Source organism: Lycium barbarum, chromosome 9 (genome assembly GCF_019175385.1).
Source record: "Lycium barbarum isolate Lr01 chromosome 9, ASM1917538v2, whole genome shotgun sequence".
Lineage (NCBI taxonomy): Eukaryota > Viridiplantae > Streptophyta > Magnoliopsida > Solanales > Solanaceae > Lycium > Lycium barbarum.
The window spans coordinates 23290103-23362191 of record NC_083345.1 but is presented as its reverse complement, the minus strand read 5'-3'; the positions used below and the strand labels follow the sequence as shown (position 1 = coordinate 23362191).

At 34.0% G+C, this 72089-nt stretch overlaps 4 protein-coding genes across 7 annotated transcripts in view; all 4 read left to right on the top strand.

The window, feature by feature from the left end:
- Window positions 1-5397: 5397 nt before the first annotated feature.
- Window positions 5398-11614, top strand: LOC132609985 (GDSL esterase/lipase LTL1-like). Its single transcript, XM_060324217.1, has 5 exons — window positions 5398-5711; window positions 6331-6458; window positions 8778-9020; window positions 10438-10690; window positions 11234-11614. The coding sequence occupies exons 1-5, from the start codon at window positions 5471-5473 to the stop codon at window positions 11461-11463; spliced, it is 1095 nt and encodes a 364-aa protein (XP_060180200.1). The 5' UTR covers window positions 5398-5470; the 3' UTR covers window positions 11464-11614.
- A 12773-nt stretch (window positions 11615-24387) lies between these two features.
- Window positions 24388-38007, top strand: LOC132610233 (CLIP-associated protein-like). The gene is made up of 21 exons (XM_060324538.1): window positions 24388-24935; window positions 27369-27524; window positions 27633-27695; window positions 29880-29948; window positions 30111-30273; window positions 30651-30812; window positions 31048-31145; window positions 31819-31893; window positions 32012-32080; window positions 32162-32247; window positions 32330-32447; window positions 32634-32732; window positions 32832-33174; window positions 33958-35723; window positions 35889-35987; window positions 36220-36324; window positions 36452-36526; window positions 36603-36671; window positions 36781-36849; window positions 37028-37129; window positions 37586-38007. The coding sequence occupies exons 1-21, from the start codon at window positions 24603-24605 to the stop codon at window positions 37745-37747; spliced, it is 4281 nt and encodes a 1426-aa protein (XP_060180521.1). The 5' UTR covers window positions 24388-24602; the 3' UTR covers window positions 37748-38007.
- Window positions 38008-39716: 1709 nt separating this feature from the next.
- On the top strand, window positions 39717-51575 carry LOC132610232 (uncharacterized). Of its 3 annotated transcripts, none has more exons than XM_060324535.1 (6): window positions 39717-39873; window positions 41625-41721; window positions 43600-43772; window positions 49806-49904; window positions 49990-50141; window positions 50902-51575. In XM_060324535.1, exons 3-6 carry the CDS (start codon window positions 43602-43604, stop codon window positions 51287-51289), a joined length of 810 nt encoding a protein of 269 aa, XP_060180518.1. In that variant the 5' UTR covers window positions 39717-39873; window positions 41625-41721; window positions 43600-43601; the 3' UTR covers window positions 51290-51575. The 3 variants fall into 3 exon arrangements, with proteins under 3 accessions (XP_060180518.1, XP_060180519.1, XP_060180520.1); XM_060324537.1 differs by lacking the exons at window positions 39717-39873; window positions 41625-41721 and adding exons at window positions 44401-44570; window positions 44647-44737 and having other exon boundaries at window positions 43646-43772; XM_060324536.1 differs by lacking the exon at window positions 41625-41721.
- Window positions 51576-67957: 16382 nt separating this feature from the next.
- Window positions 67958-72089, top strand: part of LOC132610230 (transcription factor PIF1-like) — an 8622-nt gene continuing 4490 nt past the window's right edge. The window contains exons 1-2 of one of the 2 annotated variants that reach the window (XM_060324533.1): window positions 67958-68523; window positions 68652-69447. In XM_060324533.1, the coding sequence (XP_060180516.1) occupies window positions 68435-68523; window positions 68652-69447 (885 nt within the window). In that variant the 5' untranslated portion in view covers window positions 67958-68434. The remainder of the gene's footprint in view (window positions 68524-68651; window positions 69448-72089) is intronic. The other variant, XM_060324532.1, reaches the window with a different exon arrangement.

Sequence of the window (72089 nt, the reverse complement as noted above, 5' to 3'; positions counted from 1 at the left end):
GCGACAAATTCAAGGTGAGGTGCCATGGTGTATGTTATTTGCGGATGACATAGTCTTGATTGATGAGCTACGCAGTGGAGTGAACGCTAAGCTGGAGGTTTGGAGACAAACTCTGGAGTCTAAAGGGTTCAAGTTTGAGTAGGACCAAGACAGAGTACATGGAGTGCAAGTTCAGTGACGTGACACATGAGCCTGGCGTGGAATTGAGGCTTGGTACTCAGGCCATCCTAAAAAAAGGAAGTTTCAAATATCTTGAGTCTATTATATAAGAAAATGGGGATATTGACAATGATGTCTCACATCGTATTTGTGCAGGGTGGATGAAATGGAGGCTTGCTTCAGGAGTGCTGTGTGATAAGAAGGTGCCACCAAAACTTAAAGGCAGGTTCTACAAAGTGGTTGTGAGACCGACTTTGTTGTACGGGGCAGAATGCTGAGCAGTCAAGAGCTCTCACGTCCAAAAGATGAAAATTTCGAAAATGAGAATGTTGTGATGGATGTGTGGGCACACCAGGAGAGATAGGATTAGGAATGAAGATATCCGGGATAAGGTTAGAGTAGCATCAGTGGAGGACAAGATGAGGGAAGCGAGACTGAGATCGTTTGGGCATGTGAGTAGGAGAGGCACAGATGCCCCAATGTGGAGGTGGGAGAGGTTAGCTATGGATGGTTTCAGAAGAGGTAGGGGTAGGTCGAAAAAATATTGGGGAGAGGTGTTGAGACAGGACATGGCGCAGTTTCAGCTTACCGAGGACATGACCTTAGATAGAAGGTTATGGAGGACTCAGATTAGGGTAAAATGTTAGTAGGTAGTCGTTGTTTCGATCTATAATCTATTGTCCTTTGATTCTTGCTACTATATGTTGTTTCTTGTACTTCGATTATCTTATTTGTTTGTGGTAGCTACTGCTTCCTTTTTTCAGACTGCTCTATCTTGACTTATTCGCTTTCTTTAGTTTCATTTGCATTTTGCTTTGAACTGCTTATGCTTATCTAACCTTTCTCGTTGCGTTTTCTCTCGAGTCGAGGGTCTTTCGGAAATAGTCTTCCTATCTTCCGAGATAGGGGTAAGGTCTGCGTACACTTTACCCTCTTCAGACCCCACATTGTGGGATTTCACTGCGTATGTTGTTGTTGTTGTTGTTGTAGAATATAACCAAGACATAAATAAGGCAAAACAGTCAACTACCCCTCCTAATTAATATTTCTTAAGGGGCTTATAAAAAAAATCAACTTTTTGTAATTAGGAGATGCACATGTTCTATTTCGCCACAATGTTTAGTCAAATATGGCGAGTTCAATATCGATGACGGTGAGTCTTTGACTCATTTTCTAAGGGCGCCCAGAGATTTTAAAGACCAATCAACCTAAATGCTTGTCAACAAAATAGTTAGGATTCATCCTGAAGTAACACTTTATCAGGCAACTACTGAGTTATGGAGACATTCTTACGAGACAAATATCAATAGAAGCATTGAGGCCTGATTTGAACCAACTTACGAGGAAAGTTATGGTGCCGCTCCAGATCAACAAACATATTCGCTTAGGTATAAGGCCCCGTTTGGACATGGTTTGAAACCTGATTTCAAATCATGTTTGAACGTACAATTTGTATATTTTAAGTTGTATTTTTTTTTATAGACATAAAAACCTCACAAATTGTGAAAACTATCAAAACATTCTCAATTCTTATACAATCTTACCAAATGAGCAAATCATAGTTTATAACAAAATTAGTACACTACTAGAAGACTTTTCTAAAAAATGCAATATTAATTAATCAAATTTTACTTCAATAAAATCGAAAATTTAACATGAATAGTAATGTAACTACTATTTAATATAATCTTTCCACATAAATTAAAGGTTGGTAGACATAAATAAAGGTTGGTGGAAGTTAATGAGATTGGTAAATGATTGATGGGGGTAATTATTAAAAATATTTATCAACTTATGGGTCTTTTCTTACAAAATATTAACTTATGGGTTAAATTTTGTATTTAAAAAAGTTGAAACCATGGTTTCAAACCATGACTGAAAATTGATGACCAAACGCTGGTCTGAAACCGTGGTTTGAAAATTGATGGCCAAACGCCTACTAAATATCTATCATTGTTATGTGTAGTATCATATTTTTGTTATTCATATAATAACGTTCTTTGTACTTTTAGGGATTATCAATATGATTAGTGGCGAATTCAAAATTTACAGATTGTGGGTGCTTAAATAATTTGAGTATAAATATCACAGTTATAATGAGTGCTCATGGCCATTTTATATAGACCTTTTAAGTATTATCTAGGCATCTACATACTGAGTTGGCCAAAGTCAATGGGTACTGAAGCACCCATATCCCCAAACGTAGATCCGCCACTGATTTATATGATATAAATAATATCATAAGCTATCGACAAGAGCATAATGTCATGGGATCCTCTCAGTTTGAATATACGGATCATGTCGGAACATCCTCAACCGATCAAATGGAGTACAATGTTGCTCATTCCTTAAGTTTTGGTGCTGTTGATTTTCATCGGTTGGTCTATCATTTGGATGCTTAAAAAATGTATATCCTTAGCTCGTTTGAGATGTATTTTTGTTAGTCATTTTATGTTTGTTCAATATTTTTAACAAAGTATTTTTAAGTGTCGGATTATGGAAGAAAAGTCATGTCTAATTAATTTAGTAAAGTTGAATTTTTTTTAATGAATAATGTTGTCTTAAAAATCAAAATCACTTATTTTTTTAGAACAGTTACTCTTTCAGCTCCTGATTAACATCTAAAAAAATATTTTTGTTATTATTCAAAATATTTATTTCTATCCAATCAAAACCTTGGTCCAATACCTTTATTTTCTACAATAAGTACTCCTTCAGTTCAATTTGTTTGGCTGGTTTTGATTTGGGGGAAATTTTAAGAAAGTAAAAAAATAAATTAATCTTGTGATCTTAAACTAAATATATGTAAAATATATCAAAATGTTATTAATATTATAATCCTAAACATGTCAATTCATGTGAAAAGATAATATTAAAAAATTATCAAAAAGAAAAAGACATTCTTTTAAAACCATCTAAAAAGGAAAGTAAACAAGCAAATTAAAACGGAGGAAGTAGTATATTCGTAAAAATAAACAACTTTTGTCCTTTCAAAGCTGAGCCAAACAGACTATAAACCAATTAAATGACCGAAACGCAAAAGACCAATGAATTACAGTACTACTACAACGGTTGACTTTTTACTCTTCAGACATGCAATATCAACGCGTCATTCTCAAATCACCACTATCTTTAATTATTAGCTAGTCAAATCAATAAATATGGTCTGTTATCAAAGATTACCTACTAAAGTATGCTTATTAATGTAGTCATTTATGAAAAGTATGTTATTAATGTAGTCATTTATGAACCCTTGTAAAACATTTTATACTATCTTTTAGTAAGTAAATAAAATTATTCCAGGATTATAATCCTAAGTGTAATTTATTTCATCTCTTGAGACTAATTTATTCCATTTAGGAGATGAGATAAAATAATCTCAAGATTAATGGGATAAGATGAGATATCTCATCTTTAAGTTTGGATGCACTTTATACTTTGTTCGGTACAAGGTATAAATTCATCCCTGGATAAATTTATACCTTCTACCAAATATGGTACAAAATTAATCTCACGGTTAGTGTTAGATATCCCAACTAATATCGTGTACCAAACGACCCCGTAGTAATTTATTTATTTGGAAAGCCGAATAATCTCTAGTGCGAATTTATAAGAATAGCTTACCCGTACACGAAAAGCTCCTAAGCTAGATGAGTTTTTTTAACTGTTCTATAAAATATTTTAATTTTTTCGACAGATACCTCTAATTATTTGTCTCATATTTAGATTGAATTTCGAAAGTTAAGTATTTAATGTCCAAAGAATGAAAATTTAATTTGATTTTACTCTTGTGTACTCTAAATTGCTGTCATTTATTTTAAAAATAAGAAGTACTGGAGTAATTAATTACGCGACTGTGCCACCAAAGAACTATAAACGTAATTCAGTTAATGAATGGAAACGCTCCCCTGTTAATCTCAAATGTGTAGTGCAATGTGTAAACTGTATTCAAGAATTCAACTCCAGAACCTGATAAATCGTTTACAAGTGAGACATTACCACGCACCAAATAAATGCAGCCTCATGAGGCTTTTGCTAACTACTTATTTTGGCCTGGGTAAAGTACCGAATTCATATGGTAGTAAGGTAATTAATTATTAGCTCATGCATGAGTTCATTTATTATTCCTAAGACCCTAAACCAATATACTGGCAGTGTTTTCCTCATTAATGATTTTCCAAGAAGTTGAGTCATTTTGTAGCATCAATCAATCATACTTTCTCCGGATCAAAAAAAGTGTTCACTTAGCTTTTTTTTCTTGGGTAAAAAAGAGTGTTCACTTAGCAAATCAAGAAATAATTAACCTTATTTTTTCAAATTTACCCCTATTAAGTGTTATATGATTAAATCCAAATACCTATTTAATTAGAGGTAGCTTAAGGGGTGTGCAAATGGCTAAGTGGACATTTTTTTTAATCCGGAGGGAGTATCATTTAACGAAAGTCAAAGTCGAGCGAGCGACGCTAATGCTTCACATCTTCTCAACTCTTTAAGCTAAAGTAGAAGTGTTTTTCTATTTATATCCAACAAATTCCTTTCCTTCTTCCTATGTGGACAAAAATCTCTTTATTTCTCATTCCGAACCTAACCCAAAAGTCATGAGATCAAACCTCATTCACACCAAAATTCCAATCGTCATGGGAAAGTACGAAAACAGAGAACGACCCACTAAAAAAAAAAGTAAGAAGTGACGTGAAAGTTTTTGAAAGTAAATAAATGGAATATCTATTATCCTAATCATAATTAAGATCTTGCTTTACTTAGTTAAATCTCAACTATTAGTTTTAAACTATGATACATGTCTCACATGGATTCAAGTAAGAACTTAAAAAGATGGAAATATTGGAAAATTGAGAGGAGCCGGATTCATTTTTCACAACATTCGTGTATAAAACTTATACGCTTAGTTTTAGTTATGCACGAATGGCAAACAAAACCCAAAAAAAAAAAAAAAAAAAAAAATCAAGAGCCGATGGCGCTGCAGATAGACTTTAAATCCTTAAAGCTAGCTATTAAGTATAGTACTAGCTATATGTTCAAATATTGCATGGTAGAAAACATGAAATTACTCCAAATGTCGTAAAAGCAAATTTGTCAAAAGCCTGTTTTTAAATTTTTGCTCAGTTGGCCCCAGATTTTACTCACTCTCATGCTTTTTAAGCCCCCTATTTATTATGCTTCAACCAACAACGAAATCAAATACAATACTTCTCCTGTATAAATAAATGCCTGATTACTTCAGTCATTTGCACTAAACATCTCATAAACACACAACAAAGAGTTCCTCAATTAGTAGTTTAATTTTTTCTCAATGGCTAATCCAGGTTTTGCTACAACCTTGGCTATTTTTCTAACTTTTTTCACATTTGTAACTTACACTGAGGGTGCACCTCGTCCTTTTTTTGTGTTTGGAGACTCACTAGTTGACAATGGCAACAACAACTTCTTGGCAACTACTGCACGAGCTGATTCTCCACCTTATGGTGTTGATTATCCCACTCACCAACCTACTGGCCGTTTTTCTAATGGCTTTAACATTCCTGATCTTATAAGTGAGTGTCCTCAGAGTTTTTTTTTTTTTTTTTTTGATTGTCTTCCGTGTGACATTGTTGTTTTTAAAATCTATTCAGTCGCAAAACGTGAAGCATCGGAGGCGTTATTGAAAGTTTTTGAAGTTTGGTCATTTATGGTTTGGGTCTAAATCTACGTGGACTAATAAACTGATGCCACATATTTAATTAAACCATATTTAATTAAAGCTCTGAATGTTCCATCTCATAATTCCATTAAAAGAAGGGGCTTTTTTTTAGTCTGAAATTAAGACCGGGGCAAGTTAGGCTCAAAGTCCATTTAATCATGATATCAGAGTCCGGCACATGGTCGATGTGGGGTATTTCTCTTCATCAGAAACTAGCATCGCATTTACGGGTTAGGCAGAACCCAATAACTAATTTAGCGTAGACCCATTATTCACTTAATTAATATGTATCAATAATTTATTAGGAACACAGTAACTTTATATCTCAAAATTGTAGCTCCGCCTCTGATTAACGTTTAGGGCTATTGGGATCCAATATTTGGAATGATGACAAATTTAAGTTATTTTCAATACGTTAGAAGCATTTTTTTACTCTTTTTCGTTTATTTATTATGGAAATTGTGCATGAACAGGCCAACAGCTTGGTGCTGAGCCAACATTGCCGTATTTGGATCCTGCTCTTACAGGAAATAAGTTGCTGGTGGGAGCAAATTTTGCTTCTGCTGGAATTGGAATTCTTAACGATACTGGGATTCAATTTGTAAGTCTAAATATTCTGCATATTTTATTTTTCAAGTCTTTTTGTGTTATTTTTAGGGTAACTTCAATGGAAAGTAAAATTGATCCTCTATCATAAGTCAAGGAAAGCCCCTAGGAACAATAAATGGTGAATGTGCAGGGTTGTAAGTTAGCAACTTGTAAAAAAACTGATTTTTTTTTTAGCTTATATATGTGAACACACGAACAGTTCAACAAGTTTTTACCCTGTCAAAAATTTAACGTGTGACTACACGTTATCTGCTTCCATTAGGACTATAATTCAACGTGTTGTAATTTGTTATTTGCTTTAATTTCAAAGTTACTAATTCCACTTATGATGAGCAGTTATTTTTAGTTATCTTTCAATTACTAATACTTCCTACGTGTCATAATTGATCAAAGATGGCGGAGTGTTTACTAACCCGTAAGTCCGTAACTACTTTTAACTTTTGATGTTGAATAGGGCCATTAGCTCCTCACTTCCCCAAATTGTCAGCTTCCCCATTTTAAAGTCAGGGAGTGGTATGATTGGCACACTTTTTTATGAGGTTAATTAATCTTGCCAACCATTGAATTAACTACGAATTTTCAATAGACGTCTCATTCAAGTGACTTTTTTTCTTAGTGACAGCCGCGAGAAGTTTAATTTTCTCATGTTTATTTGGTTAAAAAAATTAAAAAAATAAGTTACTTAAAAATAAAAAAAATTACTTTCTTAATAAAAATAGAGAAAACAAGCCTACAAATGCATTCCATCAATCACCAAACTCCAACCACTTCCACCACCCCACCCCTGCCAACGCACCCCCCTCCTCCCCAAAAAAAAATTAACTTTGTTTTAAAAAAAAGTTTTGAATTTTTTTATTTTTTATTTTTTGCACCACCCATCCCCTACCTCACCTCCCCCCCTAATTTTTTGTCAAAAACTTTTTTTTAATTTTTCTTCCCCCCAACCCCTATTTTTTTTTTCTTTTTTCTTAAAAAAATTTTTAAAAGTTTCTTTTTTTATTTTTTTCACCCCACCCGCCCCCACGATCACTCCCCCTCCTGACATCCCACCACCCCCTCCAATTTTTTTTTTTTTTTAAGTTTTGAAAAGTTTTCTTTTTTTATTCTCTACACCCACCCCCGCACGCACCCCCTACCCCCTCCCGAATTTTCTACTTCCTATTTAATTTTACCTTTATTAAAAATTATAAAAATTAAAAGTTTGTGTGGTTATTGGAGGGGGTGGTGGGGTCATTGGGGTGGGTGGTGCAAAAATCCGAAAAAAGTAACTTTTAAAAAAAAATTAAGAATTTTTTTAAAAACTTGAAAATTTCGGGGTGAGGGGGAGGGATGTGGTTGTTTAGAAAATCCAGAAAAAAAAATTGGGTTAGGGAGTGTATGATTGGGGGGGTTGGTGTGGTATGGGTTTACACGGGGTGGGGGGATGTGGTGCTTTAGAAAATTCATAAAAAAAAATTGGGGGTGGGTGGGTTGGTTTGGTATGGGGTGAAGTTGTGGGGCTTGGGTGGGTATTTTCCTGAAAATGTTTTCTACCAACCAAACGAACATGAGAAAATAAGTAAGAAATTCAATTATTTTCCGCTACCCAAACGAACATGAGAAAGTAAGTAGAAATTCACTTATTTTTCAAAAATATATTTTTCAGGAAAACATTTTCCTCCGTACCGAACACACCCGAAGAAGAAAAAGATAACAACTTAAAGAGTGTATAAATATCTTGTACATGTGTCAGCATTCCTTCTTGTGTAGCTATAAGTGAAAAATAATGTTTACATCCGAGGTGTTTGGACTTCAAATTTGAAGTTAATTAAAATTTGTGTTTGTTTATTACATACTGGACAAACCTTCAACCTCAACTTGAAATTCAGATTTCAAATTCTAAATTCACCTAAAAGCTAGAATTTCAATGTTTTAAAATTTAAAATTTGACCTATAAATTTAAATTTTGCACAAAAAATCCATATTTACTGAGAAATGCATATTCAACGTCAAGAGATTGGAGAATCATAGTAACTCAGTTGGTTGCTACGTGAACTTTCACCTAGTTGGTGAGGGTTCGATTCCCCACCTTGTAGTTCCCTACTCCCAAATTTAAAATTTAAAAAAAAAAAAAAAAAAAAGCATCAAGAAATTGTCCATACCATGTGGAAAAGTTATATTAGAATAACTAATCACTATTATTCTTGATTTATTAGACCAATAGATCTGATGATGATGATGATGATGTGGGTTATATATATATATATGCTTTTTGGTCAAAGTGTCTCTAATTTGGTTTTGCTAAAACTTGTTTTTGGCGGGTTATGTATAGGTGAATATAATAAGAATGCCCAATCAACTTCAATACTTCCAACAATACCAAGATAGGGTGAGTGCACTTATAGGAGAAGAACAAACTCAGAGGCTAGTGAATGATGCACTTGTCCTCATTACACTTGGTGGCAATGACTATGTCAACAACTACTTCTTGACTTCATTTTCCGCCAGAAGTATTCAATACAACCTCGAGGATTACTCTCATTTCATTATTGCCGAGTACCGCAAGATTTTGAAGGTAATTTGATTTAATTAGTACTTTATGTTGAGTTTGAATTCTATGCACCGACGGTGTAAAAATAACTATATTTATACAATAATCAAGTATTTAAAATGGTAATGCAGATAGTATACACTTATCCTAATGGTGTAAATAATAATTGCACTGTCAACGTATCTAACTTTGACACATACCAATGAATTTTAACTTGTGATACATGTTAGTTATCATTTTTACTGGGTTATCAATTAAGTATTTTAATAGAAATTTATTTATAATTATTTTATAAATGACAGGATTATAACTTTTTTTTGGGTGGATTGCCCTTCAAAGGCGCTGGTCTTTAATTTTTGCCCCTCAAATTGCTGGTCTTTAATTTTTATCCTTCGCTTAAAAAAGTGGCCGAAAATACCCCGAGGTTTTGGGTTCGAACCCCCGCTCAGTAAAAAAAAAAAAGAATTTCGCAAGACAATGCTTTTGCAAAACCTCTGTCTTAAAGCATACATTTGCCCAAAATTAGGCCTATTCAGGCAAAAGTTAGGCCTTAAGACATAGGTTTGCCTTAAGGCCTAGTTTTGGGCAAAAGTTTGCCTTAAGGTCTAATTTTTGCTGGAATAGGCCTAATTTTGCTACGAAACTCTGCCTTGCGATTTTTTTTATTTTTTATTGTGCTAGAGTTCGAACCTAGAACATCGGGTAATTAAGCGAAGGGCAAAAATTAAATACCAGTAATTTGATGGATAAAAATTAAAGACCACTCCCGACTAAGGACAATCGTGCAAATTGCCCGGATTATAAAGATACTTTTTAGTGCATAAAACTTAGGCCCATTGTTAAGAAGAGTGAAAAAAAAGTAGCTAGTGCTAAATGCCAATTAATTAGTTGTGAAGAAAAGGGCATTTAATTGTTTTCCCCAAGTTCAAGTCAATCTTGGCCTTTTATTCTCAGCCTTTTACCGAGGATCTGTCTTTGACTCTTTGTAACGTAAAATACTGAGTAATGAACAAGAGTTCAATGCTCCTTTCTTACCTAAAAACTATCCACCATAAGATGCTAAGTGTATAAAAGCAATGTTAGTCATGAAAATTCACTTTGAACTCGCCCTATGAAAAACAAAAGTGGGAGTGGAATTTGAAGGGGATAATTACATTTTATACCGCTTGAAAAAACTATAATAGCCAGCAAATGTATAGATTTATGCTATATACATAAATATACCTAACATATACATAATCAATGTATATGTTGTGTATATTTTAGCTACCCCGTAATTAATTTCGGCAAACGGGCCAAAAAAAATTTGAAAAAAAAAAACATCTTAAAGCGGATCTTGAAAAGAAAAAAAAAAACTAGCTAGGAGTATCATTTTGTTTTCTTGATAATGAAGTAGAAATTAGTGAGTAACCAGAACTAATCAATATTGAGTAATGTACAGAGCCTACATGATCTAGGAGCTCGAAGAGTGCTAGTGACAGGAAGTGGATCACTGGGTTGTGTCCCAGCTGAGCTAGCCTTTAGGAGTTCAAATGGGGAATGCGCAAAGGGACCTCAACAAGCATCAGCAATTTACAATCCACTTCTTGTTGAAATGATTAAAAGTCTCAATCAAGAACTTGGCTCTGATATCTTTGTTGCTGTCAATGCCATGGAAATGCAGAATGACTTCATCACCAATCCCCAAGACTACGGTATGCTTTTGTTTTCTAAGTATTTACGCCCTCCAGTACTCCACAATAAGTGATTTTATAACCTTTCATATTTGATACAAAATGAATAATTTGGTCTCAGTTTATCCTTGTAATGATTTGAATATATTTCTAAAAAGTCTTATCATTACTTTTTAATTACTACTGAGTAGTTTAATCATATAACCGTCTTAATTCATGTCATTAAGTGATCTTTCTAATGGACGTGCCAAATCCTTAAAAGATCACGTATTGTGAATATCGGAGAGAATAACTTATATACGTATTCTAGATTGTTTTAACATGTAACATATCTTATTTTCTTAGTTATTAATTTATGAACGGTTACTACAGTTATTTTTAATTTCTAGGTGACCTGATAATGCAAAGCTTTTTTATACTGTCAATGTATATAAGTTAAGTTTATACTTTACTGTAATAATCAATCCTTCATTTGCAACCAAAACAAATGACGTACGTACGATAATCTTATAAGTAATTAAATTGACTAATCAACAAATTTTATATGGGCAAATTATTATACAGGGTTTGTTTCATCAAAGATAGCATGTTGTGGACAAGGACCTTACAACGGAATTGGATTATGCACAGCTGCATCAAATCTATGCCCTAACAGAGACGAATATGCATTTTGGGATAATTTCCATCCATCAGAAAAGGCAAACAAGATTATTGTTCAAACAATTTTTACTGGTTCTGATAAGTACATTACACCTATGAACTTAAGCACCATTATGACCATTGATTCTGTGTAGTGTGTAGTAGTACTACTTAAGAATTTGGTACCAATAAAACATGTATTATATGTGCAATGTTCTTCTAGGTTGTCGTGTTGTATCGTTCATCTGTTTATGTATCAGTGCTACTCTTATAGGCTCAAAACTTTTGTAATTTTGTTAAATAGTACCTCAGTTTTCTTTTACTGGTTTAATATCAACTTTTTGCACTCTCCTTAAAAAATTATTTATTAAATATTTATTTTACTAAGTTATTTAAATTAAATTATGCTTTGAAAATATTAAATTTGACTAGTAGTATTCCAATAAGTTTGAAAAGTGGTTGCCGAATGATCAGAATAAAATTGAGAAAATAAATAGATCTCTCTTGATTTGTTAAAATAGACAAGTAAAAATGAAATAAAAAATTAATATGTTGGATTAGTAAAAGGAAATCGAGGGGGGAGTAAATAACCTGAGTAGAGAAAAGGATGTAGTAGTAAGATATAGTATGTTGTAGCTTTAATTACTTGATTTTGTTCGAGACGTTTTTTGTTTCTTTAAATGCAAGTCTCTTACGATCTCCAATATCATGGTAGCTGTTGGTTTTTTCTTTGTAAAATCGACCTAGAGCCTGTTTGGATAGGCTTATGCCTATAAGCTGTTTGCAGCTTATAAGCTAAAAAAAATAAGTTGGGTAATCTAACTTTTTTTTTTTTGGCTTATAAGCTGCTTTAGATAAACTAAGTCAAATGGGCCCAATTATTTTTTTGAACTTATTTTAAGCACAAAATGACTTTAAGCTGGCCAGTCAAACACTCAAAAAAACTCAAAACAGCTTATAAGCAACATATAAGTCAATCCAAACGGGCTCCTACTCGATCCTACTATTTATTGTTTGGGAGTTAGGACCCGCTTTGTCACTATTTTTTCTACCCTTTAGAAGAGTGAGTTGAGCTCACTTTCGTCGTCCGTCCCAATTTAATAGAGCTCACTTTCATCGTCCGTCCCAATTTAATATTAAAAAAAAATTATGAGCCCCATATATTATATATATTAAACAATAACTAATATTAAAAAAATAGTGCAAATTAATAATGTCAAAAAAAAAGTGCCCCCATATTAAAAAATCAAACAATATTCATGTAATTTCCAAAGTATCTGATGGATTCATTGTCACGTGCGTATTCGTAGCAAATACTAATATAATAAAGTTTTAAATACGGAGCACAAACTACAATGTTATATTAATCGTGTTTTGGACATAGTATCTCATATTGACAAAATCAAGCAATATATATATATATATATAACAAAAAGTGAATCCCATATTAAAAAAACAAACAATGTCAAAAAAAAAAGTGCAAAAAAAAATTGTGGGCCCCATAATTCTAATATATATATTTTTAATATGGGGTGCACTTTTTTTTTTGGACATTATTAATTTGCACTATTTTTATGCATATATATATATATATATATGCATAAAAATAGTGCACCCCGTATTAAAAAATCAAATAATATTCATGTAATTTCCAGAGTATCTCATTAAGTCAATAATGATGGATTCATTGTCACGTGCGTATTCGTAACAAACACTAATATAATAAAGTTTTAAATATGGAGCACAAACTACAATATTATATTAATCGTGTTTTAAACATAGTATCCCATATTGACAAAATCAAGCAATATATATAAAAAAAAAGTGAATCTCATATTAAAAAAATAAACAATATCAAAAAAAAATACAGACTTTGTATTCGTAGCAAACACAAATATAATAAAGTTTTAGATACAGAGCACAAATTACAATGTTATATCAATCGTGTTTTGAACATAGTATGTGTATATATATATATATATATGCATAAAAATAGTGCAAACTAATAATGTCCAAAAGGGTGGGTTCCATACTAAACAACATCAAGCAATATAAAAAATATAAACAAAAAAAAAGAAGAAACTATATAAAGCATGGGTTTAGACCCATGTTTCGTTATCCGTTGTCCCTTAAAAAACAAAGGGTGGGCCCCATACTAAATAACACCGAGCAATAAAAAAAAGGAAGAAAAAAAGTGGAACTCATCATCTCCCAACTCATGGGAAAAAAAAAAAGTGGACCCTATATTATCAAAATCAAGCAATATAAAAAATTAAAAAAAAAAAAAAAAGTGAACCCCATATTAAAAAAAATATAATGTTAAAAAAAAGGGTGTTGGCTTTGTATTTGTAGCAAACACTAATATAATAAATTTTTAGATACGGAGCACAAACTACAATGTTATATTAATCGTGTTTTGAACAAAGTATATGTATATATATTATATGCATAAAAATAGTACAAACTAATAATGTCCAAAAAAAAAAAAAGTGCACCCATAAAGGGTGGACCTCATACTAAACAACATCAAGCAATATAAAAAAAAAGTGAAACCCACCATCTCCAAACTCACTGTAAAAAAAAAGTGGACCCCATATTAACAAAATCAAGCAATATCAAAAAAAAAAAGTGAACCTCATATTAAAAAAAATAATGACAAAAAAAAAAGTGCAGACTTTGTATTCGTAATAAACATTAATATACTAAACTTTTAGATACGGAGTACAAACTACAATGTTATATTAATCGTGTTTTGAACATAGTATATATATATATATATATATAGTACAAATTAATAATGTCAAAAAAAAAGTGCACTCCATATTAAAATATCAAACAATATTCATGTTATTTCTAAAGTATCTCATTGAGTCAATAATGATGCATTCATTGCCATGTGCGTATCAATCTATTAGTGGGAGCAAATGAAATTGCTTTTCTTCAAAAAGTTAAGTGGTCAAACCATACAGTTTTCTTTCTTTTTTTATATTAGCCTCAGATCTAATCTAGTTATTAAACTGTTGTATTTGCTATTCCGCCATATCATTTATTTGTTATGTTAATTACTTTTTTAGTTTTATTCTTACTCTAATAAATGTGAAAAGAGATTAATTTCGTAAAAAAAAATATATCAAATGGAGATCAAATAATGAATAAGGTAAATTAGTCAATTATAATTCTAATCGACGTTTTCTTAAAAAACCATGCAAAAGACAACATGACAAGTAAAATGATCTAAACCGAGAATATTTTCCAAAAATTAAAAAAATAGTATTTCTTCGTTTAAATAGAAAATCAATTTTTACTTTGTTTCGTTTTAAACATGTAAAATTAATTTAATAATTTGATTTAGAATTGTCCAAATCAAAATTTGATAAAAAACAATAAGTATTTTTACACCTTTAAATTAATCAAATTAAAATTAAAAGTATCAACTGATGCTTAAATATTGCTATTGTTTTATCTCAAAGAGAAGAAAATAATTTCCTTTTAAACAAGTCTTCTCTTTTAAAAAATATTAATAAATTTGTCGATTTTGTATTCGTAGCAAACATTAATATAATAAAATTTTAGATAAGAAGCACAAACTACATTGTTATATTAATCGTGTTTTAAACATAATATATATAATCACTATTCAAAGACAACTACATACACATAGATGCACTATAATCTAAAGTATTGGGCCCGTGCGCAGCACGGGCATAGGCCGTCTAGTTCCTATATAAGTTGAATGTGCCTTTAGAAGTCAAATTCCTGGTTGTTTGTGGGAGTTGGGACCTGTTGCTTCATCTTATTTTCTTACTAATTTCCTAATAGTATTCCATTGGAGTATTCGACACTGGACAGTGTGTGGATGAAGCCCTATAGAGTAGGGGGTGGGATGTTAAAGCGTAATAAGTATAATGTCAATCAGGATATTCAACCTTGAAAAAATCCAACTGAAATTTTAGTTGGTGATGCTATGGTCTGATCGACTTATGTTCCTCCTATTTGTTTTTCTTCGACCGACTTATAGTCTTTTAACCATTGTGGCAAAACCCAATTCATCAGTCGAGGAAATAGTTACAATTGATACGTAGTAGAAGAGTACGTCTATTTGTAGGGGTTTCAAATAGGCTAGTTGGGCTGAAATTGGATAAGTCAAAATGGGTTGAGCTAATTAATGGGTTGGGCTAAGTCAAGTTATGGGTATGGAGAAGAAGTTTTCCTTTTCTTTTCTTTTTTCCCCAATGTATATTATGTGTAAGTTAAGTTATATTTTGATATACACATGACATACAATGATATACGTTGACATATACGGGGCATGGATACAATACACAGTGATATACACTCTTGTCTATCATTGTATGTACTCGTATGTCATGTATATGTCACTGTATGTACTTTGATACATCGGATATACCATAATATACACCGGATGTACACTAGATATGCACTAGATATACATTCACTCCACCTTCAAACCATCACACAAGCCACCATAACCACCACCCTTCTACGATAACAATACAAAAACCACTTACATAAAAAGAAAAAAGGAAGAATAAGAGAGTTTCGTTCTAGAACTGGATAGATCGTTTCGCTGGTAGAGAAACTATTGTCGGTACGACCTGTGAGCAATATCATTGCCACCTTCCATTATCAAAGTCCTCAAACAGTGTTTACGCAATCGAATCATCCGGTGAGGTACTTTCAAATGCTTTAGATAGCGAAAAATTGGTGTGTTGGGATAAAAAGGAGGAGGGGGAGTTGGGGATGCGGATGGATCAACAAGTGGGATACAGAAACCAAAATATGAGTTTAAAATCAAGGGATACACCCTGTTTTTCTTAAGTTGCTATCACGACTATGTTGGGTAATTAATTGAAAATACCTACAAAAATAATACTTGGGGTCCTATTTCACCATATGGTGTAAAATTCTCTTTTCTAAAAGTACCATATAAGGCAAGATTAAATATAGTGTTCCTTTGGTTCATACTTCGGATGAATCTTTTTAGCAAAGCCCTTTTTTCCTGTCAAAGCACATTAACAAATCTTAACTTGGAAAAGCTACAGATTGGTATAGAATTCAAAGCATAGTGTTACAAATGCAGTATAGTATCCTAGAGCTTCCTCAAATTATCTACAGGATCATCCAAAACGTTATATTAATCACAGTGGTTCAACTTCCTTCTACAAGAGACTCTTGTTTGAAAAGAAATAATATTATGGACTAACTCCCTTCCCCCTTTTTTGGGTTTTTGGTGACTTTGGGTTGGTTCAGTAGATCATGGATCTCCTTCCTTACAAGTGGGGTAGGAGAAGAATTAGAAATATAAATGTTTACCCATGATTCTTTGTACTAGAATTTCATTTGATATATTTTGAAGTACACATATATCTCGATTATAAAGTACTATATCTACGTCTAATAATATATAATGTTCTAGCACATCCGAGACAATTTTGAGCAAATCCCACTGAATTAGATCTAAATCTACTAGTTGTTTAGTCGCATAGAGAGACTAATTAAAGGGTTATGGAGGCCTATTCTCACTTGGGATATAAGTTGGACAGTTTAAAAATAACAAGAATTAGACAGTTTAGAAATAACAAGAAATGCAAAAAGTTAGAACCTAAAATAAAATATATAGCATTAGCTCTGGTGTCACCATTTCTATTCTTTTTAAAAAATGCTGGCATAAAATGAAACTTTATTTTATGCCGGGAATGAACCTAGCTTGTGTGAATTGTCCTGCTCAATTAGATCAATCTTGATTCTTTCTTGTGACAAGGTTCTTGCTATTTTTTATTAGTTGTTGAAGTTGTTACTGGTTGAAAAAAACGGTAGTACTAAGCAAGATTTTAGATCTCACCCCTATAAAGGTCATTTTTAAGTTACTAAAAAATGCCCGAACACACCTTGCTAGGTGAAAAAGATGATTCCTTCTACTTTTTTGATTGGTTGGCCATGTAATGTTTTCATGAAGTAATTTACCATGATGGAGTAAATTAGAATCAATAAAGCTCTAACAAACAAAAGTTTCACACTATCACTTGGTTTATATACATTTGAGGGGTCATTTGGTTCGAACACTAAGTGTATCCCAAAATTATTATAATTCGGAGATTATAATTCTTGGATTAATTTATCTCACCTATGAGGTGGGATAAAATAACATTAAATTTGACGAAATAAGGTGAAATATCCGGGACTAAAATTTGAGATTGAGTTTATATTGTATTAATTGGTTGAAGCTATAAATTTATTTCCGGATAAATTTATATCTAGAATCAAACAAAGTGTAAATTTAATCTCAAACTTATTAATTCTGAGATATCCACCTTTTCCTATCAACCACACGACCGCTTAGAATTGTTATAGTACCATCTTCTAACTATTTGTCCGTCATGGAAGTAGTAATTTTAGTGAAAACTCGTATTGATTTTTATTTGATAAAATTTATCATTCTAATTCTACTCAATTTTAAGTTATAACTTGTGTTTGATATTTACCGAAAACATTATCCAGAACATTTTCTAAACAAAAGTTATTTTTTGGTGTTTAATTTGCAAAAATATTTTTCACCAAATGGGGAACGTGACTTTCCTCATTTTTCGGGCTGAGATTATTTTTAGCTTTGATTATTAGCCTGTTTGGCCAAGTTTATTTTTCCCCAAAAGTACTTATTTTTCTAATAAATGCTTATCTTAAAAAAAGTGAGGTGTTTGGCCTAGCTTTTGGGAGGAAATAAGTGCTTCTGGGGAGTAGCAAAAACAGTTTTTCAGAAGTTAAAAAAATAGTTTTTGCCCAAAAGCATTTTTTTGAAAAGTACTTTTGATAAAAATACACTTAGAAGCATTTTTTAAAAGTTTGGTCAAACACTAATTTTTGCTCAAGTGCTTTTTAAATTTATTGGCTAAACACAAACTACTTTTAGCCAAAATTACTTTTTTTTAAAAATACTTTTCAAAATAAGTTAATTTTATAAGTGTGGCCAAACATACTATATCTCCAACCGACATATAAACATTACTATTACTATCAATTTACAAATCTCAAAAAAATCATTAGAGCACTATAGGATTTGCTAGCACTCTTACTAATTTTTAATAAAATTTTCTGTAAGCACACCAATCAGGTACAATTTTTATTTTTATTTTATAATGACACCCTGTCATCCCGTGTTACGATCTGCTATTACTATCTTGCTCGTGATAAGAGAAGCTTGGAGAATTATATTGTCATTTGTGCTGATTGATGCTTAAGCCTAACTCAATTTGCCAACCTGTAAAGGTCAACCTCGTTAATTATGCAATTTATCAAAGCTTATTATTGGGAAGTGGGATAACCCTACATGATGATTTCAAAAGTGGACAACTTTATTGCTTTCTTTAATTAATTAACCCTCTCAAAAAGACAATTTAGAAAATAAAAGATCTTTAATTTTCTGTCTAGAAGAGGTTGTTGGTTAGGCTCTGTCAGGAAAGTGGGTCTGCCTTACATCTTTTTCCCATTTGCTTGTGATTGTACTAATACAACAGCACTTAATATGATGTATTCAGTGGCGGAATCAAGATTTTCATGAAGGGGTTTAAAATATAAAAGAAGCTAGAGGAGGTTCAACATCTACTCTATATATATAAAAATAATTTTAACTATGTATAAACAGTATTTTTTTTCACCGAAATGGGTTCGGATGAACCCCTCGGCCCTATATGGCTCCGCCCCAGGATACATTGAGATATTCATCATTTACTAATAGAAAATATTGTTAATTAGTTATTGGTAAAGCTACAAATCAATGTTGCTGTTAGACTGTTCGTGTCATATATTTGTGACGTCCATCTTATCCACACACAACTACTTGCTGAAGTATGTAACCTATGGCTATATATATGGATTTTAATATTACATATCAAATTCCTTACGGATCTTGATCTTTACTCCTATAATAATAAATAGTTTAGGAGAATACATAGTTTAGGAGAATACTATTAGGTATGCTAAGAAGATGAGCATGCATGAGAATAGGAATTAAATTAAGAGCCATAGTCGTTTTTGCTAATTCTAATTGTTCTCTAGCTGTGTCTCTAATGATCAGATTTGTAGTCTCCGTTAAAAACAGGAAAAAGAACATAGAGTAGAAGGCAAAGCCGTATTTTTTAGTGTTTTGCATGCTCTACTATAGCAGCATGCTTCGTAGTTAAAAGAAAGAAAGAACGAAGGAACACATATATGAGTGATAAAATTAGCCCATGAAAATATGATTTGTTCAATTCGTTTAAATTTGGCGGGTCAATGACGTTCGAAGTGCACAAATACCCGCTTTTAGGGTCGCCATTTAACGTTTACCCGAAGTTGAGCTTTCTTTACAAGTTTACCCACTTTAGGCACAACTTTAGACATTCGCGTCTGGAGTGTGGCCTGGTGAAGGCCAAACATCAAATGTTGAATTTTTAATGTATGATTGAACTTTAGTCATACATGAATGAAATAAATAAAAATTAGCTAAAATTTCAATCACATGTGTCTGATTTTTTTCGTCAAAAAAATAAGTTTGTTCTTCGAATTTCAATAATCTAAAACACAATTCAACACCCAAATAATTTTAATCTTCAAGCTTCAACAATCCACACTATTCAATACCAAAATCTACTTCAAATAAGTCAAATTTAAAAACATAAGTTCCATATATCGTAAAAAGAACAAACCTAATCATCAATTTGCAAAAAAAAAAATAACAAATCTTATAAACGCATTTTGGGATAATATTTTAACTAAGGCTTAATGCACATGCGGCCTCCTAAACTTGCACCTTTTTTCTATTTTGGCACCTCAACTTAGTGTTGTTCCTATTAAACTCCCGAACTCGTTCTTAAGTGCGTCTATCAACAACAACAACAACCCCAGTATAATCCCACCATGTGGGGTCTGGGGAGGGTAGAATGTACGCAGACTTAACCCCCGCCTTGAAAGGTAGGGCGGCTGTTTCCGAAAAACCCTCGGCTCTAAGTGTGTCTATCAAACCCCCTAATTTGATTTTTATTAGAAACAGAAATTAAATTGGGGAAATGGAGGTGAGTAATATTTTAGACATGTGGTAGGCTATTCTTTAGGTCGTGAATGCGTTAGTTTATGTTAGTTCTGCTCTTCCACTGCCTGCTTAATTAAGAACTCTCTTTTTCCCCTCTCTATTGCTGTTAATCTTAGCTAAAAGATGACATAATTAAATTGGTATATTTACTAGCACGTTGCTACATTGAAAATGACATACTATGTAAGTCGGATTGTGTTTGACAGATATACTATGTAAGTCCGATTATGTTTGACAGATATATTTGAGTACGAATTTAGAGGTTTAATAGGAACAAAATGAACTTATAAAAGGACAAATTTAGGGGGCACGCATGCATTAACCCTTTAACTAATCACTGTATCATTGGGCGTAAGAAGTTTTTATCAACTGTCTCAACCACACATATACTGCATCCTCTCTTTTCCGTCGATATAATATATATCCCCCTATTTTCATACATTTTCAAAAATCTCACACGGTTGCTAAATCCTCTCTTCCCTTAACTAGATGGCCTATGCCCGTGCTGCTCACGGGCCGAACACTTTGGATTATAATGTATCTATGCGTATGTAGTTGTGTTTGGATAGTGATAATATATATATATATATATATACACACACTATGTTCAAAACACGATTAATATAACATTGTAGTTTGTGGTCCGTATCTAAAACTTTACTATATTCGTGTTTGCTACGAATACAAAGTCGGCAAAAAATTTATTAATACTTTTTAAAAGAGAAGACTTGTTTAAAAGAAAACTATTTTCCTCTCATTGAGATAAAACAATAGCAATATTTAAGCATCAGTTGATACTTTCAATTTTAATTCGATTAATTTAAAGGTGTAAAATACTTATTATTTTTTTGTCAAATTTTGATTTGGATAATTCTAATTCAAATTATTAAATTAATTTTACATCTTTAAAATGAAACAAAGTAGAAATTGATTTTCTAGTTAAACGAAAAAAATACTATTTTTAATTTTTGGTAAATAATCTCGGTTTAGCTCATTTTACTTGTCATGTTGTTTTTTGCATGGTTTTTTAAGGAAACGTCAATTACAATTATAATTTGACTAATTTATCTTGTTTATTATTTGATCTTCATTTGATATTAATCTCTTTTCACATTTATTAGAGTAAGAATAAAGATGAAAAAATAATTAAATTCTAGCTTATTTTAAAATATAAATATTTTAAGTATATTTATTTTAGTAAACATAACAAATAAATGACATGGCGGAATAGCAAATACAACACTTAAATAACTAGATTAGATATCAGGCTAATATAAGAAAAGAAAGGAAATTGTATGTATTTGGCTACTTAACCTTTTGAAGAAAAACAATAATACGGGGTCCATGTTTTTTGCTGTGCAACAATTTCATTTGCTCCCACTAATAGGTTGATACGCATGTGGCAATGAATCCACTATTATTGACTTGATGGTAGGCCTGTGCACGAATCGGTTCGGTTTTGGCCATCATCGAGTTGAAATTTCGAATTTCGACTTTCTAAAATTCTCAACCAAACTCGATCCATTCTAGGTTCAATTTGATTCGTTTTTTATTGTTTTGGTTCGGTTACACAAATCGATTTGTTCGGTTTATTCGAAATTTAAACAAGCAACTATTTCATTTCAGTTTTAGAGTAAACATAACAAAAAATAATGAGATCCTAAACTTGCAACCTTATAACCAAGACATTAACCAAGAAAAAACCATAAACTTGCAAGCCTAATAGCATATAAATAGCAAAACAAGAGCTTGACAACTTGTGCAAGCATACAAATCCGCCAACACCACATTACATATACCAAATTAGTCATATTAGTCACTAGTGGCATATAAATTCGGTTTGTTCGGATCGGTTCGATTGATAATTGAAGCAAACCGTATCCGAACCGTTAAACCGTAATATTTTACAATTGCATTTGTAAATAGAAATCGAATTGTATTATCCAAATTAAATTATCCGAATTGTTTCGAATCGGTTTGGAAATTTGGATTGAACCGATTTGTGCACGGGCCTACTTGATGGGAATACTTTGGGAATAACATGAATATTGTTTGATTTTTTAATATAAGGGGTGCACGTTTTTTTTTTGACATTGTTTTTTTTTTTAATATGGGGTTTACTTTTCTTTTTTTCATGAGTTTGGAGAGGGTGGGGTCCACTTTTTTTCCTTTTTTTTTTAAATATTGCTTGATGTTTTTAGTATGAGGTCCACCTTATTTTTTTTTTAAGAGTGACTGACGACGAAGAATGAGTAAACCGATATTTTTATATAGTAGAAAAATAGAAATATAATAAAGTATTTCTATCTATTTTTTAGAAGAGTTGGTAATATAAAGTATAAAATGTCATCTTTTTGCCCTTAAATAAAAAGATGGGTGGGACCACAAAGGATTTTTTTGCCCTTAAATAAAAAAGTGGGACCAAAGGACGGACGATGATCTTGCTTATAAACCGGCTCTTCTATATAGTAGTAAAATATAAGTATTTTAAGTATAATTATTTCAATAAACATAACAAATAAATAACATGGTGGAATAGCAAATACAATAGTTCAATATCTAAATTACATCTCAGGCTAATATAAAAAGAGAAAGAAAATTGTATGGTTTGACTACTTAACCTTTTGAAGAAAAGCAATAATATGGGTCTATGTTTTTTGCTGTACAATAATTTCATTTACTCCCACTATTGGGTTAATACGCATGTGGCAATGAATCCATCATTATTGATTTAATGAGATACTTTAGAAATTACATGAATATTGTTTGATTTTTTAATATTGGATGCACTTTTTTTTACATTGTTTGTTTTTTTAATATGGGATTCACTTTTTTTTTTAAAATTACTTGATTTTGTTAATATGGGTTCATTGTTTTTTCCCGTGACTATGGAGACGATGGGTTTCATTTTTATTTTTTTTAGTATTGATTTGTATTTAATATGGGCCCACACTTTTGTTTTAATGGATTGACGACTGTTAAGTTAAATGGATTGACGACTGACGACGAAAAAGTAGCCAACCGCCTTTTCTATATAGTTATTAATTATTAAAATGGATTGACGACTGACGACGAAAAAGTAGCCAACCGCCTCTTCTATATAGTTATTAATTATTAAAATGGATTGACGACTGACGACTGACGACAAAAAAGTAGCCAACCGCCTCTTCTATATAGTTATTAATAATATTAATATAGCAAATGCCCCCAGTTTTCCTACATATTAAAAAAACTCACATAAATGCCAAGGGATTGTTTGATACGTGGGATCAGGTAAAATATTTCAAGATTAGATTTGGATCAAAATTTATATTATATTTAGATAGAGCATAAATTTACAGTCAACCAAACACAATATTAATTTATTCCTGAATATCTCATCTTATCCCTTTAAATTTAAAATTATTTTATCGCACCTCCCCATTAGGATAAATTAATCACTGGATTATAATTCCAGGGCTATGACCCATTTGGCCATGATACTTATTCACTTTTTTCTGAATCATTGTTTGTCCAATTAGGCATAATGTCTAATCCACGCTCCAAAAGCTAGCTTAAAATGAAAAGGATTATTCAAGCCTTATTAGAGTTTGCGTCCGTCACCAATGTGATATATTTTCTTCATGAATTATATTTGAAATTTAAGACCCTATTTTCACTTTCGGTATATTGAAACAACCAAACATTTTATGCAAAAAGTATAACCAAACTCCATCTTCAAAAATGCCTACGAGCCCGTTTGGATTGGCTTATAAGTTGGCTTATAAGCTGTTTTCAATTTTTTTGAGTGTTTGGCTGGCCAGCTTAAAGTCATTTTATGCTTAAAATAAGCTCAAAAAAATAATTGAACCCATTTGACTTAGTTTATCTAAAGCAGCTTATAAGCTGAAAACAGCTTATAAGCCAAAAAAAATAAGTTGGACTACCCCAACTTATTTTTTTCAGCTTATAAGCTGCAAACAGCTTTAAGCTGTAAGCCAATCCAAACGGGCTCTACCTAGTTTGCGAACGAAACGACCCCTAAATCATCTCTTCCGTTAATATAGCAAATAGCCCCCAATATTTCATGAGCCTGTCTTTCTCTTTCCTCTTTGTCCTCACACACTCACTCGTCTTTCACTTTTTTCCACCATTTCTCATTCCCATTTCACAGATCTGAGGCTCATCGCACCAGATCGGAGCCAAAGAAACTAATACAATCTCGTTGCAATGGAAGAAGCACTTGAATTGTCACGTGCGAAAGACACGAAGGAGAGAATGGCTGGTGTAGAGAGACTACATCAACTTCTAGAAGCTTCTAGAAAATCCCTCTCTTCATCTGAAGTTACTTCTTTAGTAGATGTTTGTTTAGATCTTTTGAAAGATAACAATTTTAGGGTTTGTCAAGGTGCGTTACAGTCACTTGATAGTGCTGCGGTGTTATCTGGTGAACATTTTAAGCTTCATTTCAATGCTCTTGTACCTGCTGTTGTTGAAAGATTAGGTGATGCCAAACAGCCCGTAAGGGATGCTTCTAGAAGATTGTTGCTTACTTTGATGCAGGTAAACGCTGTTGCTTTTCGTTTTTTTTTTACTGTTACTTTACCCTAATTGTGTTAAATTAGTTATTTTCCTAATGCTAATTTAGTTAAAAAGCTCAATTAGTTAGTAATTGTTCGTTTATTTAATTTAATTGTTAATGTGTTAGAGATGCTTCTAGAAGATTGTTGCTTAATTTGATGCAGGTAACTCATTGCATGAACGCGGTTAATCTTCGTTTTTACTGTAACTCTACTCTAATTGGATTAAGTTAATTATTTTCCTAATGCTAATTTAGTTAAAAAGCTCAATTAGTTAGCAATTGCTTGTTTATTAATTTAATTGTTAATGTGTTAGTATATAGCTATTTGTTAACTTTAAATTTAGCTAATTACTCCCTCCGTCCCAATTTATGCGGCACCCTTTCCTTTTTAGTCTGTACCAAAAAGAATGTTACATTTCTATACTAAGAATATAATTAGAAACAACTGAACTTTAAAATTCCGCTTTTACCTTTAATGAAATGATTTACAGCCACACAAACGGTGCCACATAAAAATTGGGACGGAGGGAGTATTATTTAATCCATTTTGCATATATTAATTGTTATAGTGACTGTTAATTAGTTAATCCTTATGTGTCTACTTCATGTGGACATAATTTTTTTTTTTTTTTGAATAAATTGGATTGGTTAAAGATTTCTGAAGAAAACTTATTTTTTGTTTTATGATGAAGCGGAATGAATATAGAGGATTCATATTGCCAACCTGGATTTTGGCATAGTTGTTGTATTGGTTCAAACGCCAAAAAATTGATTGAAGATTTCTTTCTTTTTTCTTTGTATTTTTTTTATTCTGTTCAGGGATAAGGGTGGTTGGAGGTGGTTGAACATTGGAGTCTTTGATCGGAACAGATGAAGATTAAAGAAACTATTTATATGACCCAATTGTTTGCTAGTGGCGAATAATATTTATAAAGTTCAGTCAATTTACCAATTTTCAAAAAAAAATAAAAATATTTATCAAGTTCAATTGATTAGGCATGTCTATAGTATTTTCAGATCGACTCCAAAAATATGCAAGATGCTTTTGTTGTGTGTGCCTTGCGCCTACAGTATGCACGTGCACATTAGGGGTGACTCAGTAAAATTTGTGTCATAAAGCTAAGTTTTAACAAGAGGCCTTAAACTTATTTAATAAATTTCATTTATACTTTTTGTTGAAGTTATGTTTTTAGTTTTTTGAGATATAAACTGATTAATTATTTGAATCAATTTATTTTAATATTTCTTTACAATTGACGACCTATCCAATCCATTTAATATATATTTGTTGAGAGATGATTGATATTACGTAACAATATTCAGCTTGAGAATTATTTAAATCAACATATGCTAAAAAACATTGAATTCAAATTGGAGAAAGCGCTATGGAGTTTCACTACTATATTACATCTCTTCTAATGCTTTAATTCTTGATATTAATAAAAATACAAGTATCTTGATTTAATCTTAAGGGACTTGCTCTTCAATTTATGAATCAATCAAACGTGACAAAAATAAATTGTTTTGATTAAGAAAATAGAGCTGAATTGTAAAGTGAACTTGTTGTAAACAGGAAAAATGATGGATTTATGTGGACAAGAAAAAATCAAAACCAAAAGGGAAGGTAAATGCACTAATTAATACTTAAAAGTTAAGAACTTATAGTAATTAGCTAAGTGGATGCTCCTTCATACAGAGCTCAAAGAGAATTACCCATCATAAGAAAGCTGCTCGCTCTTTTGAACTTCACTCATTTGGGGCCTTAAAAAATTTGAGGCCTAAAGCCTAGGAATTAGTGGCTTTACCATCTAGCCAGCCCTGGCACACTTTCAGGGATGAAAAATGATAACAGCGCAAGATTACAATTCACCATTCTGTTACCGAAAATTAATTATTTGGAATGCAGAACATTACTAATGATCAAGTTTTTTGACATGTTAATTTTGACCGAATATGTGACCATCTAAAACGAACAGTAATACAAAGCAATGAAGTCATCGTGTTTGTTGGCTATAATGTAAAACTAATTTAGCATGGTATTTAAGTGGAGAAGGGTAGAGGGGTGGACCCTTTCTGACCGTTTGCCACTGCCCCTTGAGGATTTCTCGGTTATAAAAAAAAGTGTAAAACTAATTTAGCGTGTTAAGATAATATAATTGGGATATTCTTGCTTTTTTCACAAGGCAGAACACATTATTTTTGACTGTCAAAAAGATGTAGATAAGACTCTTATCAAACTGAGTAGTTGTTTTTCAAGGGGAGTTTTTGAACATTAATTTTAATAACTTTCAGATGTGAATATTGTTGGTTAGCACAGTTACAACCAGCATGAGATAATTTCAACTTGTGTTCCAGGGGAAAAAACTAGAAACCTATTTGGCTGATTAATATATATATACATATATATTCTGCAGGTTTCTTCGCCAACTATCATTGTTGAGAGGGCAGGGTCTTGTGCTTGGATGCACAGAAGTTTCAGAGTTCGAGAAGAATTTGCTCGTACTGTTACATCAGCGATTAGTCTTTTTTCTTCAACAGAGCTGCCCCTTCAACGAGCTATTCTTCCTCCTGTATGTGATTCACCACGAATGGCGATGAAGCTCTTTTGTATGTTGTGATACTAAATACGTCACCTTTTGTTATCCAATTTTGTAAACATCCTTCTTCTTTGTTGCTAGATTCTGCAAATGTTGAGTGATCCTAACCCCGGTGTTAGAGATGCAGCCATATCATGTATTGAGGTTAGTGAAACTGTTTTCGTATCTCAATTTCATGTAGTTGTGGTACTGTCTAGAAGGGTTAGAGTTGTATTTAATTAGTGTCTAGTGTATTAGCAATTTGGCTGATCACTTGCTGCCTCAAATTCTGACAGGCTGTGTTAATTGTAGCTATATGTAAATTGGTAACATTCGAAAAAGACAAAAAAGCCATATTTATAAGGGCAATAGTAGCTCACTAATTTGGCCATTAAAAAATTTAGACATTTTACTGCGAAAGCGAGATAGGGAGAGAGAGAAAAAAGAACCAACAAACACAACAATTTTTTTTTTTTTTTTTGGGGGTGGGGGCTGAGGCTTTGAGAGATTTTAATCCATAAGAAACACCCTTAGTTGTTTATTAAGGTATAGAAGATTGGTGTTGTTCGTAGAAAATCATGTCTTTTTAAATGAGGTTTTCTACTTTTTGGTATATTATTTTATACGGGTATTTTTTGCTCATTGTTAATAAATTTTATTACTTGATAATTTTTTTTATATCAAGGCTTGATGTTTCTTACTTGGATATGCCTTGAATTGACATGTAAAAGAGGCCAATATACTTCATATAGTTTTATGATAGCTTGAATATAGAGATAAAAGAGCTTTTATGTTGGAGTTCGGATGGGAGCAAAATGCTAGTTTTCATTTTTTTTGATAACCGTGGTGTTCGTGCCAGCTTGCATGCACCTCACTAATTCCATAGGGTACCTGTTACCTCCCACCAGCGTAGGTACTGGTTAACCCTGTCTTCTAAGGCTTGGACAGATGGGAAGAAATCACCTAAGTGGATTTGAACCTGAGGCCTCATGGTTCTCAACCCATTTCATTGACCACTAGCCCACACTTATACATTTTTTTCTGAAAACCAAATATTAGTTTCAGTTTAAGAGTTACATAGTGAAGGATGCTTAGCTCTTTTTATGATGTAGAAATACAACTATTTGTAAAGTTTAGTAAAAAGGATAAATATTTTAAACAGTCTTGCATACAATTGTATATGGTTGACATTTAATTGAAGAGCTATGATAAAGCTTTTGGGGAAAGCTTCCGTACTTGTGAATAGAAATTCTTTGCGCCTTCTACTTCCTCCACCTGATGAGAGGATGGTTGCAAGATGGTCTAACATCAACATTCTGGGAAGTTTATACGTATAGATGCAACATGATGGAGGGACAACCTAGTGGTAAGGACCTTCCACCTCCAAATATAAGGATGGCGATTTGAGTCACCAAGGGAGCAAAGCGGGAAATGGCCACAAGTGGCCTCCTGGCTAGCAGAAGTTTGAGGGATGGGGGTTTTTAATATCCCTAAAGCAAAAGTAACGAAAGAACCCAAAAATAAACCTCTACTTTGCTCATAATCTTTACGGAGATTTCTATACTTTGCTCACTTATCAAAAGAGAAAAAGGGACGTCTAGACCTTGCTGGCTTGCTCCATCTATTTTACTGAGAGTTCTAGATATTCATTCCCTCTATTGATATAGCCTAGTCTTTAACCGTAGACTTTAAAATTTTTATATTTTCTGTTCAGCAATTAACTTCAGTTTGGAAAAGCGGCTGTGTTAGTTTTATTATCGAAGTCATAGCATGCTTCTGACTGTGAGGTTCAGTGTCTTTTCTTTTCTCTTACAATATAAAGATGCTCCAATCTCACTGTCTTTATTTTGATTCTTTTAGAAGCTCGCAGTCTTGGTTTTGGCTATTTATCAAGGAAGTCGCCTATGATTGATTAAATTAATTGATCAAACATATAAAAATTACCTTCGGGCTAGTGGTGTACTTCTTGTTCCAGCCAGTGCAGTTATCATGCTGGTAGTCAGAAGTGATTGTCACAAGTTATCTGTTAGCTTTTTCACTGTCTTTCATCAACTTGTTACAATTTTAAAGCCATTTTATGCTGCGTGGAAGTGATTAGTTGTTAGTAGTTGTTCTTTGTAATCATTTCTCTGTAGTTGGTTAAAGCTGCAGCAGGAGGGGCTGTTGATAAATGTTTGGAAATATCCAAATCGGTGCTTGCTAATATTTGTGTATCATTACTGAATTCTTGCTTTATATTATTCTTTTATGTATTGTTGGTTTACTGCCTTTCACTAACAAATAATCAGTTCCATGATTAAGTGTTATGCCTTTAACAGCCCCTCTGTCCATGTTTTATCTTCTTTGCAGGAGATGTATTCATCGGCTGGAGCTCAGTTCCGTGATGAGCTTCAGCGCCATCATCTTCCTACCATGATGGTATGTACATAACTTGAGACGTTTTCATTCTAGCAATAGTTATCCTATCATATGCAGTGACCTGAGTTTCCAGTTGTAGATTTTATTTCACTTGGTCACTAATGTGATAGGGAAAGCCTAATTTCTTCTAAATCTCTGTCTTGACTTGATAATTGGCTGCAGCTAAAAGATATTAATGCCCGACTAGAGAAGATTGAGCCCAAAAATCGCTCAGATGGAATTCCAAGAAGCTATTCAGCTGCTGAGGTTAGATCCACTGGTCTTAATCCCAAGAAAAGCAGCCCAAGGGCTAAAAGTTCAACAAGAGAGGCGTCTCTTTTTGGAGGTTAGTACATGCACCCAATATGCCTTGGAAACTTTTACATATATTAAGCTTTTGTTGGCATCCTTTTGTCATGTTACATACTGGGGATAAAAGTTTTCAAGGTTTTGTTGGTTAACCTTTCTAAATGATGAGGGGGAGCAGGAGAGGAGAGAAGCAGAATTGTGTAGTTGGTCTAAGAACATTGAGAAATCATTTGCCGGTGGTAATCAGGGTATTTTCCATGTAAAACAACTACTATGAGTCTATGAATAAAGGGTATTTTGACCCAAAAAAAAAAAGGGAACACAGAGAGAAGGAGGTTTTCAATAACATAATCACAAGAACAGTCTATGATTGTATACTTGATCGAATGTCATTTGCTCTCTACTCTTGTATAGGGGATGCTGATGCTACGGAGAAACCTGTCGAGCCAATTAAAGTGTACTCAGAAAAGGAGCTGGTGAGGGAGTTTGAGAAGATTGCCTCTACCCTTGTGCCAGAGAAGGATTGGTCTATCCGTATCTCTGCTATGCAGAGAATTGAGGCTCTTGTTATTGGAGGTGTGTTTTCTACTATGGCATTTGCTGTATAACTATGTCCCCTTCTCTTATTGAAGTGATATATACAGAGCTCAGTGCTTCCTCTGCCATTCCCCACTGAAAAGAAAGAAAAAGGAAAAGAGAAGAAAATTGTATGAAATAAGAGAAAATAGGATTATTTATGTTCAAATGATTTCTTTCCTATCATGTCTTGACCAGCTTATATTGCGCCTCATCTTCTATTTCCTCGTATCAGGTGCAACTGATTTTCCTTGTTTCCGTGGACTTCTAAAGCAGCTTGTTGTCCCTTTGAGCACACAGTTGTCTGATCGGAGATCCACCATTGTCAAACAGGTCTGTTGCCATAGTCTATAACATACCAACTCTGCTAGTGTGTCTTTTTGAAACTTATTTTTCCTCTAATTATTCGCTTCTGTCTCCTGCTTTGTTACCCGGGCTGTGTCAAATGGGTTATGAGTGCTAGTTATGGATCGGTCAATACAGAAAACCTACTAGAATTTGCATGTTTATGTCAAACGTTTGCATCCTAGTCCATCTGAAATAGCTTGCTATTGCTGTCTGCTCCACTCACTGTAGTTGCCGTCTTCATAGAGGCCTTTTAGTAGTCAGATAGACCTGTGGCCCTCTCTTTCTTACAATGCATTTATGCAATCTAGGACTGCATCTCGGTGTTCACACTTATTTCTCCATTTTTGAGGACATTTTTTGCACCTTTTCCTTATTAATTCTCAGGTTAAAGAGTATCACCCAATCTGAATGTATGCACATAGACTCTTGTTCTTTTGCCAGATTTTATCAGTTAAGATGTCTACTCGCGCCACAGGAACTGGAGTGTCTGAGTATATTTATTGGGCGGTTTATACTTCACCTGCCCATTTTTCCTTCTGAAATTGATGAGAAAAAGTTCATTAGTGTCTCTTATGCATGTACTCCATAAACATGGAGACATTTAAGTAGACTAAAGTGTTCCAATTTACGGTGTCTTCTCCTTGTCTTTTATTGGTAGGCTTGCCATTTGTTAAACCTCCTATCCAAAGAGCTTTTGGGAGATTTTGAGGCATGTGCTGAGATGTTCATTCCGGTGAGTAACTTTTTTAGCTACTGTCCGCAGATTTATGCTTCTCTCATCTCATTTAGAGAAAAGAATGATCTTACACCAAATGGCGTAGGTTGTTTCTGACTTCTGATTTGAATTTCAGGTTCTTTTCAAGCTTGTTGTGATAACTGTTCTTGTAATTGCAGAATCTGCTGATACCTGCATAAAGACGGTAACGCTTTATGTGCAGTTATAATCATCTCTCTTTCCTCCCTTTGTATATTGGTTAGTCATGTGCCACTATTATTTTCAGATGTTGCGCAACTGCAAGGTTGCTCGTGCACTTCCTCGAATAGCTGATTGTGCAAAGAATGATCGAAATGCAGTTCTTCGTGCAAGGTTTGATTCTTTGTGGTCAATTATCGTGTGTATTCTGCTTTAATTCTGGACAGTGCTGTTCCTCATTCACAACACTTAACAGATGCTGTGAGTATGCACTTCTAATCCTGGAACATTGGCCTGATGCATCTGAGATACACCGTTCAGCAGAACTCTATGAAGACCTTATAAAGTGTTGTGTAGCAGATGCGATGAGTGAGGTATGGATCTTGAATTCTACGTACAGATGTAAATTTGAATGTACACTATGCTGCTTGCATCATTCAATCTCCCCTCTTCTTCGCGCACCGAGAGAGACACTATGTTCCATTTTGTCCTCGTATTCAATATCTTTTTTTTTTCCATTTCTTTTTGCAATTTCATTACTCTCAGTTGAAACTTAACAGGTACGATCAACTGCTAGAACTTTGTACAGAATGTTTGCAAGAACTTGGCCAGAACGATCCAGGCGTTTGTTTATGTCCTTTGATCCTGTTATCCAAAGGGTACTCTGTTTTCTCTTAAAGTTGCTCCCAGCATCTTAACATTACTTTAAATTGCGTTTAGATTTGACATGACGGACTAAAGGGGAAAGACTTTTGCAGATCATAAATGAGGAAGATGGTGGAACTCATAGACGGCATGCTTCACCTTCTGTTCGAGAGAGGAGTTCACACTTCTCACTTGCTTCTCAAACATCTGCTTCTTCACAAATTTCTGGTTATGGAACTTCTGCAATAGTTGCTATGGATAGAAGTTCCAGTTTGCCTTCAGGCACATCCCTCTCCACTGGGCTACTCCTGTCACAAACAAAACCTGTGGGTACTGGCACAGAACGTAGCTTGGAAAGTGTACTTCATGCCAGCAAACAGAAAGTTTCTGCTATAGAAAGCCTGCTCAAAGGTCTGGATATGTCTGAGAAAAGTCGATCCTCTAGTTTGGATCTAGGTAATTGTTTCCTCTTCCATTATTCTTCCTCATCTCAAAATCTTGTGTGTGGTATTTTAGTGCCAAGGTGAAAGCCTTAGAGTTCATCCACATGCAGCAGCTTCTAAAACTTGGCAGAAAGGATGCTGGGAAAACTAAAAAGACTATGGGTGTGTTTGGTATTGATGGAAGATGTTTTCCAAGAAAATATTTTCTCAGATAGTGTTTTTTCCGACTCATTTTCTTGTGTTTGGTACGCAAGTTGGAAAATGTCATTTCAAGAGCATTTGGATATACTTAAAGCAAAACCACTATGAAGCTTTTGAATCCTGTGTGCGACTTTTGGTGGTGGGGAGCGGGGGGCTGGGTAGTGTAAGAAACCCAAAAAAAAAAACCTTTTAATTCTTTTCTTTTGGGGGGGGGGGGGTGGGGTTTGGTAGTTGGGGGTAAGAATTTTTTTCCATTTTTTATAGAAGTAAAACAAAATATATGAAACAGTAAATTCAGGGGGGTGGGTGCTGGAAGGTAGGAGTGGTGGGGATGGGGTGGAAAGTGGGTGAGTGGGGATGGGGCATACCGGGATGGATTGGGGAATGCGTTGGTGCGTTTTTATTAATCTGGAAAATGTTTTCCCTCAAATTTTTATGGAAAACATTTTCTCCTATTTTGAGGAAAACATTTTCCGTCGTACCAAACACACCCTATAGCTATAATATTCCTCTCTTAAAAGAAAAGAAGAAGACTAGCTATAATGTTTGAAGTTTTATGAAGACCTTAATTTTTCTTTTCCTGCCCCTAGTGCAGGAGTTGACCCGCCATCGTCCCGTGACCCACCATTTCCTCTTGCTGTTCCTGCATCGAATAGTCTTGTTAACGCTTTGGTAGATGCACCATCTGGTTTCTCTAGAGGGAAGAATCGCAATGGTGGATTGGGTTTGTCTGATATCATTACTCAGATCCAGGCCTCGAAGGATTCAACTAAATCATCCTATCGAAGTAGTGCGGTTCATGAATCCTTTTCAGCGCTTAATTCTTATTCGGCAAGAAGGGCTTCAGAAAAACTACCAGATAGAGGTTTTTCTGAAGATAATGCTGAAGTGAGGGAAGGTAGACGGTTAATGAACTCACACGTTCACAGACAATACATAGAGTCACCATACAGAGATGCTAACTTTAGGGATTCTCAGAATAATCACGTTCCAAATTTTCAACGTCCTCTATCAAGAAAGAACACAGCAGGAAGAATGTCTACTAGCAAGAGAAGGAGCTTTGATGACAGTCAGCTTCCGCTTGGAGACATGTCAAGTTATGTGGAGGGACCTGCCTCACTAAGTGATGCATTAAGTGAAGGTCTCAGTTCTAGTTCAGATTGGAATGCTAGGGTTGCTGCATTTAGCTATGTCAGGTCTTTGCTACAGCAGGGGCCTAGAGGTATTCCAGAAATCATTCAGAGCTTTGAGAAGGTTATGAAATTATTTTTCCAGCACCTTGATGATCCCCATCATAAAGTTGCACAGGCTGCTCTGTCAACCCTTGCAGATCTTATTCCAGCTTGCAGAAAACCTTTTGAAAGTTACATGGAGCGGATTTTGCCCCATGTTTTCTCACGGCTAATTGATCCCAAGGAATCGGTGAGACAGCCTTGCTCAACTACACTAGAAATTGTTAGTAAAACATACGGTGTCGACTCCCTTTTGCCAGCTTTGCTCCGTTCATTGGATGAACAGCGTTCGCCAAAGGCCAAACTTGCTGTAATTGAGTTTGCAATTGGCTCTTTTAACAAGCATCCTTCGAATTCCGAAGGTGCTGGAAATAGTGGCATCCTTAAGTTATGGCTCGCTAAGTTGACACCATTGGTCTATGATAAAAATACCAAACTGAAAGAAGCAGCTATTTCATGCATTATATCAGTGTACACACACTTTGATGCAACAGCGGTTTTGAATTTTATTCTTAGCTTATCAGTTGAAGAACAAAATTCGTTGAGACGAGCTCTTAAACAGTATACCCCTCGTATAGAAGTGGATTTGATGAATTTTCTGCAGAATAAGAAAGAAAGGCAGCGTTCCAAGTACGATCCATATGATGTGACTGGAACATCTTCTGAAGAGGGATATGTAGGAGCTTCAAAGAAAAGTCATCCATTTGGAAGGTATTCTGCTGGTTCAGTTGATAGTGATGGTGCCAGAAAGTGGAACTCTGTTCCGGACTCTACCTATATGCCTAGCTCTATAGGTCACTCATTGTCGGATGATACTCAAGACTTCTATCATGGTGTTGAAACTGGTTCCAACTCTGATCTTCCTGTTTCAAAAGCTTTGGCCCATGCCGCAAGTGAGAGTAATGGATTGTGGGCTAATCCGCAGGAAAGCAATGGAAACAGCTTAAACGTGGAGCACACTTCCACACCCCGTCTGGAGGTTAATGGGTTAGTTGACTCGGAGCATCTAGCTGCAGGTGTTGGAGCTGATAATGAATCTGATTTGGGACTTAATCACCTTAAACTTTCTGCTCTGAAGATAAACTCAACTCCAGCAACCGGACCAAGTATTCCTCAGATTCTTCATTCGGTGAGTTCTCTGTGGTCAATCTATGCCTGTGAACTTACACTTTATTGTCAAATTATCTGAGATTCTCCTCTTCCTTGGTTAAAGAATCTCTCAAGTCCTGTGTGCAAAAACTTAGGATGAAAACTATCACAATCTTTACCCTGCTTTCTCTCACACTTCTGCCAGATTTGTAATGGAAATGGTGAAAGTCCTGCTGCCAACAAGCATGGTTCACTCCAACAACTAGTTGACGCTGTTACCAAAGATCAATCCATATGGAGCAAGGTATATTAGTCACAGATTTATTTGCTTGGTTGTTACTATCCGTTTATATAGATTTTAAAGTCCTCATGCAACATTGTGAATGGCATTTAGTTTAGTTCCTTTTTAATATTCCAACTAGTTAGAGTTCATTTGTTGCTTTTTTATTTTAAAGATCTTATGCATATCAGGATTTAATTCTATTAATTTGAAAAGATGGTTTCTATTATGACGTGCCATCTTTTATTCACTGCAGTACTTCAATCAGATATTGACTGCTGTAATCGAGGTGCTTGATGATTCTGAGTCATCAATAAGAGAACTTGCCCTATCTCTGATAGTTGAAATGCTGAAGAATCAGGTCTTTTGTTGCTTCAAATCTATTTTTGTTCCATCCATTTAGCTATAGATAAGAAATGTTGTCTGCTTCCTTTTAACCCTATTTGTTTACTATGTCGTTTTACTTTATCCATCTTCTGTTGTTCCAGAGAGATGCTATGGAGGATTCAGTCGAGGTTGTAGTTGAGAAATTATTCAACGTAACCAAGGATGTTGCTCCAAAAGTAAACTCTCACTTAGATGAAGTTGTTATGCTGAAGATTTCCCTTCCCTCCTTTCTAATGTGTTATATTTTTCCAGGTTTCAAATGAAGCTGAGCATTGTTTAACTATAGTGTTGTCCCAGTATGACCCATTTAGATGCTTAAGTGTAAGTTTTGGTGTTCCGTTTGAATTTGCGTCGCAAGATATTTGGGTTTTTGTTTTCCTTTTCATGGCCTTTTCTCTGATATTCTTCTGATAACTTGCTGCTATCATAGGTTGTCGTTCCTTTGCTTGTCACCGAAGACGAGAAGACTCTTGTAACCTGTATTAACTGTTTGACAAAGGTAATTTGCTGATCGGATCTGAACCCTGAACTCGTTAGAGTCTCGTGTCTAGTTTTTTTTTGTTTTTTTGTTTTTTTTTGGGTGAGAAGTAGTCCTAATTGTTTCGCTACAGTATGTCAAACTTGGAAAAGCTATGGTGTGATTGGTTAGTGATTTGAACTTATGCTTCTTTCTTCAGCTTGTGGAGAGGTTTTCCCAGGAAGAATTGATGTCTCAGCTACCTTCGTTCTTACCTGCCCTGTTTGATGCTTTTGGAAACCAGAGTGCAGATGTTCGCAAGGTGCCAATTACTTTTGTTCTCTTTCTTCTCTTTTTAGAGCCCAAAAAAGCTTTTTAGAATTAAGGATGTAATCACTAAGTAAATTCGTAGCATAAAGCATGCAATATAATCATTCAGTATTAACAGGTGTTCCTTTGTCAGATGCTATTGAGCCCCAGCCCTCACTTCATTGTATTTTCCTGCCTGTTTTATGGACTGAAATATGGTCATTAGATAAACCTTATACCTATCCCCAAAGGAAATAGAAGAAGAAACAAAATCATGCAATAAACCTTAGTAATACAAACTTTGAGGCTGTGATATAACTAAATTGGATTGCCTATAATCAAATTAGCATTGTGCCTTGTACATTGTTGAAGAATGAATGAAGAGATAAATGCAGTTCACATTCTGTACTTATCTGTAGTTTTATCAATTAAGCTGTTTTCTGAATTGCATAATTTTCTTGGCTGGCAGACTGTTGTGTTCTGTTTAGTTGACATATACATCATGCTCGGCAAAGCATTTTTGCCATACTTGGAAGGATTGAACAGCACACAGTTGAGATTGGTGACTATTTATGCAAATCGAATATCACAGGCTAGAACAGGGACTCCCATAGATGCTAACCGCAGTTAAGCTGGTGCTAGCTTTGTTGGAATTTCCTTGTAGGTTTATGAGGAGTTTAATCTTGTCATTCAATCTATGATGTGTCCTGTATATCGTGTGAATGTCCATTTTGAAGGTGGGTAAAGTTTTATTCTTTTATTTAACTGTGTGTTCATATTTTTTCCTCCCACATGATTGGTTGGGAGTTGGAGAGTGCGTGTCGGGAACAAAGGTGAAGTTGTAAACAGTAAATGTTATGCTTATAATGAAATCTACAGTGTTTTTGAGTACTGCTTTAGAAGCTGAGATGATAGCTTTTTGGTCTTTGAATTTCTTACCTTCGGTGATCATTGGAGTCATTGATGCAGTAATGTTTTATATCGGACAGAAGCCTGATGGTCGTGGCGGTATGACTGTTGCGTTTTCTCCTATGTTGATTTAGAGACTGACGGCACAAGAGGGGTTGAATTGAGTTTTACGAATTTTAACATTTATGAAGAACTTGGTTTGGTGGTTGTTTATGCCAATTAACTGTAGCCTAACTTAGTAAGGAATTTTTATGTGGAAAACCGCTTTGGATTAAAGGTGTAAAAATCATGACTAACATTTCTGTGAGATTTCAACTACTATTCCAGTAAAACAATGAGTTACAAAGTAATGCTAAGAGCTTGAACTCTGTTGTTGTTAGATCCTTCAAGCTAACTTAAGCTCAAAGCAATGTTTACTTCAAATTGCAACCTCAAAGTGCTTCTCAGAGGCAGCTAAAAATTACAACTCAATAACCTAATAAAATCACTAGACTAGACTCGAAACTTATAGTTATCTCTATGAGGAAATACTCGTCATCTTGCTTTAGTGTATGTTCCTTTCTTCAGTTCTCTCACTGATTAAATGTTCAGCATTATTCTCTTTTGCTAAAACTTTTGAGTATCAGAGAGCCGCTTCTTATCTTCTACGCTTTTGCTACTAGAATTTGAATTGCAAATTTACTTTTAGTTAAAACTACCACAGTTCTAGTCCGGCATTTCGTTGGAGTTTAAATTGTATCAATATTTTTCACGAAAATCACAATATAGTTTGCTTTAATTACATGGTGGTCATTTCTATGCATGAAGTCACTGGACTAATTATCGAAAAGAGATTCATTCGCAGTGTAAACACTAGAAGAGAGACAACTAGCATCTCACGTCCATCAATTTAGATTTTGGGCTACAACTTATACTAGCTTTTTATCTGAATGTTGGACAAACAAAAACCAGTTGTCTATTGATAATCAATACTACATTAAGCTAGTTGGTTGACGCAATGTGATGATACAACAAAGTGGGCAACAACTACACACACATTTTACCACTTTCTAACCTCTCTGATTAATTTCTCCTCGCTTCTTTTTTAAAAAAGGTTGCGTTTTGCTAAGAGTAAATGACAAATTAGAAATAATCTCTTTTTAATATTCACATACATATTAATGCGCCACAAATACTACTTTGATATGAGGGTCCAACGTTGTATTCTAGAAATCAGAGAAAATAAGTTCGGCCGTTTATTATTTTTTCGATTTTTGGCGCAAAAAATGGAGCTCGGTTGGTGTTATTAGAAAAAGTTGGGATCAAAAATAAAAAAAGTTGGATCAAACAGATCAAGTCGGTCAATTTTTCAGTCATTTCCAAAGTAGGTCGGTTTTTGCCGTATTTTTTAGTATTATGTTTTTGTAGTCACCAATAGTTTTTTAGTCTATTATGTTAATAGTTTGACAAGAGGAATTTGCTCGATGGTCAGCACCGCCCAATTATAACCCCAGGGTCGTGAATTTAAGTCACCAAAGGGGATCCAAGGGGAATAAAAAGAAACTCCTGTTAGTTAGACCAAAGTTGCTCCACTTAACAAATTTAAGGGGTTAAAGATGCTCAAATTATATTTGAAGCACCAAAATATACCTACCCTCTATAAATGAGGGACAATTTTCGCTAAAAACTTTTTTTAAAAAAAGCTATAGTAATATGGGTCTGGTGTAAAGTCCGGAAACCCACCCATTGATTTTTTGTTTCGTTGTTTTGGTGTGGAAACTTGGGTTCTAAGTTTGGATCTGCCCTTGAACGCCTTATTTGTTTTTGAGATACTATTATTCATTACTCCCTACATTTCCCATTAGAAAGGTAAAATATTATCTGTTCTAATAACTTGTCCTTATTGGCATATTTTTGGATTCATCAATTTATATGTGATCCACCCTTTGTGTGGTATTTTTCTTTTAATCTCTAGTGTTTTTCATTGTTATTTGCCTGTATCCATTGGTTTCTATTTTTTTTTTCCCTGTACTAGTCAGTTCTTTCCTTTTTAACCGAGTTGTAGAGATTTGAGTAATGGTATTTTGGATCCATGGCTGTTTCCAGCACACTTGTGGGGTCGTTTGGTAGAGTGTATAGGAATAGTATTGAATAAGGTGTATTAGTAATGCCGAGATTAGTTATGCTGGCATTAGTTTTTATCGACTGTTTGTTGTATTAAATGAATAGGGTCTATTAGAACAGTATAGTACCGAATAGGGTGTAATAGAACATGAATAGTACTCAATATGGTGTATTAGTAATGTTGGGATTAGTTATACTGAGATAGTTATGCTGACATTATTTTTTATCGACTGTTTGGTTTGTTGTATTAAATGAACAGGGTGTTTTAGAATAGGAACAATATTGAGTAGGGTGTATTAGATTAGGAATAGTACCGATATTAGTTATACAACAGGTTTGTTATGTATAAGGATAGTACTGAATAGGGTGTATCACTAATCTAAGCTGTGCAGACTCTTCACTTTCGTTGCTGCACCCGTGTCGGATTCTCCAAAACTACACTACTTTTGGAGTGTCCGACACGCACTTGCCGATATTTTTGAAGTGTCCGAGCAACATAGTCATTAATACATGTACTCCTTAGTTATGCATGGGTTGACCAAACAAGGGATTAATAATACCAAAAGCTAATGCGTGTTTTATTTTCTCTAACACATCCTACCAAACGACCCCTGTGTCTGTCTTGGGGGTAGGGGAGGGGGTTCTGAAGTTTTACTGGTTTGATCAAGCAACTAACTTTACCGGCTGTTCGTCACGGTACTGCTAGAAAGCGATGGATGATGCTTGGAAAACAACACTTGTTGTTAACATTTTGCGGTGATGGGAATGCAATAATTCAAATCTGAATTATCCTCAAAGAATGGAATCGACCCCATGATTAGCGAATGGGGTGTACTCTGCTTGGCAATTTACGCTTAGGACGATAAAATTTCTTCCTCGTCTGAATTGTTAGACACTGTTGATTTACTTAGGAGGTACTTCCTGCTGAAAATTTAAAAATAGGTGTGTTTGGACATGCCTTCTACTTTCGTCATGAAACAAATTCTTCTGAAATAGGAAGGAAGGGTGAAACTCCTACTGAAAGAAGTAGGAACTCCTACTGAAAGAAGTAAAGGAAAACTCAGAATTCTAAAAGTCAACAACAACAACAACAACATGCCAAGTGTAATCCCACAAGTGTTGTCTGGGGAGGGTTGGATGCACGCAGACCTTACTCCTACCTTTGTGGGGTAGAGAGGCTGTATTAAATTGATTTTAATTTGTCGTTTGACTTTTTTGTGACTTCTAAAAGTCAAAACGACAAATTAAAATCAATTTCATGTGCGGTATTTTGTGCAGAGCTTAACTTTGAGCTGTTATGTGTAGGACAGTATGTTGTGGAAATTTTAAAATTTGGTTCATATGGCTGAAGTGGAGATTGCATGGCAATTGTTTTAGTTGCCCTCAAGTGAAACTAAAACTTTATTTTACTTTACCTGATCAAAAGAAAAACCAGACCTTTGTTAATTGGTTAATGTTTGCAGATCTTTATTTAAAACAGTGGTTTTTGCTTGCAGATATTTTTGAAAAATCCAAGTGCACAATTACGTGAAGTTTTGCCTTTTTGCCAACTGCGCACACCAATTTAAATCTGTACTCTACTATTTCAGTAAGGTTAGCATCTCAACTGAATTAATAACTATACCGGCCATCTCTGTACATAAAAGTTCATCAAACTCTTCAGTATTACACTTCTATTTTACATGTTATCGGTTGTCATAACTTTACTTGGTTAAAATCTCCATCCCGCTCCTCAGTTCCTGCCCCATTCCATAATTCCTCCTATAATATTGTGGTATTATACCTGAAATCTCTATACATTCTCTAACAGACTCATTAAAAGCTTCATTAGTGCACAGCAATTTACATGATATTTGCTATGGCATAGGAATAGCCTCTAATAAAGAAAAGATCCGGATATTCCCAATCACCAAAGCACGCTAGGCTGCTCTCCAAAGACACATGCAACCCCTCTACCCCCAGCCCTAATCGATTCCCTTGTTCGGATTATAGCCTCTGTAATCAGTCCATTTTTGTCTCTTGAATGTAGACCACATGTAATCAGTCCATTTTTATCTCTTGAATGTAGACCACATCAGGATAACAACTTTTCAACATACCTTTTATCCACATCTATTGTTGTAATTTCTTAAAACTCCTTACATTCCATGATAGTATTGTAAATTTCACGGGGTTATGGAAGCAATATCTCCTTAGCCTCGTCTTGTTCACACCTCCATTGCTTTTCTCCACTTCCTCTATCATACGGAGCACTCTAAGTATTTTTGGTTCGAACCTATACTACTCATGGAAGTTGATATCTGTTGTTTTATCATTTTTCTTTTGGTTGCCTCTCTGTTCCCTTCAATCTGCGCCAATTGTCATTTCTCTTTCTCAAACCTGTGAACTGGTATTTAGAGAATCTTCCCAAAAGCTCGGCATTTTTTCTCAGACCACAGCAACGGTCCTTTCCCTTCCTATTTTGACCCCAGCACAGAAACCATGTACCTCTGATACTTTCATGTAGCTGGACTGTGGGCTTGTCTTCATCATCCCTTCGATCAGAAGTATGCTCTGGAGGTAAATATCAGACGTATGAGTGCACATTCCGACATATCTTTTCGTGGTAGCAGATTGACAGTTCCTCTCTAGCCATCCTGGCAATCCTCTGGTAGTTGCTTTGAGTTTCAGACTCTATATTGTGGAATTTGCTTCTCACTCCCTTCTCCATCTCAAATAGACCATCAGTCGAGCACCCACTCACGCATTCCGATCCTATGTGCTTCATCATCTGACAGGAGTTTAACAAGGCCTTTCCCAATATATATGCTCTTACTCTTGACGTGCTGCAATATTCCACAAACTCCTGTGAACTGGTCAAACTTGCCTGCCAAGCATGACTTTAGGTAATTCCTTTGGTTCTATGTTTCCATCAGCTCCTCTGATACTCCACTATTCGGCGTATAAAGTGTCTCTGTCACATTTCAAGTTGTCATATTCTAGGCTTAAGCTCATGTGTGATTGATACTGTTACCTTGATAGGGGTACGGGTTCTAGGCTTCCTTCTTTCATTACTTCCTTTTCGATCCTGCTATTGCTATAGAGCTTTACCCTTAGTTGGGGGTGTTTAGAAGGTATGGTGAAGACTTGAAGCAGTGATTAGTTTACTCTTGGTGCTTGAAATTTCGACTTCTTTACTGCTTGTAGTTGCATATCAAATTTTCACTAAACACTACCCTATCAATGTCTGAAATCGGACACAGAGAGCTGCTAGTACTCCTGGCTTCCAGTGTATTAATGACAACAACGACAATGACAACAACGTACCCAGTGAAATCCCACAATGTGGGGTCTAGGGAGGGTAAAGTGTACGCAGACCTTACCCCTACAATGTAGGAAGGCTGTTTCCGATTCTAATATATTAATGAAACAAAGGATTTTGCGTATGTTAAGATACTCACACTTGTGCTGGAAAATTCACCCATATTGCAGAAATGTATGATAACCTTGGTGCACAGCCTGGAGTTCCAAGACCACCTGCTAATACACAAGCGAATCCTTTTGGAAATGCATTCTCTGGTGCTAGCTCTGGGTTCATTAGAGGTGGATTAGGAGCTTATGGAGAAAAAATCCTTGGATCAAGTTCTCAGTATGTCCAAAGCAATGTAAGTTTTTCCGTAGTTTCTTTTACTTGTATAGCCTTTTTTAAAATAATAGTTCTTATGTTAATAGTTGTTCATTAGGTTATGGAACATATGTCAGGAATATATGACAGTAGGCAAAGGAATGTTGTTTCTGTATAGGCGAAGGAATATTGTTTTTTTTTTCTTTTATTTACTTACTTTTTTATCCAGGGTAATTGTACCATTATTTGAATTTTGTAGCTTTCTTGTAAGATTCCAAAAGAAATTTGTACTTTGGTTCTTTTATAACTGAGAAATCCCCGAGGGCAAGTAGCACACTTTTTCTTTACTTTGATGACATAATTAAATTGGCATTGTTACATTAAACAGTAATGTAAGTGTGATTAGAACTTTGAATTGAATTTCAGACTTAAGGGGAGTTCTTCCGTCCCTCATCATATAGTGATTGAAATAAGGTGAAGAAAATTCCATTCCTTTATAATGTGCAATTAATGAGTCAGTATAACTAAAAGATTAAGATGAACTACCTTAGTCTTTTTTATTTTTGGTGTAAACAAACTTTTATGGGGGATAGAGGTGATTTGATAAATCTGATAGGCAACACTTAGTTTATTTGTTCATAGTCTAAGAGTTGTTGTAACAACTTTAGGAATGAAGATTCGAGTTCCAGTAGAGACAACACTTGGTGAAAATTTTCCATTCTGCCTAAGCTATGGTGGGTAGAGTTACCTGATATTTGTATTAGAGGAAGGTAGCAGGTACCTGTGGATTAGTCAAGGTGACGCACACATAACTCGGGTACCACCACTATAAAAGGAGGTAATGGCTTCCTGTGTGATTAAAGTTTATGTAGCAAATGGCAGTTTATTGACCCAGGAAACTACCCTGATGGTAGAGCTAGGAGGGAGAAGATGATTAGAGAAGGGCGCGGTGGCTAAATGCTGAGAGAAGTGGAGTTGGGACTGGAGAAGGGGAAGATTGTACAGGTAAGTTTGTCTAGTTAACAGTTGGATTAGGAAAAACTATGCTGCTAAGGCAGTCTGCACGGGAGCAACTGAGCAAGTGATATAGAAGCTTTCTTCAGAATCTTCAGAAATGATATACATATCTGTCATAAAGAGTGATTGAACTAGGAGTTCTGAACCAGAATGAGGGACTTCGATTTTAATTCCAAATGGACCTTTCTACTGTGTAAAAAAACAAACTTAACTAGCTAGAGGCGCATGTATTTCATGCGCTATATAGGAATGAGTTAACGTTCCCCGTTACCGACTCTTTTATCAATAATTAAAATCACATAACGCATGAATTATATGCGCTATGCATCTTTAACCAACTTTTGCTTCTCCCCGGTTAGCAAATTAGCTTGGCTAATTGTCTTAGGTGTAGGAGGGCTGTTATATATTCTGGCTTCATTATCAAAACCACATCTACGCCACAATATATAGCAACTCAATTTTTATGAAGATCTTTATGCTATATTTTCGTAGTAAAATCTTTTAACAATTTTTTTATCAAAAGTATTTATTCTCTTATCTTTTGATAATTATCAAAAATATTTATTCTTATAAAAAATATCTATTCTCTCTCTCTCTTTTTTTTTTTTTTTTTTTTTTTTTTGAGTAAAAAAATATCTATTCTCTTATCTTTTGATAGCTTGTGCTTATTTGACCTTTTCTTCTGTTTTCTCTTGAGCTGAGGGTCTTCCGGAAACAACCTCCCTATCTTCCGAGATAGGGGTAAGGTCTGCGTACACTTTACCCTCCCCAGACCCCACATTGTGGATTTCACTGGGTATGTTGTTATCTTTTGATAATTATTTTTTAACAAATTCTTTATCCTCTTGTTCATTAACTTGTTGCTCCCTTTTCTTTATTAATGTTTGCTTAGCTAACTCAAAACAATCGAGTCTAAGATCTATTTACTGTCAAAAGTATAAAAAAAAAATTGATATAATTAAGGGTTAATTACATTAAATACTCATGTAATATGACTTAATTTCGGATACACCCCCTGTATTTTGAAATCAAACATTGACACAGCCTATACTATGAAAATCCTACACTTGCACTCTTCATGTTGTATAGCCGTAATTAAATATATTAAAAATTAAAACATTAGTTAAAATTATAAATAACACAAATTACTTAATAAGATATGCCAACCATTATTATTAACTTTCTCGCACTTTAAGCATGCAAGTTATTTTATTTTTATTTAATTATAATATTTTCAGTGAACTATTGAAGCTATCAGTGTGATTGATCAGACAAGTACCAAGGGCTTTCGGTAGACTTCTTTCATTTCCGAATTAGCTATGATGTAAGAATTTCACATTTTTAGTTTGGTTTTTATTCTTCCGCTTCAAAATTATCTTAATTTTACTTAGTCTGATAAAGTTTCATTTGTGTAGGATTTCGATGATATAAGAAGTTTAAAAAAAATTAAGAAAAATAGGGATAACATCATTATAATTAATTTTTTTGAAAAATAAAATATTTTGCGAAATATGTTAAAATACCAGTTATCTTATCAAGTAATTTATCTCCCTTTCTTATTTAAGAGTTTCAAAAGATATATATTTCAAAAAATTGTTTATTCTCTTTTTTAATCAGAAGTCATGAATAAATATTCTCTTTAACTCGTTTCCCAAATATATTACACTATATAGAAGAGCCGGTTGGGGCTCATGTTTTCGTCGTCCGTTCCACTTTAATTAAAAAAATAATTGTGGGCCCCGTCTCTTCTATATAGTGTAAAACTAATATTAAAAAAAAATTGTGGGCCTCATAATTTTAATTTTCCTACACAAAAAAAATTGTGGGCCCCATATATATTAAACAACAACTAATATTAAAAAAATAGTGCAAATTAATAATGTCCAAAAAAAGTGCATTAAAAAATCAAACAATATTCATGTAATTTTCAAAGTATCTCATTAAGTCAATAATGATGGATTCATTGCCACGTGCGTATTCGTAGCAAACACTAATATAATAAATTTTTAAATACGGAGCACAAACTACAATGTTACATTAATCGTGTTTTGAACAGAGTATCCCATATTGACAAAATCAAGCAATATATATATATAAAAAAAAGTGAATCCCATATTAAAAAAACAAACAATGTCAAAAAAAAAAGTGAAAAAAAACATTGTGGGCCCCAACAACAACTAATATTTTAAAAAAATATTGGGCACCATATTAAACACCAACCAGTATAAAAAAAAAAGAGAAAAAAAGTGGAACCCACCACATCCAAACTCACGGGAAAAAAAAACTGGATCCCATATTAACAAAATCAAGCAATATTAAAAAAAAAAAAAGGGTGAATCCCATATTAAAAAAAACAATGTTAAAAATTGTGTGCCCCATATATATTAAACAACAACTAATATTAAAAAAAATATTGGGCACCATATTAAACACCAACCAGTATTAAAAAACAAAAGAGAGAAGAAAAAAAAAGTGGAACCCACCACATCCAAACTCACGGGAAAAAAAAGTGGAATAGAATTTAATTATTTTTTCATTTTTTTCTTACTCTAATAAATGTGAAAAGAGATTAATGTCATAAAAAAATATTAAATGGAGATCAAATAATTAATAAGGTAAATTAGTGAAATTATAATTCCAATTGACGTTTCCTTAAAAAATCATGTAAAAAACATGACAAGTAAAATGAGTTAAACAAATATTTATTAAAAATTAAAAAATAGAAGTTCTTCATCGCCCCATATTAAACACCAACCAGTATTAAAAAAAATAATTGTGGGCCCCATATTAAACACCAATCAGTATTTTAAAAAAAAAAAGGAGAAGAAAAAAAGTGGAACCCACCACGTCCAAACTCACGGGAAAAAAAAAAGTGAATCCCATATTAACAAAATCAAGCAATATTAAAAAAAAAAAAGTGAATCCCATATTAAAAAAACAAACAATGTTAAAAAAAAAGTGTTTAGAAAATCAAACAATTAAATCAATAATGATGGATTCATTGCCACATGCGTATCAACCTATTAGTGGGAGCAAATGAAATTATTGTACAGCAACATACTTAAAATACTTATATATTAAAATAAGATAGAATTTAATTACTTTTTCATTTTTTCCTTACTCTAATAAATGAGAAAAGAAAAAATAAGATAGAATTTAATTACTTTTTCATTTTTTCCTTACTCTAATAAATGAGATTAATGTCATAAAAGAAAAAATAATATTAAATGGAGATCAAATAATTAATAAGGTAAATTAGTGAAATTATAATTCTAATTGACGTTTCCTTAAAAAAACCGTGTAAAAAACAACATGACAAGTAAAATGAGTTAAACGAAAAATATTTACTAAAAATTAAAAAATAGAATTTCTTCATTTAAATAGAAAATCAAATTTCTACTTTGTTTCATTTTAAATATGTAAAATTAATATAATAATTTGAATTAAAATTATCCAAATCAAAATTTGATAAAAAAATTATATGTATTATTTTACTATTACTGCTATATAGAAGAGCCGGTTTATAGAGACAAGATCGTCGTCCGTGTTCGGTCCTACTTTTTTATTTAAGGGCAAAAAAATCCTTTCTGGTCCCACCCACTTTTTTATTTAAGGGCAAAAAAATGACGTTTTATACTTTATATTACCAACTCTTCTAAAAAGTAGATAGAAATACTTTATTATACTTCTATTTTTCTACAAGTAAAATGAGCTAAACCGAGAATATTTACCAAAATTAAAAAAATAGCATTTTTTCGTTTAAATAGAAAATCAATTTCTACTTTGTTTCGTTTTAAACATGTAAAATTAATTTAATAATTTGAATTAGAATTATCCAAATCAAAATTTGATAAAAAATAATAAGTATTTTACACCTTTAGATTAATCGAATTAAAATTGAAAGTATCAACTGATGCTTAAATATTGCTATTATTTTATCTCAAAGAGAGGAAAATAGTTTTCTTTTAAACAAATTTTCTCTTTTAAAAAGTATTAATAAATTTTCATAGCAAACACGAATATAATAAAGTTTTAGATACGGAGCACAAACTACAATGTTATATTAATCGTATTTTAAATATAGTATATATATATAAACACAACTACATATACATAGATACACTATAATCCGAAGTGAGCACAAGCCATCTAGTATATATATATATATATATATATATATATTCTCCTTAACTCATTCTCATATACCTAACTCAGGTAGCTAGTTATGTTCTTTTCTTTTACACGGTAGAAAGGTCCATTTGGAATTAAAATCCCTCATTTCGGTTCAGAACTTTTGAACTAGAGTTGCTTTAATGACTGAAGCAATATGCAGAAATTAGAAAAATAGATAAAAGAAACATAGAGGAAACCATCAGGTGAAATTAATTAAATCACAATCCTTTTGATTAGTTGGATAATGTGACAACAGGACTTCCTTTTTAAAATAAAGTTTTTCCTCTCCTGTAAGTTTCTTCAAAATGTTTTAGCAAAGAGAAGTCTCATGTGCACCAGAATTTCTTCTGTAGTATCACGAGGCACAAAAATGTCTTTCAGTTTTGGCAATTATGGGCCTTTGAGGTGGTTAAAAGAATAAAAGCTAATTTCTGAAATAGTCAGGAGTTCAGCAAATACTTTTCTCACCTGAATAATTCTAAATGGTAATTTTCCATTCTTAGTGGAGCATGCACCTACTTCCGTTGCTTGCACCTTTGCATTGCTGCTATCTGCCTCAAATAATTTGCTTCATCGTTGTTGCAAATTAAAAAATAAATAAATTATTCATGCATCTCATGGAATCACATTGACTGTATTGATATTGTGGAATAATGAGATTGTGCAACACATTATAGATATCTTCAACTATAGTACTCTTAACTGCCGTATTTCAACATTTTTAGTGTCCGAAACATCTACTGTTCCATCTTACTTATCTTCTTTCAGATAAAAAATCTACTATTCCACCGTAACATTTTATTTTTGGATGATACTGATTGACATTGTGTAGCTTTGCTGGTAGAAATATAGTTTCTAACTTGCAACCTTTTTATGTGAACAGATAAGTAGGTACTTCTCTGATCCCCAGTACTACTTCCAAGTGAATGACCAATACGTGAGAAACAAACTGAAAGTAGTCCTTTTCCCTTTCCTACACAGAGTAAGGCTTTGTTAGCCTTAAGCTCATTGGAGTATCATCATAGCTTTATGTTCCCCTAGTAGTAACCTTCTTCAACTGTCTGCAGGGTCATTGGACAAGAATCACAGAGCCTGTCGGTGGCAGGCTATCCTATAAGCCCCCTATCTATGACATAAATGCTCCAGATTTGTACATTCCATTTATGGCCTTTGGTACTTATGTTGTTCTTGCTGGCTTAGCATTGGGTCTGCAGGGAAGGTAAGCTTATCGTTTCCTCGAGCTTCATTTAGGCTATGAATGTGGTGGTGAGTAATAGTGATTAGTACATGATTTTTTACCAATCAAATATCTGTGTTGCATTTGGTTAATGGTTGCTCACCTCATTTTTGTTTGAAGTGCCAAATGCATGACATTTATACTCAAACATGCAGTGTATGGAATTTCATAACGTTTTCAGCACCAGACTTAGTTCCGTAATTTGCGTGAACTGTGAAGCTATCATTGCTAATAATAATTTTGGGTTACTTCCTTAATCTCAATTTAGGTGTTCTACTTTGGTTGGACAGAATGACTTCGATAACACTTGATATTTTTTTATATTAGATAGAAGTGGGTACAAAAGGTAGGCTAAACTTAACATCACAGAGAGGGCACATCGTATCTTCTAAATACTGAATTGTAAGAAGGTACTTCCACCAAAGAGTATATAAAGGAATGTTCTTTAGAAAAGTAAACACAATCTCGAACAACTCAAAACAGAAAATAGGATAGTTTTGGACAAAGGAGTAGTTTTCTGTATGTCATGTCAGATAGGATTGGTGTTATTTCCTTGACTTCTGGCTATGGTCTGTGTGATCTTATTCTACCATGTGTATGCTCCTTGTTTTGATATTTCTGTTGTACTGCAATTTGTATCATTTTACTTGTTGCAATATCTTCTGTAGTATGAAATACCTCCCTGCACTATATCCTCTTCCTTTTGTTTGTGTTAATTTTGGATCTTGTCTTATCTTTCCAGGTTTAGCCCAGAAGCTCTCAGTTGGCTGTTTATCAAGGGATTGGTTGGCTGGTTTTTACAAGTTTCGTTGCTGAAGATGACATTGTTCTCACTTGGTAGTGGAGAGGCTCCTCTTCTTGACATTGTTTCATACGCAGGATATGCTTTTGCAGGATTGTCCATAGCTCTTTTGGGAACAATTATATGGAACTATACTTACTACTTTTTGATGCCGTGGACATGCTTGTGCATGGGAATATTCTTGGTGAAAACAATGAAGAGAGTTCTCTTTGCAGAGGTGAGGACGTACGATTCAAGTAGGCATCATTATCTCCTATTGTTTATTGCCCTAGCTCAATTTCCTCTCCTCTTTTGGCTTGGGAAGATTAGCCTTAGTTGGTTCTTTTGAATTACATTTCTAGTTGTTTAGTGGTCTGGCAGTTTGTGCTTTTTGGGAAGTGAAGCAATCAATTTTTCTGTATGCCTTGTCACATTGATGTTTATTCTTGAATGCTAGAGACATGTAAATGAACTGATTAGCCACTTACTCCCCGAAATGTGTACGATAACGTTTAGAGGTGTCTCACTGCTGAACAGAAAGTACAGGAAGGATTGAACGTAAGATTTTTTTGGTAGCATTTTGGTTGTATGGAACTAGCTTTATGCTCTCGATATTTTAATATTCTTCAAGTTTCCTTGGCGGTTGTACAAGTGCATATGTAGAATCCTCGTGTTTTGTGAAGGTAGAAAGAACTGCAAATATACCTGAGCCGGGCATGGAGTTGGGTTTTGGTATGTTGGGTTCATGTGAAGGGACAGATTTACGTATTCTGTGATTTAGTAAATCCCTCGTGTCAGCAGGTCTGCACATTTCAGTTGGGATAGCATTCATTGTCCTTATCTTTTTGGCTGGGCAAAGTTAGTCTGCACAGTAAGATGTGTGTCACATGTTAGCAGTAATAAGCTTTCCCTGCCACTGTATGGGGTTAGAATACCATATTAAACTAATTCCAACTTGGGCTTGTGATTACCTGTTCTTTGGTAGGATTATAAAATTTCAGAATGAGGTCTAAAGAATGGCAGAGATTAGTATTCGTCCAGTTTGTAAGATGCCTTCACTCAAAAATAACGCTAGTGGCCACTACTCTGCCCTGTTTTTGAGAAAATGAGAACCATCGTGGAGTTTTAAATTCCACATATGAAATTTTATGACAATGTCTCGGAGTTTCACCTGTGGATAGTGATTTTTCAATAACAGAGCGAAAAAGTGGTACTCCCTCCATCCATTTTTATTTGTCCTGTATACTAAAAATAGTTGTTCATTTTTATTTTTCCCGTTTGGAATCCCAAGAGGCCATTTCTTATTTATTTTACCTTTATTATCAATTATTGAGTTGAAAAGTTCAAGAAAGTCTTAGTGACTGCACAACTTTTAATGTATATTTTATTGATTTCAATAATTAGATTACTTAGTACTAATTAGGGGTAATATAATAAAATTATCATTCTATTTTTGGCTCCTTAATAGGCTTGCCAAGTACATACATGACAAATAGAAATGGACGGAGAGAGTATTTATAAATTTTACCACCTTCACTCAAGGGCGGATCCAGCCCTTCGGAATGAGTTCATCTGAACTTGATATTTTTGATTGCAGCATAGTATATAATAACTTCATGTCAATTTTTTTTGTCTAGTTTTGACTTGACATTGAGTTTAAGAAAGTAAGGAAGGTTTTAAATTAAAGATATATTGAATGTACTAAAATGTCCTCTAATCTTATAGTTTAAAGTTGAAATTAAAGTTGCCAAAAAAAGAGAGAGATTTTCTTTTATAAACAGACTAAAAAGAAAAATAAAATAAACAAATTGAAACTTGTACCAATATTTTATTAAACTTATAATTTTAGAGATACAATGAATTCAGTGACTTTAACGGTTAAACCATCGGTTGTAATTCTGAATTTACCTGTGGGCGTTTCATTACCAATCATTAGGCAGTAGGTAAAGAATGAATATTTGATTCTCTGAATAGAAGTAAGGCTTGACAGGGTGGGCCCAAGCCCTCATGGAATCTCAGCTGTTGGTTAAAGAGCCAACATGGCACACCGGTTTCTTAACTTCCTCACACATTACAATGATTTCTCTCTCTCACATCCCCGACGTGTATATTATTATGCTAATATAAAATAGAGATAATAGTCAAAAATAAATCTCAAAGTATAACTTGTTTTTGAATGTTCTATCTAGTTTGTAAAATATACCTCAACTATCAGTTGTTCACTTTTTCTACCTGAGGTTGAGGTGTGTTTTGCAAACTAGTTGGTGATAGTTTAGGTAAGAAACTCTCACACCTGATAGTTCAGATAGGAAACTAAAAAAAAGATAGATACTTAAGATGCATTTTTGACCCTTTTAACCAATGACGGATCCAGGATTTTCATTCAGGGTATTAAAAAAAAAAAAGCTAAATATACACTGTAATTTTTTGCCGAGAGTGTTCAAAAGTTAATATATGCACATAAATATAGAAAATTTACCCTATATATACATTGTAATTTTTTGTCGAGGGTGTTCGGGTGAAATCCTGGACTAACACGTAGATCCGCCCCTGCTTTTAACTCTATAAAATATTCGCACCTCTGCACAAGGAATACGATGCACTTTAATTCTTTTTTTTTTCTTTCTTTTAGCTAATTGCATTAGAATGATAATCTTTCTCAAATTTTACGTTTATCTACTGTTGAAATTCAAGTAGCAGGTACTTCTGCTCATATCTTTTTGCCTTTCAATTATTTGGTGTTCTAATACATTCACAACAAATCAAGATCATTATTTATGTAGATTTCGGCGCTAGTCACATGCATGAATTCCCAGATAACATCATCTTAGAAAATTGTCGTGGTAATACTACTATATATAATTTAGTAATAATCAGTACAGTAGTTTAGGGGTTATGGTCGTTATGGATGTATGATTGATAAACTCAATGAATCACATTGATGGATAAATAGTTCGTCCATTTTTTCAAGAAAAGGGGTGAATGTGGCATGGTGGAGTATGTAAAACCACAGTTCAGGGCTTCTGAAATCATTTTTGAGATGACCGGCTTTATGTTTCTTGTTCATTTAGTTTATTAGTTGAAGTATTTCAAATATAAGATTCACATGTGGAGAACTTTTTCTTACACACAAGAATTTAGAAGAAGATAATACAAGGTTTGCTATAAGTTAGTAAATCCTGGTAGGCATGATGAGATTCATACAGAGCCTATTATTGCTAATGGGGTACTCAAGAAGTACCCAAGACACTGCATTGCCCGTCCTGGATCGTTGTTCTGCTTCCTGGCAAAGTGTTTTAATTTACATAGTTCATAAGAAAGACATTTTTATGGTCTTTCGAAGGCCAAAAGACAGTAGAATCAACAACCGTCATGATTTTACTTCTTTAAGTACTAGTCAAACCTCAGTTCTCAGGGAAAACCAATGCCTCAAGAAACATGACGAACGTCGTCTTAATGTTCAGAATTCAGATCTTCAGGCAAAACAGTTTAAATAGTTTAACACCTTTGCCCAATCTTTAAAGTAGGTGTTTATGTAGCTAATTATGTTTTTTGTCCTACAATATAATATATAAAAGAAAGTACTTAATAATTAGGGATAATTTCAGAGACCTCCCTTCAAGTTTCGCTCTATTACACTGACCTCTCTTATAGTTTACAATATTAAGTCTACCTCCCTTATTTTGATTTTCATGTAACCATTCTTTAAACCTATTTAAAATAAATATAAATGAAATAGGATTTGTCCGCTTTACTCTTCTCACTATTAACTTCTTACAACTAATGAACATTGTCAAAATGACTAATTACTTAACAAATACTTTATAAATAAAGATGAAAAGTACTTCTGATTTTACTTTGTGTTGCAGTAACAAAAATTAAGTCTAATCTATTTTAGATCAGAGAAGTATCAAAAAATAACACCTAACTAAATATTTAGGGTTCGTTTGGTATAAGGGATAAAGATAAATAATTCCGGATCATATTTGAGATGAATTTATCTCATGTTTGGTTGGAATAAAATTGTGTTATAACTAATCTCGGGATTAGTTATCCCGGGATTGTAGTGTTATTTTATCTCTGTCGGAGGGTGGAATAAATAATCCTGAATTATCCTGGGATAACTTGTTTCCAACCAAACGACCCTTAGGGTGAAAAGCATCATCATCATTAGTAGACAAAAGGAATAATATAAGTATACGATATAGCATCAAAACCCACAAAATAAAGATACTAATCTGCATCAGCAAATTGATATGAAATTTGCAGAAGAATAAGTAATTAACTTTCTTTTGCCGGCGAGATCTAATGGGTCTTGCGGAGAAGAATGAAAGAGGAACAAGAATAATAACACGGAAGTTCGCAGAGAAGCGGACTTTCAATAGAATATGCTTTTTTTTGTTTCTATTTCTGAAATATTTGTTAACTAATTAGTCATTTTGACAATGTTCATTAATTGGAAGAAATTAATATTAAGAAGGGCAAAGCTGTCAAATCCTATTTCATTTATATTTAGTTTAAATAGGTTTAAAGGATGGTTACAAGAAAATCAAAATAAGGGAGGTAGACGTAATAATGTAAACCACAAGAGAAGTCAATGTGATAGAGCGAAACCTGAAGGGAGGTCTCTAAAATTATCCCTAATATTTAAAGTGGGATTTTCCGGTGATTTTTGTATGTTCTCTGGCGTGTGTAACCATTTGGAAAACAAAGGAATAGTTAAGCTATTTTATTTAGTACAAAATAAAACAAAGTAATTTTGGTAGGAGTAGTTAAATCCTTAAGTTGAGTGACCATTTGAGAAATTTACTCTTAAGTTTTGCTAGTCGTAGAAGATCGGGTTACCATACAATCGTGCGAAAGCAATTTTACTAGATTAGTAGTCGCAGTATTATTTGCGTTCATAGCTTTGAATCTGAAGAATATAAGAATAAAACATCGTGCCATATCCACTACCAGTAAGAGGCAATCAATAAACTTCAAAGGTCGTATCTTGTAGACATAAAAAATCCTTTCTTTATACAACTGTGAAAATGCCCAGCATCTTTTAAAAGGTTAACAACACATTAGGCAATAAGGAAACTACCACACTATCTGCTTTATCACAACTTTGAACACTATCCATAAAGTTGTGGCTCACGTCAGTTAGGAAAATGAAGTAAATAACGATTAGAATTGCCAGTAAGAGAAACAAAATGTTCGTAGCGTAAAATAGGTAGGTTCGTGGAGAGTATCAATGGGATTATGATGTTAGTTTTAAAAGAGTCCCATTAGTAAAATAAGTGCTGTTAGTAAATAAAATTCCTATCTGATAGGCTTGTCCTAGTCTTTAGGAAGTAGTTTTATACGTGGGTTGTTATCTAGTTTTTAGGAGAAAGCTTTGTAGGGTAGTTCCTAATTTTTAGCTTAAGTCTGCTGTGTTTTTTTTGCTATATAAAGACTGCAGTAGCAGCATTGAAATGCATCAGTCAAGGAAATTTCTTTCACGTTTACTGCCTCTCTTTCTCCATTCTATTTTTGTTTCTTGAATCTGTTTTTTTTCTATCAGTGGTATCAAGAGCCAGGTTATCCTGAGAGGGAAAACAAGTGAGGCAGCCAAAATTTCTTTCATCTCCTTTTACATTTAACCAATGGCCACAGAAAATAATTTTGTGCAAGCAGCTATTCCACGCTTTGATGGTCACTATGATCATTGGAGCATGTTAATGGAGAATTTCATGCGGTCCAAGGAGTATTGGCAGGTCATCGAAAATGGAATTCAGCAGCAAGCAACTGGCACAACTTTGACAGATTCACAAAAAGAAGAACTCGAAGCTAGAAAGCTAAAAGACCTGAAAGCAAAGAACTATCTCTTTCAGGCAATTGATCGTCCCATCTTGGAAACAATTCTTTGCAAAGAAACTTCCAAAGATATTTGGGATTCCATGAAGAAGAAGTATCAAGGCTCTACAAGGGTGAAGCGTGCACAGCTTCAAGCTTTGAGAAAGGATTTTGAAACACTAGAGATGAAGGAAGGAGAATCTGTCACCAATTATTGTGCTAGAACAATGGAAATCACCAACAAAATGCGTTTCCACGGTGAGAAGATAGACGATGTTGCCATTGTGGAGAAGATTTTGCGCTCGCTGACACCAAAATATAATTATGTGGTCTGCTCAATCGAAGAGTCAAAAGATATAGATGCACTATCTCTTGATGAATTGCAAAGTTCTTTACTGGTTCATGAACAGAAGATGAACAAAAATTCCACGGTACAGGAGCAAGCATTGAAGGCTTCTACTAATACTCATTCCAATAACCATAGAGGAAGGGGTAGAGGTAGAGGCCGAGCAAGAGGAAGAGGAGATCGTGGAGGCAGAGATTTCAGCAGAAATTTCAAAGCCAACACTGATCAATTTCAAGGCAAAGGCAGAGGTCAAGACCATGACAAATCCAAGGTAGAATGCTATAGATGTCACAGATTTGGTCATTATGCATCAGATTGTTATACTAGACTGCCTAATGATAAAGTAAAGGAAGAAAGTGCCAACTTTGTCGAAAATAAGGAAGTAGAAACTTTGTTAATGGCTGTCCAAGATGGAATAAAACATGAGTCGGATATTTGGTATATTGATACTGGATGTAGTAACCACATGTGTGGAAGTAAATTTTCTTTTTCATCTCTAAATGAAAATTTCCATTCCACTGTGGCATTTGGTGATTGTTCTACTATTGAAGTGATGGGGAAAGGTGATATCAAGATTAAAACCAAGAATGGTTTTGTTGAAACAATCTCTAATGTGTTGTATGTTCCTGACTTGAAAAGCAACTTACTTAGTGCTGGTCAGTTGCAAGAGAAGGGTTATGTCATCACTATTAAGAAGGGTGAGTGTGAAATTTATGATCCTGTGAGAGGAGCTATTGCAGTAGTTCAAATGAGCTCCAACAGATTATTTCCGCTAAAGATTGATGATATTCAATCTTGTTTGATGGCTGAAGTCAAGGATTCCTCATGGTTGTGGCATTTTCGTTATGGTCATTTGAGTTTTGGAGGATTGAAGACACTCCACCAGAAAAACATGGTCACAGGACTTCCTCAAATCACTGCTCCTTCCAAAATCTGTGAAGAATGTGTTGTTAGCAAACAACCTCGCTCTCAATTTCCTAAAGGAAAGTCATGGAGAGCAAAGGATGTTTTGGAGCTTGTGCATTCAGATCTTTGTGGTCCAATAAACCCAACATCCAATGGAGGTAAAAGATATTTAATCACTTTTACCGACGATTTTTCAAGGAAAACTTGGGTTTATTTTTTGCAAGAGAAATCTGAAGTTTTTTCAATATTTAAAAGCTTCAAAGTTGGTGTGGAAAATGAAGCAGGAAAAAATATCAAGACTCTCCGAACAGATCGTGGTGGCGAATATTGTTCGAAAGAATTTGAAGGTTTTTGTATAGATCATGGCATTCGGAGAGAGCTTACAGCTGCGTATACACCACAACAGAATGGTGTATCGGAGAGAAAAAATAGAACCATCCTCAACATGGTGAGAAGTTTGTTGGCAAGAGGAAGCGTTCCAAAAACTTTCTGGCCCGAGGCAGTAAATTGGAGTATTCATATTTTAAACAGAAGCCCAACTTTTTCTGTTCAAAATATGACACCGGCGGAGGCATGGAATGGGAGAAAACCAACAGTAGATCATTTTAGAATTTTTGGATGCATCGCATATGCTCATGTCGCAGATCAGAAGAGGAAGAAACTTGATGACAAGGCTGAAAAATGTGTTTTTCTTGGTGTAAGTGAATTTTCCAAAGCATATAAATTGTTCAATCCATTGACAAGGAAGATTGTTATCAGTAGGGATGTTGTTTTTGATGAGGAGAACACTTGGGATTGGAATGGGCAGCAGCTTACCCAAGTACTCTATGATAGTGACGTTGAACCAGAGAAATTTTCAGCAGCTTGCACACCGAAAAATTCAGCAACTTCAGCAACAGTTGCTGTAGAAAATGAAGAAACAACTCGGTCTGTTGGGCGTATTAGAAGAAGGCCTGCTTGGATGGAAGATTATGAGGTAACTGGAATTGAAGATCCAATTACTCACTTTGCTTTGTTTTCAGATTGTGATCCTACGTCTTTTGAGAGTGCCGTGAAGGAAGAAAAATGGAGAAAAGCAATGGATGATGAAATTAATGCCATTGAACGAAATGATACTTGGGAGCTATCTGATCTTCCAAATGGACAGAAAACTATTGGAGTAAAATGGGTCTTCAAAACAAAGTTGAAGGAAAACGGTGAAGTTGACAAGTACAAGGCACGTTTAGTGGCTAAGGGGTACAAGCAAGAATACGGGATCGATTATACAGAAGTATTTTCTCCCGTTGCGAGGCATGATACAATCAGATTGGTAATTGCGTTGGCGGCTGAGAAATCTTGGCCTATTTTCCAGTTAGACGTCAAGTCGGCATTCTTACATGGGTACTTGGACGAACAGGTATTTGTTGAACAACCCCCAGGTTATGTTAAAATTGGAAATGAGCATAAGGTTTACAAATTGAAAAAGGCCCTTTATGGACTAAAACAGGCTCCCCGAGCTTGGTATAGTCGCATTGAGGGGTATTTTCTAAAAGTTGGTTTTTCGAAATGTCCTTATGAGCATACACTTTTTGTTAAGATTGGGGATCAAAGAAAAATACTCATTATTTGTTTGTATGTTGATGATCTTATATTTACTGGAAACTGTGGTGTGATGATTGAAGAATTCAAGAGGTCAATGATGGATGAGTTTGAAATGTCCGATCTCGGATTAATGCATTACTTTCTTGGCATAGAAGTAGTGCAATCTGATGACGGGATCTTCATTTCTCAGAAGAAATATATAGGAGAAATTCTAGACAGATTTCAGATGAGGGATTGTAATCCTGTTAACACTCCTACAGAGCTTGGTTTGAAGCTGCACAAAGATCCCACTGGGAAGAAGGTTGACAGCACACTTTACAAACAGGTTGTGGGCAGTTTGATGTATCTCACTGCAACAAGGCCCGACATAATGTACTCTGTGAGTTTAATCAGTAGGTATATGGAGAATCCCACAGAAATGCATCTGTTGGCAGCAAAGAGAATTCTCCGTTACTTGCAAGGAACGAGAGACTTTGGGATATTTTATAAGAAGAATGAAAAATCCAAGTTGCTCGGTTATACTGACAGCGACTATGCTGGTGATCAGGATGATAGAAAAAGCACTACAGGTTACGCTTTTATGTTCGGGTCTGGTGCTATTTCATGGTCAGCTAAGAAGCAACCAATTGTCACGTTGTCTAGTACGGAAGCCGAGTTTGTTGCTGCGACTGCTTGTGCTTGTCAAGCTATTTGGTTGAGGAGACTTCTAGAGGAGTTGAAATTCAAGCAACCAGGAGCTACCAAGATCTTTTGTGACAGCAATTCAGCAATCCAACTATCCAAGAATCCAGTGCTACATGGAAGAAGCAAGCACATTGATGTGAAGTTTTATTTCTTAAGAGATCTTAGCAAAAATGAAACAATTGAATTGATCTATTGCAGGAGTGAAGATCAGGTTGCGGATATTTTCACCAAGGCCTTGAAGATGGAGTCATTCATGAAACTTAGAAGGCTGCTAGGTGTCTGCACAATTAAATATGTAAACTGACTGTTAGCAAACATCAGTTTAAGGGAGGGTGTTAGTTTTAAAAGAGTCCCGTTAGTAAAATAAGTGCTGTTAGTAAATAAAATTCCTATCTGATAGGCTTGTCCTAGTCTTTAGGAAGTAGTTTTATACGTGGGTTGTTATCTAGTTTTTAGGAGAAAGCTTTGTAGGGTAGTTCCTAATTTTTAGCTTAAGTCTGCTGTGTTTTTTTTGCTATATAAAGACTGCAGTAGCAGCATTGAAATGCATCAGTCAAGGAAATTTCTTTCACGTTTACTGCCTCTCTTTCTCCATTCTATTTTTGTTTCTTGAATCTGTTTTTTTTCTATCATATGATGCACTTTTTCTCTTCTTTTCTCCACTCTTTTTCTCTTTTGTTATGTTGGGGTTCAAAAAGTTGATCCACTTTTTTAGTACCATTTAAAAATAAAATTCTTATTGGATAGTATTATAATCACAGTATTATACTCTTCCGTTTCAATTTATGTGAACTCATTTACTTGGACACGAAATTTAAGAAAGAAGAGAAGACATTTAAACTTGTGGTGTTATATGAGTCATATACTCCCTCCATGTCAAATTATGTGAACCTATTTTCTCATTAGTCCGTGCATTAAAAAAAAGAGACCCTTCCTATATTTTAGAAACAATTTACCTTTATAAAATAATTTATACCCGCATAAAATATATGTGAATCATTTAACAACACAAGTTTAAAAATCCTCTCTTCTTTCTTAAACCCAGTGCCTAGCCGAATGAATTCACATACATTGAAACAAAGGGCGAGGAGTATATTTTATGTGGCTATAAATCATTGCATAAAAATAAATGATTTCCAAATATAGAAAGATGTCATTCTTTTTGGCACGTATTAATAAGCAAAATAGATTCATATAAATTGAAATGGAGGGAGTATCTGATTCAAGGTGAATTCATACAAAGAATTTGAAATCAATAAAAAGAATTATTATTACCTTTAATGTTGAGAACAAATAATTGAATTTTTAAATTAACTAATTAACAAAAGAATCAAACTATTAGACATAATCAAATACTCATATAAATAACTTGCAGCGGAGTGCATCCACGGGGGGACACCGTTGGAGCTAGCCTAATGGCAACAATCATAAATTCCACGAACATTTAGACAATGAAGAAGTTTGTGTACCGTAAGAGGCATGCCACGGACTAGATAGTTGGGGACATAATCATTGTGAAGCTTAACCCAAGATAGTTTAAGGCACTACGGGACATGCACCAAAATTTGATCTGCAAGTATGAGGACAATTTAGGATCCTTTCCAACATCGGAAAATCTCATTCAAGCTTGACATATTAAGATCTATCATGTCTTCCATAGGAACATGCTTCAGTCCTACCACGAAGACAAAGATGATCCGAATAGGGGTCAGTCAAGTCGTGCAGCTATTATATCACCGCCTCGCATGATCGAGAGATTGACGCTATCATTGACCTACCAATTCATGCGAAAATAAAGATATATATAAAATCCCATTTCCATGTTCCTCATCCATTGTAAGGAGAAAGCATCGAAGGAAACTGATGAGAATGATATGAAAACTTGTGGAAATTTAAGGACAAAATCAAGGCATTCATGGAACAACATCTTGTCAGGGTCGTCACAACATCGAGTGGGTGTGAATGTGATGGCCACCCACTTCATCATGCTACTTCGGTATCATTTGGCCCATATCTTTGTCATGCAGGGGCTTACATGTGTAGTAGACTAGCATTTGATGAAATATTCTAGAGATATGAAGGGTTTTCCGTGGGAGAGTCTAGATCCTTATGGAGTGGTTGAAGACTATAGTTATGAAAGGCTATGGAAGAATCTAAATACCGGAAGAGAATTCTACAGAGGGCCTAAATGTGTGAGTTGTCAATTAGCGCACGATGCGCTTAAATCAAGACTAAGGACATGACATTAGTCCTCTTAACAAATGTTTGAATTTTAGTTGTTTAAATTTCAGTTATTAAATGCATATAAATCTTAATCATTTAGCTCTCAACTATTAAGGACATCTCCAATCCATTGCACCATTTTTTACACTAAAATTGTGTAAATTAACTCCAACTTATGGCATCATTTTTTGCACCAAAAAAGAATATTCCTTTTATATTCTTCTCTCTCTTTTATATTATATTATTTTCTTTTACTTAAATTTTATTTTTAATTTCATAAAAAAAATCCTTTTTTTTTTCTTTTTTACATATCCATCCCATGTAATTCATAATCCTTTGTTATATAATCATTTAATATAAAATTATTTTGTACCATAAAATTTTAAATAATATAAATTGTAAGCAAATATTATACGTTATACATATTAATGAATAATTCAAATAAAAGTGAAATCATTGATAAGATATAATTAAATAAATACTATTACATTAAGGTAGAATTTATTTTAATTTCTACATAAATATTCAACTTCCATGATTAGTACGTTACTCCCATAAATGCTCTACTAATGCATTATGAAGTGCAAAATGAGCATCTTTGTTCTTAATTTTTTTGTGTCGAGCTAAAAATTGTTCAAATCGATAATTTTCATCTACTACCATTTCTACTGTTGGAGCTGGACCCTTCCCAAGCATCTTGAATTGGTGCATTAAGATCACGCTCATCCTCGATTATCATGTTGTGCAGTATAATACATGATGTTAATATATCATGTAGCACTTCTTTACAATTTTATATAAAATAATATATACGAAAATTAATTTATAAAACTTACACTCCAAAATTAAGATGTAAAATTAATATTATAAGATATTAAATAAAAAATAATTAGGTATATTAGGAATCTAAAATTATAAATTAAAAGTTATAATATGTTAAATTAAAAGTGTTATATAATTAAAAAATAATAAAAAAATATTAATGAATAGTAATGGTGTAGATGAATAGGTATATTAGGAATCTAAATGTAAAAAATAAAATTTATAATATGTTAAATTAAAAGTGTTATATAATAAAAAAATAATAACAAATTATTAATGAATAGTAATGGTGCAAAAAATAGTGCAAGGTTGGAGCTCCAAAACACTATTTTTTGTACCAAAATAGCATTTGGTGCAAAAAATGGTGCAAGGTTGGAGATGGCCTAAGTGCGTTTATTTTATAACCACTTAATGAGTAATCTAAACAAAGTCAATATCATAAGATGTTATTTATTCAGATATTTTTGCAAAGATAACTTTTACGACTACTTCATTCACTTTTATCTCTAACTGTCACCCACCATTATCAACTACCGTCCACCACCCACAGCCACCAACGCCACCGTCAATCACCACAATCGAGTGTTACCATTATTAGCAACAATTTACAATCATCACTACCCACCACCATTACCAAAAGAGCCCCCAATTACTACGGACAATCACCGGTACCAGCTATAACTATATATCAACAACCACGATCATTAACTATCACCTATTATCCACGCCAATCGTCACCAACGTCCATCAACCACCATTGTCATTAATTTCTATTGTAATCACCATCACCACTAGTTACTACAACACCCACGATAATCAACCAACAACAACACCACTAACAACTACCACAACCACGATCATCAACCAACGCCACTACCAACCTCCATCCCAAGTTGTCACTTACATATTCAAACGTCTTAATCATATTATATATTCTAATATTCAAATATGTATTCAAATTTAAACATCCTAATTATAAAAACACAAGCGGCCTCAGACCTACCTTGGGACACGTTCAAATCTAAAGCTGTCTACTATCACCCTCTTAAGATATACTTCCTTTACTTCAATTTGTTTGTCTTATTTTTCTTTTTAGTTCGTTTCAAAGAAAAATGTCTTATTTCCTTTTTGACAACTCTTTAATTTCAACTTTCCACATAACGTTTTTAAGACCACAAGATTAAAGGACATTTTGATACATTCTATTTATCTTTAATTTAACCACAAGATTCAAAAAATTCTTTACTTTTTAAACTCCGTAACACGTAAAATCCAAACAAACAAATTGAAACGGAGGGAGTAATCATTTCTTGCGTTATGCCACAAGAATATAAATCATTTTGAAAAATGTCAGCTGGAAAAGACATATATTTCAGTTTTTAGAACTGCATATATTATTCGATATACTTGGACCTATCTTCAATGATATACAGAAGCCAAGGGGTGGCTTACATTCTTAGGAGTTAGGACCACATTCCTCATTTTGATGGTCACACGACTTTAATGAGTGACCCGAACAAATTCAACTCGTATCCACATCTATTTTAAAAAAGGGCAAAGGGCCAAAAATAGTCCTCTATTTTGTTTTAATAATTAAAAATATCCCTCTTTATAATTTTGGGTCATTTAGCCCCTGCCGTTGTGAAAATTAACAGATATGTCCTTCATTTGTCGAAAATTCCCAAATTGATTCAAATAATCAGGTTTCATAAAAAATAACACCCTCCCCTATTTTGCCTGTCCCAACCCGCCTTCTAAATAACTCATTCTCCTTCTCTGAGAAAATTCAATGAAGCAGCCATCTCCGGGCGAACCACGTAAACGATGAACTACCGCGGAGAAGGAGCTGGTGTTGTGGGTTTACATTGCCGGTTAAGATGACAAGCGGCGCCGTCTTCTCCTTTTTTTTTTGGCTGCTGAATCATAGTCAAACAATGTTTCCACCTACAATTAAAACAGCTGAAAGAATCAGACTCAGAGTTGTCTCATACACGTCAACTACAAACATTTTCACAAAAGTGTTATTCACAACCTCACAATTATGATTCAGCATAACTACCCAAGGAACCAACGCAACTCTTCCATCCATAGAGGGCAACCTGAACTGTGGTAAACCACAAACCAATTTACAAAACACTGCATAGTTTCTCATGACATAGATCTTTAGCGTCGAACACAAGAGTGATGACACAATTTTTTTTTATTTTTTTTTGTAATATATCATTTCTCAAAGACACCACATCACAATTTCTGCATTCAATTTCTACAAGTTTTGAAAATACAGAGAAGACGGCGCCGCTTGACATCTTCACCGGCAATGTAAACCAACAACATCGGCTCTTCTCCGTGGTAGTTCATTGATTTCGTGGTTCGCCGAAGATTGCTGCTTCGCCAGATTTCCTCAGAGAAGTAGAATGGATTATTTTAGGAGGCGGGTTGGGGCGGGTAAAAGAGGGGAGGGAGTTATTCTTTATGAAATCAAGTTATTTGAATCAACTTGGGGATTTCCGTCAAATTAAGAGCATATTTGTTAACTTTCATAACGACAGGGGTATAAATAACCCAAAATCATAACAAGTGATATTTTTAACCATTAAAACAAAGTAGAGGGGTATTTTTGACCCTCTTCCCTTTAAAAAAAGTGGTACTTCACATTCTAAGATAATGAAAGGACCCAACTTAGCATCATATATAAGTGTGATTAGTAGTTGATCCAGGCGAAATATGAGATGTAGGTATCATCAAACGAGTGAGATTATTTTAAGACGGACTCTAAAAATACTACTGTCATAGATTAATGATTTAACTCTATGCCATCTTTACATCCATTTTGACCATGAAGCACTACTCCATCTGTCTTAAATTATTTTTTATGATTATTAAAAATAATTGTCTCAAATTATTTGTCATGGTTATTAAAAATAGTTATCTCAAATTCTTTATCTTTTTAGGAGTTCAAGATACAATTAATTATATTTTCCACATTTTATCCCTAGTACAATTTTGTCATTAATCGAGATCACACATAAATAAACATTTAATGAAGAGAGATTATAACTTAGACATAAATAAGGATAAAGTCAGTTATATACCATTCCTAATTAATATTTCTTAAGGGCATGTAAAATAAAAAAAACGATAAATAATTTAAAACGGAGGGAGTATATTAAATTGGAGACAGGTACCGTTAGTTGTCATTTTCGGCTAAAAGCCTTAATTAAACAATTAATTACGGAATGCTCAGCGCTCACGCCCGAATCACCTTATAATATTCAGAGGATCCACAATGGATAATCATATTATACAGAGCAATCACTACTTTTAAACTTTTGGGGACTAATTAAAGTTGCTTTTTAAGTAATATATAAGCAACGGCAAGAGTATCTTAAACATGTACTTAGCAGATTATTTTATGGAGCATTACATAAAACTGCTACTACTGTACAACTTAGATAATTACATTCCTTTTGGTGATAGATGGACTTCTGTTCTAATTAATTAAAGTATGTGTACATTATAAATAATACCACTCCTCGTGTTAGTTGGAAATCCCAAATTATCCAAATATGAAGTCATATGTTAGTGTGTCTTTATCAGGTCTATCTTTATCTTATTAACCAATAATGTTGTAGATACACCGTACATATGCTAATCACGGCAAGGCCCCACCAAACAAATCAAACAATTTTGCATCCAAATAAATCATTTGCTCTGTCATTAAGCAGTTCTAACTATGCTTACACAATCAAATTAGAAGAATTATTAAATTTTAGACGAGCTGACTCTAAAAAACCAACACAAAAATTTAAGCAGTTCTAAATATGCTTATGCTTACATATAATCAATTTAGAAGAATTATTAAATTTTAGACGAGCTGACTCTAAAAAACCAACAAGAAAATTAAATCGGTTCTCAAACCCAAAATACCAAACACGCAGTGGCAGATACTCTCCCCGTCCACTTTTACTTGTCTGTTGTACTAAAATTAAATGTCTATTTTACTTGTCCATTGTAGAAAACTAAGAGATAATTTATGGCTTAATTCCTAATTTACCCCTATTATTAACTATAGTTATTTTCTAATGCATTTTTCAAAATATTAAATTTATTACATTCATATAATAAGCTTATCATTTTATTAATTACTTCTTACGAGTTGTGCCCAGTCAAACATGGATAAAAATGGATAGACGGAGTATTTGTTTTGCAAAAGTCAAACACATCAAAATCTTTCTTTTTTGATTGATTTTTAAACCAATCGACACATGAGATTTGTATTAACACCTTATCATCAAGCCTTAATTAGAAGTAACACAACAAAGTTACTAATATAATGCAAAGTTCCCACATCCTTTTCACATTTTCTCAAAATAATTACTATATCAAGTGCTAGACTCGGAATCATAAGTTCAACCACTTCTGCTTAATTAAACCTTTTGTACCCTCGTTAATTATACGAAGAAAAAAATCCCAAAAAAATATTTCTTCGCAAATTCGAAAGTCCATTTTGGCCAAAAAAGTAAAAGATCCCAATTTGTGAGAGACGAGAAGAAAGTAGTAGTAGTAGTTGATGATAAGCTGCTTGATTGAAACAGGTGGGGAAATGTGTTTATATGACAGTGAAAGAACTGTGACCTATGCAATAGTGTCAAAAAACAATTTCGTCTTTTTCCTTCATTTTTATTCGAAGATTAAAGGCATAGGAAAGAGAAAGAGAAGGACCTTATCTCTCTCTCTCTCGCAGGAGGACATTTAACAATAAAGGCAAAAACCAAGAAAGAAAGAAAGGAAAGACCAGAAAGAGGAAAGTACTCATACCCAAAAAATCGCCCACCTTACTCCATTTTCAACCCCAACCAACATCAAATCACCTAAGTTGCTACAGATAAAAGTACCATAAAAAGAGTTACCAAAAAAAGCTGTCTTTTTTTCAATCATTTGGAGTTTCAGTTTTTTTGTGTGAGCTTTTGATTTGGTAGATTTAATTTATGGACAGTGTTATTAAGCTCAAGTGTTACGGTGAGTTAGGGAATTGTTGTTGCTGCTGTGGCTGTACCTGACGACTGTGGCGTCGATTTGAATTTATTTATTTTTCTTGGTAATTTAAGCACAATGAATCACTCTGTTCCGGATTTTGATATGGATGATGACTACTCTATTCCTACTTCTTCTGGTCTTACCAGACCTAAGAAATCTGCAATGTAAGCATGGCGCACTTATTCATATTCCTTTTTTATTTGAACAAAGGCTTTAATTTTCTGATTTGTCTATTTCCTCTGTTTCTTAACGAAATAGATGAACGAGTTTAATTTTTTTTGTTTTTTCACAGGGCGGAAGAGGGAATCATGGAACTACTATGGCAAAACGGTCAAGTAGTTATGCAGAGTCAAAATCAAAGATCTCTGAAGAAAAGTACTCACATAGGCAACGGCGTTGGAGGTGGTGATGCGGTTATTCCTTCCGATGGAAGAGAGATCCGACATGTAGAGGAAACTACTACTACTACTCCAGTACAACATCTATTTATGCAGGAAGATGAGATGGCTTCATGGCTACACTATGATGATTCTCCCTTTGAACGTGATCTCTACGCTGATCTCCTTTATTCTACCCCGAGTTCCACTGTAACCGCTGCTGCGCCGCCGCAGCAGCAGATCCGTCCTCCTCCTCCTCCACCGCCAGCAGCACCAATCGCAACGGCTGCTCCTCGGCCGCCTATACCTCCTTCTAGAAGGTTCCAGAACTTTGGACACTTCTCTAGATTGCCTAGGACAAGGTTAGAACCTGCAAATTCGAGCAAAAGAGATGCAACGGTAGCGGATTCAAATGAAACTCCGATTACAGTAGGGCAGGAATCTAGAGTTTCACATATAGCCGATAATGTAGTACCAGCTCCCGCCGGGAATGTAACTGCGACTACATCAACTGCAATTAGGGAACCGGTGCCGACATGTGAGGTTTCGGTGACGTCATCACCAGGTGGCTCGGGAAATAGTGTAAGTGGAAGTGCTGAACCACCACCGCCACCAGGGCCGCCGCATAAGGCGGCAGATATGGCGGCGGCAGGGGATGATCGGAAACGTAAAGGAAGAGAAACGGATAACGGGGAAGGAGGTCAGAATGAGGTGAGCAGTTAATTGTTTATTTCCTCTTTTAGTAATTCCCAATTCCTGAGCAGTTAATTGCTGTTTTCTTCTTTTAGTAATTCCCAATTCCTGAAACGTTACTGTCCCATATTAGAGTTAAATAACTTATCTTCTCAATGTCATATTCTAATCCACGCGAAAACAGTAATTTATTTTTATTATATACCGTTAATTTAATAAACTTCATATTGCATGATTAATTTCTTAATTTGTGCGTTTATTACTAAGGTGACACTTATTTATAGGATGGAGGGAGTAACTTAAATTTTTATAAAACTACACGAAAAATATTACAAGTTGTAATTATGCTCATATCAATATGGTCAAAATATTGGTCAAAATTTATGTAGTTTGGCTTTTAAAAAGAGAAAGTGAACGAGTAATATGAGACGGAGGGAGGGGTTAAAATATTACTTTCTCTATTTTAATTTAAGTGTTTTAGTTTGACGGATTATAAAATTTAAGTAAAATAAAGAGTTTAAATCTTGTGGTACTAAATTAATATATGAAATGTATGAATATTATAGTTATGTAAACTTAAATGTGGTAAATTTAAATTGTCAATTTACTAAAAATATTTTTTTTTTAAATAGATTAAAAAGAAAAGTAAGGCGGGGAATAAAAAATATTTTTCATTTTTTCTAATAATGAGGTGAGCAAGTTAATTGTTGTTTTCTTCTTTTGTAATTCCCAATTACTCGCGCTTGTCTGTCATGCTCTGTCGTTTTTTCGTGACTAGCAAGAATATCTAATCACGGTGCATTTTAGTGTTACGAGGGATATTTTTCCTGGCAACGTCACTAATTTGTGCTGTGACGTGGCTACGAGCCGGCATTTGTAGCTGTGGTTCGGTTTGGTTTCAGGCCAAGTGTAAGATGACTAACCACAAAAGAGAAATGTTTTTATACTATTTTAGTTATTATGAGGTGAAAAAATAAAGAGCATCAACTAGCGATCGATACTCATTCCGTCAATTTTTAAAATAATTATTTCAAATTATTTGTTATTTTAAAAGTTCATATAAATAACTTTTTATTTTTACTAGTAATTGTTTCTGAATACCACAAACACGTCAATTGATAAAATGATACATAAATAAATAAAATATTCAATAAAGAGAAATTGTATTCTAAGATATAAATAAAAACGGACAGGCCAGTGAATTAAGCTTCAGCTATGTACATGATCGGAAAAGAGATGGACCACAAGAATTTGTTGTATGCAGAATTTGTTGTATGCTTTTTAAGTTATAAATAAGAATAAAATAAATAAAAATTCCTCCTAATTACGTTTTGCGTAAAAGAGGATAATTTGAATAGAGGGAGTAATAAGAACACTCTAGATCCTTCAGCAAGGTTTTTTTCTTATATTTTTTTTATTGTCCCTCGGTCAAGCAAAGGTGACGGGACTATTTGACTGTTCACTTTGTCCGATTGTCCCGTTTTAACCATACAACAGGGCTTAAGGGCGGTCTGTATGTGATCTCGGGACTATTTGACTGTTTCACTTTGTCCCATTGTCCCGTTTTAACCATACAACAGGGCTTAAGGGCGGTCTGTATGTGATCTCCTTGGGAATGTTTTCCTGAAATCAGCATAAATCCTATAATTGTGCTGAGTTCTCTGACAGTTTGGCAACTCAACAGCTGCAAATTAAAATCATAGTGTTATATGAGGATGAATATTCGTGTTTGGTTGAAATGAAAAAATAATCTTTTATGTCGATTGTTTCATCTTATGTCGTGGATAAAGAAGTAAATCAGAAAGTATCTTAGAACTCATAATTTTGAACCTGTCATGTTATTTTTATGGATATAAAATTATGTTATTAATAATAAGAAAGTTACATTAAATAATTTTAAAATGTTTCAAATAGAAATGTATCATTCTCGTTTAAAGCGGCTAATTTCATTTAAGAAAATAAAATAAATGGACCTTTTAAGATCTGATTTTTACTTCTTGTTTTTCCTCCGGCGTTGCAAATACTTACTAGCAATTCTAAAGAATAAAAATAAAGAGTGAGTTAGACAAGCATGGAATGGATTTTGGATGGTCTTTCCCAAAACGGAAAGAAATGATATCCTGGCTGGTTACCTGAAGTGACTTATTAGAAGAATTTTCAGCAGTATTAAGATGATGCTCCCCTTTTTTTTTTTTTTAATGTTTAAAGACTAAAATAATTTATTTACCCAAAAAATTATGATGTGTAAGCAAGGGAAGACGTGAATTGCTTAACTATTTGCCTTCAAATTCCGTGTTTGCTATTGCATACTGGATACGAGTTCTCACTGTCCAAATTAATAAAGAAGCATCTCATATTCTGAACTCTCTTAGTACATGGTATTGTATTCCCTAAAGGACCTGAATATGATTGAATAACTCTTTGAACAAGATATATACCTCAGTACCATAATGTTTCATCAGATGAGACCCACCTCATAGTTCCTTGCTACTTTGCCTGACCCTAGTTTGTATACAGGCACACCTCCCAAGTTACACCAGGTCAACCTGTAAGTTACTTCAATATCTATTTGTTCCTCTGACATGATCACTAATCTGTTTCAAGTAGATTTTTTCTCGATGTATTAGTCACATTGAATCTCTCACTTTCTTCCCTTTTGC

Coding starts and splice junctions, on each gene's coding strand:
- LOC132610233 (XM_060324538.1), top strand. CDS start 24,603: ATGGAAGAAGCACTTGAATTGTCACGTGCGAAAGACACGAAGGAGAGA. Junction 27,525..27,632: donor AACGAGCTATTCTTCCTCCT/GTATGTGATTCA, acceptor CTTTGTTGCTAG/ATTCTGCAAATGTTGAGTGA. Junction 35,988..36,219: donor ATCAATCCATATGGAGCAAG/GTATATTAGTCA, acceptor TATTCACTGCAG/TACTTCAATCAGATATTGAC.
- LOC132609985 (XM_060324217.1), top strand. CDS start 5,471: ATGGCTAATCCAGGTTTTGCTACAACCTTGGCTATTTTTCTAACTTTT. Junction 5,712..6,330: donor TAACATTCCTGATCTTATAA/GTGAGTGTCCTC, acceptor GTGCATGAACAG/GCCAACAGCTTGGTGCTGAG. Junction 9,021..10,437: donor AGTACCGCAAGATTTTGAAG/GTAATTTGATTT, acceptor AGTAATGTACAG/AGCCTACATGATCTAGGAGC.
- LOC132610232 (XM_060324536.1), top strand. CDS start 43,602: ATGTATGATAACCTTGGTGCACAGCCTGGAGTTCCAAGACCACCTGCT. Junction 49,905..49,989: donor TTTTCCCTTTCCTACACAGA/GTAAGGCTTTGT, acceptor AACTGTCTGCAG/GGTCATTGGACAAGAATCAC. Junction 50,142..50,901: donor GCATTGGGTCTGCAGGGAAG/GTAAGCTTATCG, acceptor TTATCTTTCCAG/GTTTAGCCCAGAAGCTCTCA.